The 72,089-nt window shown below is 44.0% G+C and overlaps 1 protein-coding gene, 1 long non-coding RNA gene and 2 other non-coding genes across 4 annotated transcripts; 1 reads left to right on the top strand and 3 right to left on the bottom strand.

Moving 5' to 3' along the window:
- Positions 1-17,932: 17,932 nt before the first annotated feature.
- LOC109945507 (uncharacterized) lies at positions 17,933-18,708 on the bottom strand. Its single transcript, XR_002268710.3, has 2 exons — positions 18,476-18,708; positions 17,933-18,401 (listed from the first exon to the last, which is right to left on the bottom strand). It is a non-coding gene; the product is annotated as an uncharacterized lncRNA (long non-coding RNA).
- A 12,000-nt stretch (positions 18,709-30,708) lies between these two features.
- On the bottom strand, positions 30,709-30,849 carry LOC111591442 (small nucleolar RNA F1/F2/snoR5a). The gene has a single exon (XR_004858073.1). It is a non-coding gene; the product is annotated as a small nucleolar RNA F1/F2/snoR5a (small nucleolar RNA).
- A 19,301-nt stretch (positions 30,850-50,150) lies between these two features.
- Positions 50,151-50,237, top strand: TRNAS-GGA (transfer RNA serine (anticodon GGA)). The gene has a single exon. It is a non-coding gene; the product is annotated as a tRNA-Ser (tRNA).
- Positions 50,238-52,190: 1,953 nt separating this feature from the next.
- LOC103653233 (uncharacterized) lies at positions 52,191-58,384 on the bottom strand. Its single transcript, XM_035967598.1, has 8 exons — positions 58,180-58,384; positions 57,932-58,100; positions 57,705-57,803; positions 57,009-57,082; positions 56,717-56,916; positions 55,338-55,341; positions 53,255-53,511; positions 52,191-52,253 (listed from the first exon to the last, which is right to left on the bottom strand). The coding sequence occupies exons 1-8, from the start codon at positions 58,367-58,369 to the stop codon at positions 52,191-52,193; spliced, it is 1,056 nt and encodes a 351-aa protein (XP_035823491.1). The 5' UTR covers positions 58,370-58,384.
- Between the last annotated feature and the right edge of the window lie 13,705 nt (positions 58,385-72,089).

Raw genomic sequence — 72,089 nt, 5'->3', positions numbered from 1 at the left:
GAGGGGGTTTAATAAGCTTCTTATGAGGTTGTCTGGGCTTAATAGAACTGATTATTCAAGGTATCCTACATCCATTCGATCTAAACTAACTAAGATTTTTCAGATATATGAATTGAAATTTGGTGAAGTACGCTTGAGTGCACAACAACATAAGAGTGCTGGTACGGCAGGTAAGGCTACAGAGGCATGGGATGACATATATGGGGATGATATCCTCATGCCATCCCAATCTACTATACCTACTCCTTCTGTATCATCTACTGCTGCTGCTATATCTGAGTTATCATCATATCTTGATAGTGATACTGTGACCCAATTTGACTCTGATTTCAATCTTCTAAACTGGTGGCAACGGCACAAGTTGACATATCATGTGCTTTCTATACTTGCTAAAGATGTTCTAACTGTGCCTGCTTCCACTGTATCATCAGAGTCCACTTTCAGTTTAGCTGGCAGGGTGCTTGAAGACCGGCGGCGGCGCCTAACTCCTGATATGGTTGAAGTTTTGTCCTGCATAAAGGACTGGGAGCTCGCTGACTTGTGTAGTCAGCACACGGTGGAAAAAGACACCAAAGAACTTGAAGTTGTTTTTGAAGCAATGTACCTAGAAGAAACTGGTGGAGGCAAAGAAAGAAGAGGTGGTTGATCTGTTGGTGGAAGTGTAACTGTGGGTGTGGGTGATCTGTTCTTATGTTGTAAATTGTAATGAACTTAAACTCTGAACTGTATACATTGAACCTATATAGGAGCTGGCTGTACTCTTTTCCTTCCTAGGGTTTTCTCACGAGGTGTGAGTTTTTACCTAGGAAGGTTTTTAATGAGGCAGCATTGCACTAAAGCTCCATTAGTATATATTGTTTGCATAAACTTTTGTGATCTGTGATTGTCTTTAGGTTGTTTTGTGAACTGTGTGAATTTCTATATGTGTATATGAATTGTGAATTTCTGTGATCTGTGATTGTCTCTGGGTTGTATGTGAATTGTGAATTTCTGTGAATATCTGTGATTGTCTCTGAATTTCTGTGAATATCTGTGTGAATTTCTGTGATTTTATTTGAATCATGCTTCGGGCCAGCCCGGCCCTATGGGCTGACCGGGCTACAGGCACGACACGGCCCGTTTGTGTCCCTTTCGTGCCGTGCTTGGGCCAGCCTTTCAGCCCGCGGGCTAGCACGGCACGGCACGGAATTGAATCGGGCCGTGCCCGGCACGTTCAAGATCGTGTCGTGCTTTGCCGTGCTCGTGCCGTGCCGGCCTAGCGCGCACGAATGGACATGTATAGTGAGCAGGTCGATCAGGTGCGCATGTAGTGACGTAGTAGTACGACTACGACGTACGCTACGGGCCGGGTAAGAGTTCGACACTTAGAAGCTTGTATTGGCTACAGGTGCGCATGTAGAGTTCGACACTTAGAACACACTTAGAAGCTAGCTAGCCGCAGGTGGGCGGCCGGCGACAACGTCGACGACGGCACCAGGTGGACAGCGGCGACGACGACGGGCTGTACCTGTATTGGCTACAGTCTACAGGAACGCACCGGAATGAATAATGACGAGCGAATGCAGTGATGAGAGTCGATCGCTGGAGTGCGTGGGAGATCGAAACAGCTTCGTCAATGCGTGGGTTGGAGCTGTATACATCGACCGATGCGATAATAGGCTTAATAGCCAGCAGCTTGCTTGTGGACTATGCACTCTCGTCTTCTCCGTTTTGTACTGAGCTTGCTGGTCAAGTGCATATATATATGGAGCCTCTGCTTTCCATCGGTAGGCTAGACTAGCTAACAACCGAGAGACCGATTATCTTGCGACCGCATCAGCATGTAGTAACGGAATCAGAAAACTACGGCACAGGCATGCCTATCACTGTGCGCCGCGCTTAGCTGTACTGGGTTAGGCCAAGTAGCTAACAACGAAGCTGCTGCATCCTAGCTAGCAGCTGCAATCAAAATGGAGAACAAAATACTGTAGATAAAGCCATAACCGGCCGTATTAAAAGGTTTTTTGTTTGGTTCACTGTATAATCTATCATATTTTGTCTAACTTTTCTATCTAAAATTAGTTTTTTAATTCGAACAACTAACCGTAAACATTGTTTAGCGTTTTAAAGCACAGCGAACAAGCCAGATCGCCATCCGGCAGTCATGCATCTGACTACCGACACGTAGCAACCGGCTGGTACACCGTACACTGTAGTAATGTATCATTCCCGGCGTCTTTCTCGAGGCATAAAGCTAGCACGCTGTTACTGTACATACTAGTCGCACTGTAGCAGCTAGCTATGTGTAGTAATTAATCACACCTGACATGACGACTATCCTGTTGAATAATTAGACAAATTCCAAATTAAATTCCGAATATAAATCATGACCAAATCAGAAGAACTGAAATAAAAGCCAAATCAGATGATGCGTACTGATTAGACTTACTGATTGTTGGCGCGCGCCAGGATCAGCTGGGTCGACGAGGTCAGCAGATCACGAGCAGTCGCGTGAAGACGCTTCCCAAAAACCTTATTCGCTCTCTCCCGGTGCAGGATCTAGAAGACGAAGGGTTCCGGAGACCTGCTCTCCTGATCGCAGATGCACCTCTGCGGTCGGGACGAAGGGAACTAAAAGGCGGCTCAGCTATGAAGAGAGGCGAAAGCGAACTGGGATCTGGGATGATTTGGAGGCTGGCTGCCGGGCTCCTTTTATAGGGCCGAGTCCGCGACCCCCGTGCTTATCCGCCCACGAAAATCTCGCAATCAGTTGAGATTTTATAGGGATCGGTTAGGATAAGCGTAACAGCCAAGAAACCAAAAAATCAAACGGCAAAAGGTAGCCGCGCCCCCGCAAGGCGAGGGGCCGGATTTCGGCGGACCATTCACGCGCATGTCGTGCGCCCGCGCCCTTCGCCCCGCCCCGGCCCGGCCCGGCCAGGCGAGGCGAGGCGAGCGAGCGCGCGCGCGCGCGCGTGTGGCTCTCCACACTCTCTCCTCTCATCCATGACTTGGTGAGTGAGTGTGGCTTCCATATTTAAGCTAGCTCTACTCCACAAGAGCTAGCAATATGGTGCTATTGGTTCCACCTATCCCTTTGTCATCCACTTATATGGGCTTTTGAGATTTTCCTGGGATTTATTTGAATAACTTAATTGGGCCAAGCCCATAAATCCTAACAATCCCCCACCAGATCTCAAATGCCCATCTGCAGTTTTCGCCACTGTTCACTACTGTTTAATATACTAGTTTTTCAGCAGAGACTGTTAAGTTGAACTTCCGCCTAGAACTCCAAGTTACACCAACCCACAACTTGGACAATGGACTATGCCTTGAATTGCAAGTTTTGCGTGAATGGGTTTCACTTGAAGTCATGACCAGTACTTGGCTACCAGTAGTCCCCTTCTCGGGTGGAGCATATACATCGTACTCCAAGGTCTCTTCATGAGTTTACTAGAGATCACCCAAATCTCATAGACTGCGACGTTAGACAGTCTAACTCATATAGGTGTGTTCTTTCAAAGAATGTTCTGCAGGACAACATCTTCGCTAATACAAGCCAACAGAACACATTAAGGCACAAAGCCAACCTGCCTTACAGCATTTGAGAGTATTGCATCTTTACTTAGAGAGGGTCAAAAGTTACTCTCCTCAGTTCACCAATGGCTTGTTCTTCCCAGGACCTAATTCACGGGATCTCCGATCACATAGACTGGGTTTCCACCATGACAACTTTATTCGGGTCTCATACCCATCTCTCTCGATGCGATTTCTATCACATTACGTGGTAGTCCCTTGGTAAAAGGATCTGCCAGATTTTTATCTGTTGAAATATAAGTCACACTTATAACTCCGGAGTTTCTCAACTTTCTGACAGACTTCAATCGTCTTTTGACATGTCTTGATGACTTTCCATTATCCTTAGAACTCGTCACTTTAGCAATCACTGTCTGATTGTCACAGTTCATAAGGATAGCTGGTATTGGTTTCTCAACCACCGGCAAGTCCATCAAGAGTTCACGCAACCATTCTGCCTCAACGGTTGCTGTGTCAAGTGCAGCTAGCTCGGCTTCCATGGTTGACCTCGTCAAAATGGTCTGCTTGCATGACCTCCATGATACCGCACCTCCACCAATAGTAAAGACATAACCACTGGTGGCATAAAGCTCGTCTGCATCAGATATCCAGTTCGAATCACTATATCCTTCAAGTACTGCATGCTGACCAGAATAGTGAATTCCATAACTCATTGTACCTTGCAGGTAGCGCATAACCCGCTCAAGTGCATGCCAATGATCAGTCCCGGGGTTTGACATGAACCTACTCAATTTGCTCACAGCAAACGAGATATCGGGCCTTGTTGCACCAGCAAGATACATGAGTGAACCGACAATCTGAGAGTATCTCAATTGGTCTAAACCAATTCTCTTGTTCTTTCGCAGTGTCACACTGGGATCATAAGGTGTTGGAGAAGGTTTGCACTCAGAGAAGCCAAATCGCTTCAAAACCTTTTCAACATAGTGAGATTGCGAGAGAGTAATCCCACCATCTGCCTTAATCAGCTTGATGTTTAGAATCACATCAGCTTCTCCCAGATCTTTCATATCAAAACTCTTTGATAGAAAAGACTTGACTTCATTGATCACATCAATGTTTGTGCCAAATATCAATATATCATCAACATATAAGCACAATATAACTCCTTCGCCCCCACCACAGCGATAATATACACACCTGTCTGCCTCATTAATGGCAAAGCCTGCAGACGTTAGAGTAGTGTCAAACTTCTCATGCCACTGCTTTGGTGCTTGCTTCAGACCATACAAAGATTTCAATAACTTGCACACCTTGCTTTCTTGACCCTTTACTACAAATCCATCAGGCTGTTCCATATAGATTTCCTCGTCCAGCTCTCCATTAAGAAAAGCTGTCTTTACATCCATCTGATGAACAAGGAGACCATACGAGGCAGCCAAAGAAAGTAGTACTCGAATAGTGGTCATTCTAGCAACAGGTGAGTAAGTATCAAAGAAGTCTTCTCCTTCTTTCTGAGTATAGCCTTTAGCCACAAGCCTAGCCTTGTACTTTTCAATTGTACCATCAGGCTTGAGCTTCTTTTTAAACACCCACTTACAACCCACGGGTTTGCATCCATAGGGTCGATCAGTGACTTCCCACGTACCATTTGAAAGAATAGAGTCCATCTCATTATGAACTGCTTCTTTCCAATCATCTGCATCTGGAGATGCAAATGCTTCTGCAATGGTAGTAGGAGTATCGTCCACAAGGTACACAATGAAATCATTACCAAAGGATTTTTCAACCCTTTGTCTCTTGCTCCTTTTAGGAGCATCATTGTCATCCTCCTCTAGGACAATTTCATGTGGCTGTTCAAAACTCTCAATAGGTGTATTATGTTCAGGAATTATCTCAGAAGAGTATCTAGAATTGTTATGAATGTCTTTCATTGGAAATATATGCTCAAAGAAAGTAGCATCACGTGATTCCATAATAGTATCAACATACACATCAGGAACTTCAGATTTAACTACTAAAAATCTATATGCTATGCTACACGAAGCATATCCAAGAAAGACACAATCCACTGTCCTTGGACCAAGCTTGCGCTTTTTATTAATTGGTACATTGACTTTCGCCATGCACCCCCAAGTGCGCAAGTATGAAAGTGATGGTTTTCTCCCAACCCACTTCTCATAAGGGGTTTTCTCTTCTTTGCCCATAGGAATTCTATTCAGAACATGACATGAAGTCAGGACTGCCTCCCCCCACCATGCCTTAGATAAACCACAAGTGTCTAACATGGCATTCACCAGGTCAGTCAACGTACGGTTTTTCCTTTCAGCAATCCCGTTTGACTCGGGTGAATAGGGAGGAGTCCTCTCATGAATAATGCCATGTTCTGCACAGAAATCATCAAAGACTTTGGGAAAGAACTCGCCACCACGATCTGATCTAAGACGTTTGATCTTTCTCTCTAGTTGGTTTTCAACCTCAGCCTTATAGATTTTAAAGTAGTCTAAAGCCTCATCTTTAGTTTTTAGCAAGTATACATAGCAAAATCTAGACGCATCATCAATCAATGTCATGAAGTATCTCTTACCACCTTTTGTCAACACACCATTCATCTCACAAAGATCAGAATGTATGAGTTCTAGCGGTGCCAGGTGTCTCTCCTCAGCAGCCTTATGAGGCTTTCGAGGTTGCTTCGACTGCACACAACTATGGCACTTAGAACCTTTGACTATGGTGATATTCGGAATTAAACTCATGGTTGCAAGCCGAGACATAGAGCCAAAATTAATATGACACAAACGAGAATGCCAAATACTCGCAAGATCATCAACATTAGCACAAATATGGTTCACAGACTTATTATTGAAATCTAACAAAGAAAAGCGGAACAAGCCTCCGCAATCATAGCCTTTACCAATAAATTGTCCAGACTTGGACACAACTAATTTATTGGACTCTAAAACTACCTTGAACCCATCTCTACATAGAAGGGTTCCGCTAACGAGATTCTTGTGTATAGAAGGGACATGATGCACGTTCTTCAGCTGCACGATCTTTCCCGAAGTAAACTTCAGATCCACCGTGCCAGTGCCATGAACAGAAGCATGTGACCCATTCCCCATTAGCACGGAAGAATCCCGGGCGCCCTGATAAGAAGAGAACAAGTTGATGTCAGAACACACATGAACATTAGCACCAGTATCAAGCCACCAGCTAGGTGATTGAAATACTGAGAAGATGAAAGGTAAATTACCATACCCTTTGTCTTCCTCATTGCTAGCGACCACTGTGTTGACATTGCCCTTTTTGCCACGGCGATCCGCTCGATCGGGACAATCCTTGGCAAAATGACCCGCCTCGCCACATGCGAAACATGTCAATTCAGCCTTGTTCTTCTTCTTCTTGAAGTTGGTAGTTTTGTTGGGCTTGTTAGATTTTGGCTTCCCTTTGCCCTTGTTGTGGTTCTTCTGAACCATGTTGGCGCTGGAGTGGCCCTCACCTCCTTTAGATCCCGTGTCCTTAGCCCGAGCTTTCTCCTCAACATCTAGAGACGCTATCAGATTTTCGACTGATATCTCCTGTCTCTTATGTTTCAGAGCTGTGGCGAAGTTCCTCCATGTAGAAGGCAACTTTGCAATAATGCACCCGGCCACAAATCGGTCAGGAAGGACTATCTTAAGGTGGTCGAGCTCCTTGGCTATACACTGTATTTCATGAGCTTGCTCTACAATAGAGCGATTATCAACCATCTTATAATCATGAAAGCTCTCCATGATATACAGGTCACTGCCAGCATCTGATGCACCATACTTAGTAGTAAGTGCATCCCACAACTGTTTCCCGTCTGTATACTGCATATTCGCATCAACCAGACGGTCAACAAGGGCGCTAAGAACGGCTCCCGTGAACATAGTATTGGCATGGTCGTACTCTTTCTCCTGTTCAGGAGTCAGTGGACCCTCAGGTCTGCCTTTACTAACATGGAAGACATTCATAGCAGTAAGCCAGAGCGTGGCCTTGACTTGCCATCTCTTAAAGTGCATACCATTGAACTTTTCTGGCTTGAGCGCATCGGCAAAAGCAGCCATAGAAAAACTAGGAAATTGTCTACAATAAGGTTTTTGGATTGTTGAATAATTAGACAAATTCCAAATTAAATTCCGAATATAAATCATGACCAAATCAGAAGAACTGAAATAAAAGCCAAATCAGATGATGCGTACTGATTAGACTTACTGATTGTTGGCGCGCGCCAGGATCAGCTGGGTCGACGAGGTCAGCAGATCACGAGCAGTCGCGTGAAGACGCTTCCCAAAAACCTTATTCGCCCTCTCCCGGTGCAGGATCTAGAAGACGAAGGGTTCCGGAGACCTGCTCTCCTGATCGCAGATGCACCTCTGCGGTCGGGACGAAGGGAACTAAAAGACGGCTCAGCTATGAAGAGAGGCGAAAGCGAACTGGGATCTGTGATGATTTGGAGGCTGGCTGCCGGGCTCCTTTTATAGGGCCGAGTCCGCGACCCCCGTGCTTATCCGCCCACGAAAATCTCGCAATCAGTTGAGATTTTATAGGGATCGGTTAGGATAAGCGTAACAGCCAAGAAACCAAAAAAATCAAACGGCAAAAGGTAGCCGCGCCCCCGCAAGGCGAGGGGCCGGATTTCGGCGGACCATTCACGCGCATGTCGTGCGCCCGCGCCCTTCGCCCCGCCCCGCCCCGGCCGGGCGAGCGAGCGCGCGCGCGCGTGTGGCTCTCCACACTCTCTCCTCTCATCCATGACTTGGTGAGTGAGTGTGGCTTCCATATTTAAGCTAGCTCTACTCCACAAGAGCTAGCAATATGGTGCTATTGGTTCCACCTATCCCTTTGTCATCCACTTATATGAGCTTTTGAGATTTTCCAGGGATTTATTTGAATAACTTAATTGGGCCAAGCCCATAAATCCTAACATATCCGCCTTGAACAAATGGCCAATCTCACTGTTGGATTGGATTGGATGATGGGTCGACCATCGACCGATCGAGATCAGAAGGTGGTCGTGCGTACTCCACTGCAGCGACGAATGAATAGTCGTCTCGTCGTCCATGGAGTAGTACTACGTACGTGTCCATATGCTGTTGTATGGACCATTGCTGGGGCGGCAGCTGGACCCGCCCGGGACGGACTGACGGATGCATTCAAGAGCTAGAGACGGCCGGGCGGTGCAGGCGCGGCAGGAGAGAGTGGCCGGTCTGCACGCAGTGCCCGCACCTGCAGGCAGGCAGACAGATAGATAGATAGCAGTAGATCCGTCCATCCATCGCCATCGCTCGCGCCTGGTCATGCCATGCCACACAGCGCAGGCGGCTGCTCCCCGTCCCCCCGGTCCGCATCGCTTGCTTCCGGCCCCGTCCTTCCTCCGAACCGAAACAAGACGAGACGAGACGTCAGCGGAGAACGAACGTGTCGATCGGGCGTAGCGACTGGTCCCGTCCGGACCCCAGAGCAGCGCCAGCGATAGCTAGCTAGCTGGGGCTGTGCCTTTTTTTTTCTCCCTTGCAGCGGATCGCGCGGCAAGATTGCGGGTCGTCGTCGGACGGGGACGGCTGCCGGGAACCCATGGCGCAGCGGGGTGGACGTGAGCAGCACGCCGCCTACGCACACCGCGCGCGAAGCAGCACGTTGCGTGCGCCGCTACCTCGTCGACGGTCGACCACCGCGTCCGTGTGTCTCGTTGTGTTGTGTCTGTCACAGTAGCTGTCAGTCAATGCGTAGTGTTCTTGGAGAGGTGTGTCGCCCGTGCACGAGTTCGGGGAGCCCAAGCAAGCAGCGACGGCGATGCCGTCCGCTGTCGCGCTCGAACGACAGACCTGACGACGGCCACAGCCGCCGCGCGCGCGGTGGCGGGCGGACAAAGATGCAATTTTTTTTTGGATCCGGGGAACTGCACTGGCTTTGGGAGCAGCGAGCGGTTGGCAACCTCACGGACACGCTCACATTCTTTCAGCTTTTGTCTTCCTGTATTTTCAGCTTAGGGTTTATTTGGAAGCATCCCGTTTTTAAGAAACTGTTTTAATATAAATTAAGGTAGTACCAAACATAACAGTTTATGTTTCAATTTATAGAAACATAAACTGTTTTAGATAGAAACATAACCTTAATCATCCAGCATAATCTACCCTCGTAAGAACAGGTTTCTAACAACTACACAAGAGAACTGTTTTATTTTAGCCTATTTGGTACGGTAAAAAACAGTTTTAGATAGATTCCATATCTGCTGCAAAAATTGTGCCAAAATGTTTTGTTACTTGATTTTAATCCCCTGAAATCTAGGCAACACAAGTAAGAAGACAACAGCCTTCTCCCTTAAATTACGTTGAAGAGTAATTTAAGGGAGAAGATGTGAAAAATATATAAGTATAAAATGACAAGCATGATAAAATAAGAATAAGGAACAAAGCATATTACTCCTCTTTTTAATCCCTTAAGATTCATCATTCTTTCTCTCGTCATATGACATATAATTACAAAATACCTTCAGCTTTACACAGGAATGACGCAAAGATACTTCAAAGGATGGGCTATACGAATCCTATCGCCCGCTCTAGAAAAAAGTGTCCTTATACATGACATTGTTCCTCTATTGTAGGTGCAGAGTGCAATCTCTACACATTTACAAATGTGTCCTTAAACTTATACTTTTGAACCATCATACAAGGTAAGGGTAAAGTAGTCTTTTCCTTCTCGAATCTCGTAAACTGAGTTCCGAAGGTTATCCGATGCTCCGCTTGACGACCGTTCAAAGCTTCTTCCTCCAAACACACATGGCATTGGTCACCTTTAGTCGAAGCCTGCCTTCGTCAATGACCCTACAACACACAAAGATTAAGGCAAGGAATAGTTACCGAGTTAGTCTTTTGAGGACCTTCGGAAAAAGAAGGCCCCAACAGTAGCCCCTTCACGATGCTGACTCGTTTTTTATAATGGGCTCAACACTAGTACACAGAAGTTCTATAGTGGCGGTTCTAAACCTATTTACACTGGCGTTTTTCAGTACCGCCAGTGCTAGGGGCCAGTGGAAATCAGCATTTCCACTGGCGGTTATTTTGGAACCGCCAGTGAAAAATGCATTTCCACTGGCGGCTGAATAAAGAAAACCGCCAATGAAAAGTGCATTTTCACTGGCGGTTTTATAAAGCAAACCGCCAGTGGAAATGCACTTTTCACTGGCGGTTTTCTTTATTTAGCCGCCAGTGGAAGTTTTCCCGCCTTTTTTCAAAATTTCAAACAATACTGAATTATATATATATTTATTTACACACACACAAACATATATATATATATAGATCTATATTGATATTAAATTCTATCATACATTTATATACATCAAAGTATTCTGTTTACAACCATATATGCTTCATGCATTCTATACATCATAAGTTTTCACCTAAGCTCTAATAACTATCTCGGCTAAGAGATAATCTACTAATTTCTGTTAGTATTCTAAACTCTGGCAAAGCTAATGTTCCGGAAGCATCGTGATATTTTCCTTCTGCGGGAATGACCTCTTTCAATATGAATGTGCAGAGGTCCTCGACTATGCCATACAATGCAGCTTCGGTCAAGTTCTCCGGGTTTCCTCGTTGAAATTGCTGTAAAGGAATTTTATAAACATCATCTATTTATACTCAATAATAACACATTTGCATCTTTAATGACATAAATACATACTTGACTATTACTAATAATACCTTGTCAGGGTCCGTGATGTATCGTCCGTTCACTCTCATGAACTCGCACGCATAGAATCCACATAGGACCGATCCTTGTGGTTGCTTGTGGCACTACATAACGGGAGATTGGTTATTTAGTTGCAACATTGTGTATGATATGTATTCATAAAATCACATACTTACCGGCCAGTGATGATGAATGTCTAGTGGCACGCGTTGTTTCGACAGGTCGTACTTTCCACCTCTCATCTTATAGAATCTAAAAGCTCTGTGATCTCAAATAGAATCACCATGTTATTCTCAAATTTTAATCGATAAAAGTATGCATGCATAGAAAAGGCTTACAGCTCTAAGATGCCGAGGAATTCTGCATATGTCGAAGGGTCGAAGTTCAAGGAGTCGAGCACCAGCACCTTTCCAACCTTAGGATAAATGAGGAAGCATATCCAGTGGTCCCTGTACGAATCAAATTTGTGATGCATGTGTATTGAAATTATTAATTTTATTTATGCAAAATCACACTTACTTAAAGTTGTACGGGGCCATTATGGCTTCCCTGTCTTGAAATTGAAGCATTGCATGTCCTATGTAGGTGGCGTATCGAGCTTCAAAATCCTTCTTCATATCCTTTATACGCTTCTCAACTTCTTCGTCCGTCTTTCCCCGTATTTCATCGTTGTCTTTCCCAATTCTAAAAGTGTGGCTTTCCTCGGATATAAGTATTGGGTTGAGATACCCAACCCTTTTACTGGCACTAGCATTGGGCTTGGTACCGTAAAGAATCTCCTGCTGATCATGTTGCATTCTGCAAGTCACACGTGCATGTCAGATATTGAAATTTTATACAGCTCACTAATAATAACACACATATGTGGAAGTATGAGCGACACTTACAATGCAAACATCGTTACAAGTTGCACGTCGAGTCTCTGAAGGTTCATCATTAACCACATGTCCTCGAATGTAACAACGGCCTTTTGGTCCGAACCAATAAAAGCATGGTCTGGTATATGCACACTGATGGTGTCGATGCCAACCGATGATGCGCGCATGTACCAGTCATGCAACCTTTTAACACCAGCCGGGACCTTTCTTAGTTTCTCAAGAGGTAGCAGAGGTCTGCCCGGCACATATTTTTTAGGCACGTTTTTGTAATCTGCCTTAGTTGGCTTCTTTATCTTTGCGGCCATTGCCTCAGCCTTTTTTGCAGACTCCTCGTGCTTGGCCAAATCAACAGTTTGTGACGTGAGGCTCCGTCCAATCCCTTTCAAAAACCGAGCTGTGCCAGCAGTAGTAGCTTTACTCTTCTTTTTCTGATACGGGGACACCAATTTTGGTATAGGAAGTTTAGATTTCTTTGATGGCCTTGGATCCTTTGATGGTTGTGGAGAAGGTGGATCCCTTGATGGTGGCGTAGACAGTGGGTCACCAAGAGGATGGGGAGGAGAAGGTGGTGGAGCCCTGAATGGTGATGCTTGTGGCGGAGACGGTGGGTCAGAAAAAGGATGAGGAGCAGCATGTGAAGTTTGAGGAGGTGATGATGGATGTACAATAGGAACAACAATTTGAGAAGGCGGAGACGGTTGGGCCTGCGACGCCTGCGACGAATTCGACCAATCAAGCAATTCGACATCCCTTCGAGGCCAAAGGATAAAATTCTTGATAGCTTGTCCAAGTTTCTCGATACCTTCGGGCCCAGGGATGTCTAGCATGTCGTCCTCAGATCCTTGGACGACCGTCGTCACTTCTACTTTGCAATAATCATCTGGAATATTGTTTCCATGGAACTTGCGTCCTGGGATCGCAAGGCCTGTGGCTACTTTCTTTGTACGTTTATTGTTAATACCATATCTTATAACCAGTGTGCACGCCACAGGCCTTGTGATGTCATCAACTGGATAACGGTCCTTATTTCCCGTTGAAGCAACAGAGCTTGGTAATGTCGTACAATATGTGGAAGCCGGCGGTTGAGCTGCTGGAATTATTTGTATCTGTGGAGTGGTCATCTGTTGAACAGACATCACACTCGCCAACTGTTGCATCAATTCTGGAGGAGGATTCGATAGCATTTGAGACATCATGGCTTTGAACTCTTTCTTGGCCTCCTCCTTAAAATAATCCGCCATCTCTTCCTTGTATCGATCACGTTTCTTGTACAGACCTTCCCACTGTGGTCCGAATCCTTCCTTCCATCCTTCCTTAGACGAGATTCCTCGTACACGACCAGGATGCTCAGGGTTACCGAGACCAGCCGTTAGGATGTCTCTTTCCCTTTGTGGCTTAAAAGTTCCTTGGCTCTGCTTAGCTGCCATTGTATATATGTTTTTTGCCGCTTCTTCGACAATGGGATCATCAAAAGATACACCGGTCTCGGTTTCCCTTGGTTTTCTAGCACAGAGCCAATTTGCCGCCCTTTCACCAAGTTGCTCGGACAGCGTCGGCAACCCTGCGACCTTCTTCTCGGCGTCTTCTTGTGTCCATTTAGGAACCTGACGCTTGTAACCACCTGTGCCTAGGTGGTGGCGGTACTTGTTCTTCTTTGATAGTTCCGAATTTGCCTCACTTAGAGATATGAAATCAGGGCTGCTCCTCTGCTCTAGAAATACTGCCCACTGACCTGCTGAGATTTTATATTTTTTGGTCGGGTCCAGACCTTTCTTTGCAAACTTTGTGTTCATCTCAGACCTCCAGTTTCGGAAATTGATTGCAAGCTGCTTCATCGTGTATTCCTTCACGAGTTCTTCTGAACCCCGAGGCAGAACGAACCTCATTAATAGCTTATTCCATATTTGATTCTTGACATCATCTGACACATCTCTCCACTGTCGTATTGTTATGTCAAGATTATCTCTAACTAAAAACCCAAGTGCATTCCGGAACTTAGGTAGTGCCTCTTCTGGAGCTAGGGGCTGACCTTTCGGGCTCACGTCTGAGATTTTGTATGTTTTGTCGGGAAACTTGTTCAGCCCCCTGTCACCTCTTTTTCGATCGCTCTGCTTCCTTTTCCTTGACGTCTCGGTTGTTGTCTTGGTCTGTTCCGGTGCATCTTGGGTCGGCTCCGGTACGTCTTCGTATCGTGCCACGGCTTCTTCGAGTATCGCACGAAATTCAGACACGACCTCCTATTCATGTAATAAAATGCACAAGAGATCATGCATGTGAAATCAGTAGGGTACACATACGAAGCTAAAGATGCGTACTTTTACCTCAGCTTCTCGTGGATCATAAGTAGGGTCACGTTGCAACTCACGGAGAGCGGCCCTATCTATGCTAGTGGTAGGAAAAGGGTCGCTAGGCGTTTCATATCCTTCACTGCTGGATTGTTCTTGAGCAACACTCTTGTCCATGTGCTCGGGCACTAATCCTTGGTCCTTGATCGGAGAACTCATTGAGCTATATATATACAAATACATAAGCAATAATTAAATACATATTAACACATATTAACGTAAGCAATAATTAAATTCATATTAACAAATACCCTAAACCCTAACCCAAAACCCGAACCCTTAACCCTAACCCTAACTATAACCCTTAACCCTAACCCTAACCCTAACTATAACCCTTAACCCTAACCCTAACCCTTAACCATAACCCTAACCCTAACCCTAACCCTAACCCTAAACCCTAACCATATAGTATCGTATAGTCGTATAGTATTGTGTTACGGATATTATCGAGTTACGTATAGAGAGGGAGAGAGGGAGAGTCGTATAGGACGGGGAGAGAGGGACAGAGGGAGAGTCGCATAGGACGTATAGAGAGGGAGAGAGGGAGAATCGTATGGATATTATCGAGTTACGTATAGAGAGGGAGAGAGGGAGAGTCGTATAGGACGAGGAGAGGGAGAGAGGGAGAGTCGCATAGGACGTATAGAGAGGGAGAGAGGGAGCGTCGTACGGAAATTATCGAGTTCAGATCGAATTCGGATCGGATCGGATACGTATATTATCGAGTTGTGACGGATAAAATTACAATGTATATATTCAACCCGATGATTTTTATCGAGTTTAGCTCTTGATTTTTATGTATATATTCAACTAGATGAACACACATATATATATATTAAACACATACATTTGAACACATATGAACACACATATATATATTGAACACATACATTTGAACACATATGAACACACATATATATATTGAACACATACATTTGAACACATATGAACACACATATGAATAAAAATAAGTATTGTATGAATACTCTCATCTCCTCTCCTCTCTCTCCCTCTCCCTCCTCTCTCTATCTCTCTCCCTCTCCCTCTCTCTATCTCTCTCCTCTCCCTCCTCTCTCTCTCTCTCACCCTCCTCTCCCTCCCTCTATCTCTCTCCTCTCCCTCTATCTCTCTCCTCTCCCTCCTCTCTCTCTCTCACCCTCCTCTCCCTCCCTCTATCTCTCTCCTCTCCCTCTATCTCTCTCCCTCTCTCTATCTCTCTCCTCTCCCTCCTCTCTCTCTCTCTCACCCTCCTCTCCCTCCCTCTATCTCTCTCCCTCTCCCTCCTCTCTCTTCCCTCTCCCTCTCCTTCCTCTCTCTTCCTCCCTCTCGGCGGCGGCGGCGCGTGCCCTCCTCTCTCTTCCCTCTCCCTCTCCCTCCTCTCTCTTCCCTCTCCCTCTCCTTCCTCTCTCTTCCTCCCTCTCGGCGGCGGCGCGTGCCCTAGGGTTTACTAAACGCGGCGGCGGCGGCTGCCGGCGCGGTAGACGGCGGCGGCGAGCAGAAGAGGGGAAAGAGAAAAACACCTGACGACGGTGCGGGGGCGCGGGGCGGGAATGGCGGCGTGGGGACGGGCGCGGGGACGATCGCAGGCGAAACCCTCGGGGTCGAAATCCAGCAGCCTGACGGCGTCTTGAAGTGAACTGGCGCCAGGGACTTGTAAAATTTTTCGGCTCCCGCGCGCCACCCTTTATATAGGCGCCATTTCTACTGGCGGTTGACAACGAGAACCGCCAGTAGAAATGGCTTCCACAGACTGTAGAAGCCATTTCTACAGGCGGTTCTCTATGACAACCGCCAGTAGAAATAGTTTCTACTGGCGGTTCTCTATGACAACCGCCAGTAGAAATAGTTTCTACTGGCGGTTCTCGTTGTCAACCGCTAGTAGAAATGGCTTCTACAGTCTGTGGAAGCCATTTCTACTGGCGGTTCTCATTGTCAACCGCTAGTAGAAATTGTTTTTTATTATTATTTAACATAGTTTTTTATATATTGTTTTACTTCACTTTTTATATATTATATTAAGTATACTTTTATATATAGTTTTTTATATATTGTTTTACTTCACTTTCCATCCTCTCTCTCCTCTCCACTCTCTCTCCCCTCTCCCTCTCCATCCTCTCTCTCCTATCCACTCTCTCTCCCCTCTCCCTCTCCATCCTCTCTCTTCTCTCCACTCTCTCTCCCCTCTCCCTCTCCATCCTCTCTCTCCATCCCCTCTCTCTCTCCTCTCTCTCCATCCTCTCCTCTCTTTCCATCCTCTCTCTCCTCTCCACTCTCTCTCCCCTCTCCCTCTCCATCCTCTCTCTCCTCTCCACTCTCTCTCCCCTCTCCCTCTCCATCCTCTCTCTCCTCTCCACTCTCTCTCCCTCTCCCTCTCCATCCTCTCTCTCCATCCCCTCTCTCTCCTCTCTCTCCATCCTCTCCTCTCTTTCCATCCTCTCTCTCCTCTCCACTCTCTCTCCCCTCTCCATCCTCTCTCTCCTCTCCCTCTCCTCTCTCTCCTCTCTCTCTCCCTCTCCTCTCTCTCCATTTACCTCACTCCTCTCTATAAAGTCAATAGAAAGTCATGTAAAATTGTAAATGGTAGCCACGAAAATTGAATGAAGACAATTACATGCTTCGGTTTCTCGCTAACAATAATCAATTACATGACAAGTCCTAACAATAATCAATTACATGACAAGTATATAATCTAGGAAGCTATTGTTCTGCCTTGTCCATCGTGGCGTACCCAGGGCAACGAATTACGTGGGATGCTTCGCTCAACGTTCCTTATCTTGGTTGGATGGTCTATGAAAAGAGACATGTCGTTGAACTGGTTAAAATCCTCTAAATCAGATACACCATCAACTCCTATAGCTTGTTGTTTTCCAGGAAAAACTACATGCTTCGGTTTGTCGGTGCTTTTCTTCTCATTGTTAGAAATGATCTGTTCAGCATAGAAGACCTGTGCAGCACGATTAGCAAGGATCCATGGGTCATCTTTGTAACCTACCTTACTTAGATCAAGGACTCTGACCCCATAGTTGTCTACCGTGACATGTTTGTCTTCAACCCATTGACATCGGAAAACCAAGATCTGAAATGTACCATCACTACACGACGGTTCACTTACAGCGACCTACGGTTGGTTGCTAAAACGGCCTTCAGCGACCTACGGTTGGTCGCTAAAAACTTTTAGCGACCCATAAGGATGGTCGCTGTAAGTGCCGTCGCTAAAGGCTTTAGCGACCGACATCTTTTTAGCGATCGACTGTCCGTTGCTAATATTGTATATTTAGCGACCAACCGTGAGTTGTTGTACTATAGATTTAGCAACCAATCGTGAGTCGTTATACTGTACATTTAGCAACCAACAGAAAGTTGCCCCTAGTTATAGTCGTTAATAATAATAATATACCATTAATTAGCATTCAACAACTGTTATATATACAAAAGTATCACAAATCACCAATTTTTATACACATAATCACATAGATATACAAATTTAATTAGTATTGCACAATGATAGATCCACATCACATAAACCATCAACAAGCACCACAACAAAATCATTCACAAAACCTACACATGTTATTATGTTTTGCACATATTTGCAAACACTTTACAAAATCATTTAACAGGCTCCCAAACTCCATCTGTCTAGTTCGAGCAGAAGAATCCCATCTCTTTGAAGCCAGTCGATCCTACAACGTGAACAATGGGCTAGTTCAAATGATCTACTCGGGTATGGAAGCCTTTTTGTTCCCAAAACACCAAGATATGCAGGGATTCCTCTTTCGAGTGCAAACTGAATCTGATTCTGATGCACGTCGTTTGGTGCCAAAGACATTGCTATCACATTAGAAGAAATAAGGTATCCTCCGAAACTAACAACTCCACAACCAACATCAAGGACTGTACGAAGCATCCCCTCATTGTTTATATTGTTATCTTTGAAATTTAGCATCTGGCAAATAGTAGAGATGGTCAGATAAAAGCATTTCAGGGAAACTTACAAAGGAGTCAAGACAAAAGGCTTACATTTGCAATATTTGATATGTATTTGTCAGCTCCATGGTGAAAATGGGTCCCACCACCTGGAAACTTGATTTTTTAACCAGCTTCAACCATCCAGTTCTAGTCTGACTTCTCTTTTGCAAGGTGAGTGTGTGGAATGTTTGCTTTCCATACTACATCACGACTTTTTGGCCATTTTATAGGGACCTGGAAAAATAATGTGGATCAGATACAGCTCAGCAAGGATGCAATCAAACAGAACTAATTTCAGATTGGTACTTGTGTGATCTTGTAACACCCACTTTGTAATTGCTAGGAATATTACCAGTAGAGAAACAGTTTCTCTTTATGTGAGTTTGATCTTTGTGCATCATCATATGTGAACACCATGCCCAAAAACAATTAATAAAAAGATATGCTACTAAATCCTTGCATCATGCTGAATATTTTATTTTTGGTGTGCATTTTGTAACAAGAAAATAATAAAGACCAAAAGGGGAAAATTAAATCCTAAAAGAAATTCTTGAAAATAGAGAAGAGAAAGGAATATTATTCAATACAAATAAAATTATCATTAAAATTATTTCATCACAGTTGATATGTTCAAAACAAACAACTAATGTGAAATAATATTTGTCACAAAGAAATTTGAATTTAAACTTAGAAGATGATTTGAATTTTGAATAGGAAAGAAGGCAAAAAGTAAAAATCTGAAAAAGGAAAACAGAAACTGCAGCGCCTGGGCCTGGATTCTTCATTTCGGCCCAGCAACCGAAATGCACTGCGCGGCCCACGTCGACCTATTCACCGCGCGCGCCCTGACTGGTGGGACCCGCGGGTCGGCCAGCTCTCCGCACCACGCCTCTGTCGTGCGGGCCCGATCGGTCAGGCAACCGGACACCACGCGCGCTTGGCTTCCCGCTGACTGGTGGCCCCCACACGTCAGCACCTCCCTCAACGAACCGCGCGCCGTGCGCACACCTTCCCCTTTCCTCGCGCAACGGATGCCGAGCTCTTCGGCATGGAAGACCGCGTGACTGGGCTCCTGCGCGCCTATAAGGGTGTCGAATCCTCGCGGCGTAAACCTAGCCGCCTCGCTTGCATAGTTTCCGCGCCTAGGAACCGAAGACCACCGCTCCCGTGCAAACTTACCAATCGGAGGAGGGAGAGATTGTGGTGCGCCGCCGTGTGGAAACACCACTGGTATTGCTCCTTTGGGGTTGGTGCGCGGTCGGGGGGGGGGGCTTCTATTGAGCTTCTTCGCCGCTTCGGGTGCGTTGGCTGGGAAAACCGGCGACCGCGGCGACCACGATTCCTCACCGTAGCCGTGGATTCGCCGTGCGCTGTGAACAGAACTGGACACCGCCGGATTCAATGTAAGGACCCACTCCCCACCATCGCCCCCTTCCCAATTCCATTTCACACTTAGTATGCCTAGAAATCGTGCACCGTAGGTTAAAAGGAGAATCCCGGCCATGGCGCGCCGCCGTGCGGGGTGTCTCCGTCGCCGGCAAGGGCCGGGGTTGGGGAGAATCGCGTGTGTCGTCCGATTTTAACGGACGACCGGGATTAGAGATTGGAGTACCCCTTCGTCAAATCCATCGCGACCGTAGATTTGTGATCCTACGGCTCTGATTCAACCTAGGTCTCATTAAATCGTAGGCGTCGGTGTTGGATCGTGCGGCCGAGATTGTAAGATACCTCTTCGGCCGTGCTTTTTGCTAAAGAAACCCTCTGTTTTTATATAATCAACCCGCCGTCCTAGTTCCACTGTTCGCTGTGTCTAGGACGACTTACCCCGAGCCCCCTGAGTTCTCTGGAAATAGTGCGCCCAGTCCAGAACATAATAAAATCGGGGAAAGTGATTATTAAATAGATTTTTAATAGGAAAATAATTGCTAGAACTTCAATAATTCATAGAAAATTCATACTAACTCCAAATTACTCCATTCCAGTTCCTAAAATTTTGTAATTTTATTCTTTAGCACCTAGGGCCTCTGTTATGTCATGAAAACAGCAAGAAATTTATTTATCACTTAATCCTATTTAAAGCACATAAAACCTTTGAAAATGCATAACTTAAAATCTATAACTCAGAAAATTATGATTCCAGTTCCTAGGTTTTTATTTTAATATGTAGAATATCTCTGTGTATTTTGTATATATGTTTGGTGTAATGTTAATTTCTCTATATGCACTGTGCTTGTTTGTATTGTGGCGAGTAGAAGAGCCCGTTGCTGAGGATCCTGGTGAGCAGCAGGTTGAAGTAGCTGAGCAGGAGCTCATTGAAGGCAAGTTGTGCCCTTGACCACATTTTACCCAATAATGTTCTTTAATATCACTTATCCATGCATAGGTTAATTTTGATGGGACCCAATAGGTCACCCTAGATTGTTTATCTCATTACCTTGTTTACCCCTGAATCACTTGGGTAGTTTGCTATTGCTTTATATGGTTTTGGGATAATCATTTATTACCTCTATGTTCCAATTCTTGTTGTTATTCTGTTTATGTTCATGTTGTTATCATTAATGTTAATTGGAACATAGAGCTTAACTTGAGAACCACGTGCCACCACAAGGGTTTAATGGGACGCCCTTGGCTGATTAACTAGGAAAGCTAGTGGAAGACTACCTTACCCGAAAGGGGCAAGGGCAGTAGGGGAGAGGTCAGTGCGGGGAGGTCCCTGGTTGATTTTGCTGCGATGGCGGTCAGCCAGGAACCCTGTACTGGATCTTCCCATAAACTGTAGCGGGTTTTCGGAAGCTAGTGGAACTTTGTAAAGGCCTCGTAGTGTTGCCCTGCCGCGCTTCCTAGGTAGAGGTGTATGGGATTCATGACCCCTTGGCAGATGGGTAACATGACTTGTGGGTAAAGGGTACAACCTCTGCAGAGTGTAAAACTGGTATACTAGCCGAGCTCACGGTCATGAGCAGCTCAGGACTCTCTGATGTTTAAATTATGGAACTTAAATTCAATTTTGTCATTTGCATTGCATGGGTTTGTTATTAATTTTGTTCTATTACTTTACTTATGGTTTGGTATTTACTTACACTTAGTAACTGCTAATAAAATTTTGACCGACTACTTAAAAGCAATGCTCAGCTTTAACCCCTATCATTGATCAGCCTTACACTTCACATGAGCTCCCACCTTTGGTGAGTTCGTGTCACATTATTCCCCACAACTTGTTGAGCGATGATCATGTGTGAGCTCACCCTTGCTGTCTCACACCCCCCCCACAGGAGATGATCAGGTGGTTCAGGAGGAGCCGCCTAACACTGAGGAGTTCGATCTGATCTAGGTGGCGTGTCTCGGTCGACATTGGCGCCGACGATCCTTAGTTCGTTTTATATTTATCTCTTATTTTGTAATAAGTCTTCCGCTATGTAATAAATACTCTGATGATTTATGACATTTATCTCTATACACTCTGTTATTATATATGTTGTCTTCTTGGCGCATGTATGAGATGCACCCGGCTTTGTCCTTTAAAACCGGGTGTTACAGAAGTGGTATCAGAGGAATGTTGACTGTAGGACGAAACCTAGATAGAAATGGACAAAACCCTTACCTACTTACCTTATTCTGATTCATTCTATACTTACCTTACTCTGATTCTTTCTACACTTATCTTGATTCTGTCTCACCTTCTACTGTTCTACTCTGATCATTCTTACCTTTTCTACTCTTAGTCAAGATGGATTTCACACCTTGGAATCCCTACCCCTATGACATTTTTAAGAGGTAGGAAGCCTAAGACAAAATTAAAACTATTTTCTTTATTAAAAATGTTGGTTGATTGTTCTGATGATCAATGCCTGATTTGCTTCTTTGATTGATTGAAATAGTATAGACGTGCATCTTAGCATGTACCACCATAAGGTAATGTATTAGCTTTAGTGGGTGACACACTAATCTACTTAGCTAATAAATCCCTCGTAGTAACATTACTCGTAATTACATGCCTTGTCTACAATTCTTTCTTTCTTACCCTGTATTTCTAACCCAGATGGACTGCTCCTATAGTGTTAGAAGAGAGCACTATAGACGTGATCCTTGGTATGTCATGGTTAAGAAAGGCAAAGGCAGTATATACACTGTGCTAAGGGTACCGTAGAGCTCACTACCACTAAAGGAGAAAGATTTCAAGTTAATATTGCAGTAACCTCCTCATCCATGCGAGCAATGTTCTTTATACCTGAGGAGTTTGTTGGTGACAACATCCGGGTGGTTAGAGATTTTCCGGATGTCTTTCTAGAGGAGTTACCAGGAATGCCACCTGATAGAGAAGTTGAGTTTGTTATTGATCTCTTACCTGGAACCGCCCCTATTTCTAAACGGCCGTATAGGATGTCCGTAGAGGAGTTGAAGGAACTGAAGAAGCAGTTAACTGAATTACAAGAAGTTGGGTACATTCGTCCGAGTTCCTCACCTTGGGGAGCACCGGTCTTGTTTGTACAGAAGAAGGATGGATCGCAGCGGATGTGTGTGGATTATAGATCTCTTAATGATGTTACAGTGAAGAACAAGTATCCGTTGCCCCGTATTGAGGATTTATTTGATCAGATGAGAGGTGCAAGAGTATTTTCGAAGATTGATCTCCGATCGGGATACCATCAGATGAGGATTAGACCATCGGATATCCCCAAGACGGCTTTCTCGACCCGATATGGATTATATGAGTTCATCGTTATGTCATTTGGACTAACTAATGCACCAGCTATTTTATGGATCTGAAGGATAAGGTGTTCATGATCTGGTCAGATTCGTCGTGGTTTTGATCGACGATATTTTTATTTATTCCAAGAGTGATAGTGATCATGAGGAACATCTGAGATTGGTGCTATAGAAGCTACAAGATAATCAACTCTACGCCAAGTACAGTAAATGCGAGTTTTGGATTGGCAAGGTGCCATTTCTTGGTCGTATTATTTCTAATGGAGGAATTTCAGTGGATCCTGCTAAAGTCAAGGAGATAATGGAGTGGAGAGTACCCACTACGGTTACGGAGATTCGGAGTTTCTTGGGATTAACAGGATATTATCGGAGATTTATTGAAGGATTTTCTAAGATTGCTAAGCCTATGACTTCACTTTTGGAGAAAGGAAAAGAATTTAAGTGGGACGAGAAGTGTCAAAACAGCTTTGATCTATTGAAGAAGAGGTTGATGTCGCCACCGGTATTGGTTATGCCAGACCTACAGAAGGGATTTGACATTTATTGTGATGCATGTGGCCAAGGGCTTAGGATGTGTGCTCATGCAAGAAGGACATGTGATTGCCTATGCATCTCGTCAGTTGCGGAAGCATGAACTGAACTACCCCACTCATGACTTGGAACTAGCAGCAGTTGTGCATGCACTTAAGATTTGGAGACATTATATCATGGGGACCAAGTGCCAAGTATATACGGACCATAAGAGTTTGAAGTATATATTCACTCAGAAGGATCTCAACCTTAGGCAACGTCGTTGGTTGGAGCTTATTAAGGGTTATGATTTGGAGATTCACTATCACCCGGGCAAGGCAAATTTGGTTGCAGATGCCTTGAGTCGAAAGGAGCATGTTCATTCAGTTATTGTTGCCCAGCTACCCGATGAGATTGTTGAGGATTTCAGGAGACTTAACCTGGGGATAGTTGCTCATACTGAAGGAGTTACTATTGATGTGGAACCTACTTTGGAGCAAGAAATCCGCAAAGGTCAACTTGACGATGCTAAAATAAAAGATATTAAGGAGCTGATTACTGAAGGTCGAGGTCCGGAATTCACGGAAGATGAGCAGGGCACTATATGGTTCAAGGATAGAATGTGTGTTCCTGATATTAAAAGCCTTCGAGAGACTATATTGAAAGAGGCCCATGACTCGGATTATTCTATTCATCCTGGTAGTACTAAGATGTACCAGGATTTGAAGCGAAAGTATTGGTGGTATGGATTGAAAAGAGATGTGGCTGCACATGTGGCTATGTGTGATGTATGTCAAAGAGTTAAGGCTGAACACCAGAGGCCAGCTGGACTATTGCATCCACTGAAGATACCCGAGTGGAAATGGAAAGAGATTGGTATGGATTTTATTACTGGATTGCCTCGCACCCAGAAAGGATATGATGCTATATGGGTGATTGTGGATAGATTGACTAAAGTGGCTCACTTTATTCCTGTCAAGACTACTTATAAAGGTTCTCAGCTAGCAGAGTTATATATGGCTCGAATTGTGTGTTTACATGGAGTACCAAAGAAGATCGTGTCTGATCGAGGTTCGCAGTTTACCTCAAGATTTTGGAGAAGCTTTCATGAGAACATGAGTACAAAGTTGAATTTTAGTACGGCTTATCACCCTCAGACTGATGGACAGACTGAAAGGACTAATCAAGTATTGGAAGATATGTTGAGAGCATGTGCCCTTCAGCATGGAGGAAGTTGGGATAAGAGTCTGCCTTATGCTGAGTTCTCGTATAATAATAGTTACCAGGCCAGTCTGCAGATGTCACCTTTTGAAGCTTTATATGGGAGGAAGTGCAGGACTCCTCTATATTGGGATCAGACTGGAGAGAGACAGTTCTTTGGGCCTGAACTGATTCAAGAAGCAGAAGAACAAGTTCGTATAATTCGAGAGAATTTGAGAGTGGCTCAAACCAGGCAAAAGAGCTACGCTGATAATAGAAGAAGACCACTGGAATTCGAAGAAGGAGATTATGTGTATCTCAAGGTGTCACCACTTCGTGGAATGAGGAGATTTAAAGTTAAGGGCAAATTGTCCCCTCGCTATATTGGACCATTCTTGATCTTTAGGAGAGTTGGAGAGATGGCATATCAACTTGAGTTACCTGCTAGTCTATCAGATGTGCATAATGTGTTCCACGTATCTCAACTCAAGAAGTGTCTCCGTGTCCCTGAGGAACATTTACCCATGGAAGAGCTCGGTGTTCAAGGTGATTTGACTTACACGGAATACCCTATCAAGATTTTGGATACTTTGACTCGAGTTACGAGGAATAAGGTAATAAAGATGTGCAAAGTCCAATGGAGTCACCACGGTGAAGATGAAGCAACTTGGGAAAGGGAAGAAGAGCTTCGTATAGATTTTCCCCACCTTTTCTCTAGTTCTTCTTAAATCTCGAGGACGAGATTATTTTTAAGGGGGGTAGGATTTGTAACACCCACTTTGTAATTGCTAGGAATATTACCAGTAGAGAAACAGTTTCTCTTTATGTGAGTTTGATCTTTGTGCATCATCATATGTGAACACCATGCCCAAAAACAATTAATAAAAAGATATGCTACTAAATCCTTGCATCATGCTGAATATTTTATTTTTGGTGTGCATTTTGTAACAAGAAAATAATAAAGACCAAAAGGGGAAAATTAAATCCTAAAAGAAATTCTTGAAAATAGAGAAGAGAAAGGAATATTATTCAATACAAATAAAATTATCATTAAAATTATTTCATCACAGTTGATATGTTCAAAACAAACAACTAATGTGAAATAATATTTGTCACAAAGAAATTTGAATTTAAACTTAGAAGATGATTTGAATTTTGAATAGGAAAGAAGGCAAAAAGTAAAAATCTGAAAAAGGAAAACAGAAACTGCAGCGCCTGGGCCTGGATTCTTCATTTCGGCCCAGCAACCGAAATGCACTGCGCGGCCCACGTCGACCTATTCACCGCGCGCGCCCTGACTGGTGGGACCCGCGGGTCGGCCAGCTCTCCGCACCACGCCTCTGTCGTGCGGGCCCGATCGGTCAGGCAACCGGACACCACGCGCGCTTGGCTTCCCGCTGATTGGTGGCCCCCACACGTCAGCACCTCCCTCAACGAACCGCGCGCCGTGCGCACACCTTCCCCTTTCCTCGCGCAACGGATGCCGAGCTCTTCGGCATGGAAGACCGCGTGACTGGGCTCCTGCGCGCCTATAAGGGTGTCGAATCCTCGCGGCGTAAACCTAGCCGCCTCGCTTGCATAGTTTCCGCGCCTAGGAACCGAAGACCACCGCTCCCGTGCAAACTTACCAATCGGAGGAGGGAGAGATTGTGGTGCGCCGCCGTGTGGAAACACCACTGGTATTGCTCCTTTGGGGTTGGTGCGCGGTCGGGGGGGGGGGGGCTTCTATTGAGCTTCTTCGCCGCTTCGGGTGCGTTGGCTGGGAAAACCGGCGACCGCGGCGACCACGATTCCTCACCGTAGCCGTGGATTCGCCGTGCGCTGTGAACAGAACTGGACACCGCCGGATTCAATGTAAGGACCCACTCCCCACCATCGCCCCCTTCCCAATTCCATTTCACACTTAGTATGCCTAGAAATCGTGCACCGTAGGTTAAAAGGAGAATCCCGGCCATGGCGCGCCGCCGTGCGGGGTGTCTCCGTCGCCGGCAAGGGCCGGGGTTGGGGAGAATCGCGTGTGTCGTCCGATTTTAACGGACGACCGGGATTAGAGATTGGAGTACCCCTTCGTCAAATCCATCGCGACCGTAGATTTGTGATCCTACGGCTCTGATTCAACCTAGGTCTCATTAAATCGTAGGCGTCGGTGTTGGATCGTGCGGCCGAGATTGTAAGATACCTCTTCGGCCGTGCTTTTTGCTAAAGAAACCCTCTGTTTTTATATAATCAACCCGCCGTCCTAGTTCCACTGTTCGCTGTGTCTAGGACGACTTACCCCGAGCCCCCTGAGTTCTCTGGAAATAGTGCGCCCAGTCCAGAACATAATAAAATCGGGGAAAGTGATTATTAAATAGATTTTTAATAGGAAAATAATTGCTAGAACTTCAATAATTCATAGAAAATTCATACTAACTCCAAATTACTCCATTCCAGTTCCTAAAATTTTGTAATTTTATTCTTTAGCACCTAGGGCCTCTGTTATGTCATGAAAACAGCAAGAAATTTATTTATCACTTAATCCTATTTAAAGCACATAAAACCTTTGAAAATGCATAACTTAAAATCTATAACTCAGAAAATTATGATTCCAGTTCCTAGGTTTTTATTTTAATATGTAGAATATCTCTGTGTATTTTGTATATATGTTTGGTGTAATGTTAATTTCTCTATATGCACTGTGCTTGTTTGTATTGTGGCGAGTAGAAGAGCCCGTTGCTGAGGATCCTGGTGAGCAGCAGGTTGAAGTAGCTGAGCAGGAGCTCATTGAAGGCAAGTTGTGCCCTTGACCACATTTTACCCAATAATGTTCTTTAATATCACTTATCCATGCATAGGTTAATTTTGATGGGACCCAATAGGTCACCCTAGATTGTTTATCTCATTACCTTGTTTACCCCTGAATCACTTGGGTAGTTTGCTATTGCTTTATATGGTTTTGGGATAATCATTTATTACCTCTATGTTCCAATTCTTGTTGTTATTCTGTTTATGTTCATGTTGTTATCATTAATGTTAATTGGAACATAGAGCTTAACTTGAGAACCACGTGCCACCACAAGGGTTTAATGGGACGCCCTTGGCTGATTAACTAGGAAAGCTAGTGGAAGACTACCTTACCCGAAAGGGGCAAGGGCAGTAGGGGAGAGGTCAGTGCGGGGAGGTCCCTGGTTGATTTTGCTGCGATGGCGGTCAGCCAGGAACCCTGTACTGGATCTTCCCATAAACTGTAGCGGGTTTTCGGAAGCTAGTGGAACTTTGTAAAGGCCTCGTAGTGTTGCCCTGCCGCACTTCCTAGGTAGAGGTGTATGGGATTCATGACCCCTTGGCAGATGGGTAACATGACTTGTGGGTAAAGGGTACAACCTCTGCAGAGTGTAAAACTGGTATACTAGCCGAGCTCACGGTCATGAGCAGCTCAGGACTCTCTGATGTTTAAATTATGGAACTTAAATTCAATTTTGTCATTTGCATTGCATGGGTTTGTTATTAATTTTGTTCTATTACTTTACTTATGGTTTGGTATTTACTTACACTTAGTAACTGCTAATAAAATTTTGACCGACTACTTAAAAGCAATGCTCAGCTTTAACCCCTATCATTGATCAGCCTTACACTTCACATGAGCTCCCACCTTTGGTGAGTTCGTGTCACATTATTCCCCACAACTTGTTGAGCGATGATCATGTGTGAGCTCACCCTTGCTGTCTCACACCCCCCCCACAGGAGATGATCAGGTGGTTCAGGAGGAGCCGCCTAACACTGAGGAGTTCGATCTGATCTAGGTGGCGTGTCTCGGTCGACATTGGCGCCGACGATCCTTAGTTCGTTTTATATTTATCTCTTATTTTGTAATAAGTCTTCCGCTATGTAATAAATACTCTGATGATTTATGACATTTATCTCTATACACTCTGTTATTATATATGTTGTCTTCTTGGCGCATGTATGAGATGCACCCGGCTTTGTCCTTTAAAACCGGGTGTTACAGATCTTAAAACCATACTAGTCAGTCTATGAACTCAATACTGATTCTTAAAACCATACTACTATATCTCTGTGTATAATGTTATTCTGGTGCAGATAATCCATTCCTTTTGAGATATTGAACTTCAATACTGATTCTTAAAACCACCATTACTACTTGTGTGATCTGTATTTCTAGACTGGAAGGTGAGAAAACATTAGACGTGTTCATAGGCATTACTCTGAAGATGCATTCATAACTCAAGTGCATAGAAAAATAAAATGACTGCTTATAGCCAACAAATGATTTCGTACTCCATTAAAAACAATAAATCAGGAGTAGAGATCTAAAAATAGCACAACAAACAATACTTAGACCAAATTGACGCTGAAGATCTGCTACATACCTAAACATGCTTGTGATCAGAATCTGCAGGAACATCTAACTGAAGGACTCTACAGGACAAAAGACAATGGTTGTAAGTTGTAACCAAATTTGTCTGTTGGAAGCCTGCCTGCATCATCACATAGCATTGTGTTAACAATGAACCATATTAGCTATGATATTCAAACTAAAATTTGAAGATAAGGATCAAGTCAAACCAAAGTTTGAACATAGTGAACAAGCGAAATAATGAAACAGCTAGCTGACTTTATATGCTTCAACTTTGAATTACCAAACTACTCTAAAACTTACACAAAAGGAATAGGTGTGCACCTGATTTCCTGTATGGCCAGTTTAAGCTGTTTATCTCTGAAACTAAAAGGAGGCACTCCCATTGTGCCAGTCGCCGATGTTACTCTCATAAAGCAGCATGGTTCCCTTAAAACATCCCTAATACTAACTGCAGTCATCGGAAGCCGCTTCCATGTGTTTACACAGTCCAATTTGACTGCATTCCATGTTTACCAAAAAAAATCCAACGAGGTGACGGCGGCGCCGACATTGGTGAGGCGGACCCGGAGACTCCCGCCGTCTAGATCAAAGAGAAGTGTCAAGAAGGTAAGCCAGCCTGAGCACGTTCTACTATTATGTACGATCGATGTGGGAAATAAACTGCCAGATGGTAAGAGCTCATGCTTTACCTTCAAGCCAACCAATAATCAGCTTGTACTGCCAAGGTCGACGTCCATTGTATAATCGTACTCGATAGTTGGTATGACTGTCGCTATGAATTTCAAAAATATGAAAAGGTACCTGTTCAAAAGGGGAGCCAGAAGATAGAAACTGGTGGGGACAAAAAAATAAGGGTGGTACATAAAGGAATATTACTTGTCAACTTCTGGTTCCACTCCCCCCGACATTGGAACGTCGATGATCTTTTTCATCACAGCTGCATGTTTGCATGGGTGCACTGATGCATGCTTCCCAGCCAATAAGTGAGGATGGTCTTCAATAGTCACCTATGCCAATGCAGTGTGGTTTCTTAGCACATTGGCCATTGTAGAAGAAAACTTCATTGTTTAGCTGGTGTTAAGAAACCTGATTCTAACTCTAAATAATCATTTTGAATGACAGTATGACACGACGTAGATAGTTTATAAATTAAGTCTTTAAATGCATGAAGCAACTATAGTGGCACAGCGTTACATGAAAGTGGCAAGTGTTTCACTGCTTCTATTTGCTAAATTAAGTCCCAACTCACATTGCTAATATAGATGGCTTGAAAAGAAAGAAAAAGAGACAAATATAGGAACAACCTTCAATGATCCAAGCACAGCAACTGAATAGAGATCTGCATTACAGCTTCAAGCAAGATGAGCTCTTTCGTAATTATGCCAAGTGATAATATTGGCATAATGGGCGATCAAGTTAATCAAACTGATTTTGCAAAACAGAACGACCTATAACTAGGAAAACACACACATCACTTTTCAGTCAAGATGCATTAGCACAATGACAAACATGTACACGGGCATATAGTAACTCGAAGCTCATAAGTGAGCAACCAGTGTCGCAAGAACCGTTAACCTTTGATTTCTGCCATGTTTCAAGACACACAATCACAAAAAAATGACTGCAAGTCAGATACCAAATGGTGTTTACCACATAATTTAAATCACAATAATTAAAAGTAATGCTTATTTTTCATATCACAATACAAATAGTTCAAACAAAACAAGTAAAATTTAGTTCAGTTCCCTGTTCACATAATTCAAAGTTTCAAACGTTTGGACATAAACTGATGGACAACACAGTTGTAACATTACAAGGCTTACAGCAGCAACAGGCCAACAGAGCAGGACGACGTGCTTGCAACTTACTGGAGTTGTAGGCCTGGAGGACAGCTTCACGGCGCCAGCTCGTCGCAGCAGGGATGACCGGCACCATCTAGTCGCTGATGGCTAGGAACAAACAGGGCTTGTCCGCTGCCTGGATCTCCGGTCTCGCACGCGCAGGGAGCCAGGGACTCACTGGCTCGCGCTCGCTGGCTCGCGGGTGGGCGAGGGCTTTGGCTGGCCACCAGATTCCGGTGGCGTGGTGGCGGCGTGGTCTGGGATCTGGGTGTTGGGCGGCGGCTGCTGCGACCTGCGGATCTCCGGTCTAGAAGCTGGGGCATGGGCGGTGCCGTGCTTGGCCGCCTGGGGGAGTGGCCGAGTGGGGGGTGGGTGGCGGCCTGGCTGAGTGGCGGGTGAGGGCCTGGGTGTGACCGGGTGGCCTAGGGTTAGATTAATGTGGGCTGGGCTATTTGCCTACCAGGTGGGCCGCAATTAGCTATTTGCCTATTTCCGGATATCTGCGGGGACCCACGGGTAAAGTATAATACCTTAAAAATCCTTTTTTACAATTCGTTTTCTTTTCCATAATTCTTTTTTTCTTTTCTATAATTCTTTTTTTCTTTACTACAATTTAGCGATCAATATTTACTTGTTTTAATTAATTTTTAGTCACTAACATCTACAGGTACGTTTAGGCTATAAGATTTGATAGTGATCCTTGCTCTATAGCGACCCACCGCTAGTCCCCGACGACATCTATAGCGACCAATCATAAGTTGTTAAATTTCTAGACTTTTAGCGACCAACCGACTGTTGCTACAAAAGGATTTAGCGACTGACCGTCGGTCCCTAACCTTTAGCAACCAACAGTTGGTACCTAATAAGGGTCGCTAAAGATCAACCGTCGTGTAGTGCATAGTCTAGTTCCCATATGTCCTCAATAAAGCCAAAATATGTAATAATCTCACCAGTTTCATCATCTATGGCCTCGCATCGAACACCACTGTTTTGTGACATGCTCTTTTTGTCCTTGGACTTGGTACAAAATGTGAATCCACTAATGTCATAGGTTTGCCATGTTGTGACCTGGCATGATGGTCCAGATGCCAAGCCCTTGATGGTTTGTTCTTCTATTGTTTCTCCACGTGGAATGTCCTTCACCATTAGCCATGTGTTGAACCGCTGCTTATGTTGCTTCATTACCCAATCATCCGTATGCCCAGGATTTTGCTCGCGAAGCTCATTGATGTGTTGTTGGATAAATGGCTCCATTATCGTTAGCTGATGTAGGATGCTCTGATGTGCCTCAAGTACTATATCGTAATCCGGTGGGATGAAAGATTTCCGTCCCATCCTCCCGCTTCCATACAGTCTACCCTTGTGTCGTGACGGAGGCAGACCTATTGCAACCTGGTCTTTTAGGATACTATTGCAGAATGGACCTCCGGACTCAATGGCCTCTTCGGTACAGTACCCCTCTATCATGGATGCCTCGGGACGAGCACGGGTTGATACATAGCCATTCAGTATTGACATGAAACGCTCATACGTCCACATTTCATGCAAGTACATAGGACCCAATGCCTCTATTTGTGGCACCAAGTGCACCACAAGGTGCACCATAATATCAAAGAACGATGGAGGGAAACACATCTCAAACTGTGATATTGTCTCCACTGCGAATTCCTGAAGAGATGCCAACTCATCACGGCCAATTACCTTTTGTGAAATCCTGTTGAAAAAGTAGCACAACCGTGTGATTGCCATCTTTAAAAACAAAGGATTTATAGCCCTGATGGCAATAGGTAGGAATGTAGTCAGCATTGAAAGGGAAATGTGCCGTTGGGCCATTTCTAAGTATTTTGGTGATTGAGTGCCAACACAAGTGCTTAAATGTGAAATCATGCTTGTGGATGGACAAAGTGCAAATCAAGAGCAAAGGTATGTTTCTATGTCTTAGTACATTGGTTTTGTGTACTAATATACTTGTCTAAGTATTGGAAACAGGAAGAAAAAGAAAAGAAAAGAGTTGGCTGTGTACAGCCAAGGGGCTGTTTCGGTCTAGGGCACCGGACTGTCTGGTGGTGCACCGGACAGTGTCCGGTGCGCCAGGCTGCCTCGGCCGAAGAGCCCGCTCTCGGGAATTTTGCTGACGGCGTACGGCTAAAATTCACCGGACTGTCCGGTGTGCACCTGACTGTCCGGTGAGTCAACGGTCGCCAGGGCCAACGGTCGGCCGCGGATTCTGCGCGCGACACGTGGCCAAGCCAACGGTCGGAAGGGGGCACCGGACTGTCCGGTGTGCACCGGACATGTCCGGTGCGCCAACGGCTCCCAGATCTGCAACGGTCGGCTTCGTCATTTAAGGAAAGGAATCGGGCACCGGACACTGTCCGGTGTGCACCGGACTGTCCGGTGCGCCCGATGACAGAAGGCAAGGATGGCCTTCCTGATTTGTTCTCAACGGCTCCTAGCTGCCTTGGGGCTATAAAAGGGACCCCTAGGCGCATGGAGGAGCACACCAAGCATTCCTACAACATTCTTAAGCACCAAGACATCGCTCTCGCGCATTCGTTTCATTGTGATAGCATCTAGAGCTCTTGTTGAGTTGCGAACTCTTTGAGTTGTGTTGCGAGCTCTTGTTGCAACTTGTGTGCGCGTTGTTGCTCTGATCTTTTGAAGTCTTGTGGGCGTTGCTCATTCCCCCTTTGCTCTGTGTTCTTTGTGAACTTCAATTGTAAGGGCGAGAGGCTCCAAGTTGTGGAGATTCCTCGCAAACGGGATTGAGAAAAAGCAAGCAAAACACCGTGGTATTCAAGTGGGTCTTTAGACCACTTGAGAGGGGTTGATTGCAACCCTCGTCCGTTGGGACGCCACAACGTGGAGTAGGCAAGCGTTGGTCTTGACCGAACCACGGGATAAACCACTGTGTCAACTCTGTGATTGATCTCTTGTGGTATTGTGTTTTGTTGAGACTCCTTTCTAGCCACTTGGCATTTATTGTGCTAACACTTAACAAGTTTTTGTGGCTATAAGTTTAAGTTATACAGGATCACCTATTCACCCCCCCCTCTAGGTGCTCTCAATTGGTATCAGAGCCGTTCTCTTCAAGAAAGGGACTAACCGCCCGAAGAGATGGATCCTAAGGGGAAGGGAATCGTGATCAACGACAAGGAAAAGGAGTCCTTCGTCAACGAGCCAAAAGATGACAAATCCAACGACTCTGGCTCGGGCCACAGACGTAAAGATGGGAAGAAGAAGAAGACAAGGCGCATCAAGGAGATCGTCTACTACGACAGCGACGAATCCTCTTCTTCCCAAAACGACGACGACAACGACTACAGGAAGACGGTCAATTCGAACTTTTCATTTGATTATTCTCGTATTCCACATAGTTCGAATTCACATTTGCTTTCCATTCCTCTTGGCAAACCTCCACACTTTGATGGGGAGGACTACGGATTTTGGAGTCACAAAATGCGTAGTCATTTATTCTCTCTCCATCCAAGCATATGGGAGATTGTAGAGAATGGAATGAAATTTGATAGCTCGGATAGCCCTATGTTTATTAATGAACAAATTCATAAAAATGCACAAGCTACTACTGTGTTGCTAGCCTCTTTGTGCAGGGACGAGTACAATAAGGTGAGCGGCTTGGACAATGCCAAGCAGATATGGGACACCCTCAAGATTTCTCACGAGGGGAACGACATCACCATGCTCACTAAAATGGAGTTGGTGGAGGGCGAGCTTGGAAGGTTTGCAATGATAAGGGGCGAGGAGCCAACCCAAACATACAACCGGCTCAAGACCCTTATCAACAAAATAAGGAGTTATGGAAGTACGCGATGGACGGATCACGACGTCGTCCGCCTAATGCTAAGGTCATTTACCGTTCTTGATCCTCATCTCGTGAACAATATTCGTGAGAATCCCAGGTACACGAAGATGACGCCCGAGGAGGTACTCGGAAAATTCGTAAGCGGGCGGATGATGATCAAGGAGGCAAGATACGTGGACGACGCCTTGAATGGACCGATCAACGAACATCAACCCCTTGCTCTCAAGGCAACAAGTAGCAAGGTGGCACAAATTGAGGCGGCCGGACTTAATGATGAAGAGATGGCTCTCATCATCAAACGCTTCAAGACGGTGCTAAAAGGTCACAAGGGGCAGCCAAGCAAGACCAAGACAAAGAGAAAGCGCTCATGCTTCAAGTGCGGTAAGATTGGTCATTTTATCGCTAACTGCCCCGATAACGATAGTGACCAGGAACAGGGGAACAAGAGGGAAAAGAAGAAGAATTACAAGAAGGCCAAGGACGAGGCACACATCGGAAAGGAGTGGGATTCGGATTGCTCCTCCGACTCCGACAATGAAGGACTCGCCGCCACCGCCTTCAACAAGTCATCCCTCTTCCCCAACGAGCGTCACACATGCCTTATGGCAAGGGAGAAGAAGGTGAGTACTCGAGACTCCACTTATGCTTCTTCTAGTGATAATGAGTCTAGTGATGATGATGACATAGACTATTCATGCTTATTCAAGGGTTTAGATAGATCTAAGATAGACAAAATTAATGAATTGATTGATGCCTTGAATGATAAGAATGTGCTTTTAGAAAAGCAAGAGGATTTGTTGTATGAGGAACATGACAAATTTGTAGAAGCACAAAAATCACTTGCATTAGAGATTAAGAGAAATGAAATGCTTTCTTGTGAGTTGTCTACATGTCATGATTCAATTGCTAGTTTAAAGAGCAAAAATGATGATTTAAATGCTAAACTAGAAAAATCTAGTAAATCAACATCTTGTGTAGAACATGTTGAGATTTGCACTAGGTGTAAAGATTTCGATGTTGATGCCTGTAGTGATCATTTAGTTTCAATTTCCAAACTAACTGAGGAATTGGCTAGTCTCAATGCCCAACTTAAGACTAGCAAGAATGAATTTGATAAACTAAAATTTGCAAGGGATGCCTACACGATCGGTAGACACCCCTCAATTAAGGATGGACTTGGCTTCAAGAGGGAAGCCAAGAACTTAACAAGCCATAAGACTCCCATTCCCGCTAAGGAGAAAGGGAAGGCCCCTATGGCTACTAGTGTTAAAAAGAACCATGCCTTTTTGTATCATGATAGAAAAAATTCTAGAAATGCTTTTAGAAGTTATGATGCTTATGATTCACATGCTTATGATTCTTATGCTATGACTGCTTCTAGTTCTCATGTTGTGCATGATAGAAATGTTGGTAGAAGGAATGTTGTTAATATTCCTAGGAAAGTTAATGAGCCTTCTACAATATACCATGTTTTGAATGCTTCCTTTGCAATTTATAGAAAGGATAGAAAGGTAATTGCTAGAAAGTTAGGGGCAAAATGCAAGGGTGATAAAACTTGCATTTGGGTCCCTAAGGATATTTGCACTAACCTTGTAGGACCCAACAAGAGTTGGGTACCTAAGTCCCAAGCCTAAATTTGCCTTGCAGGTTTATGCATCCGGGGGTTCTAGCTGGATTATTGATAGCGGATGCACAAACCATATGACGGGGGAGAAGAAGATGTTCACCTCCTACGTCAAGAATAATGATTCCCAAGATTCAATTATATTCGGTGATGGGAATCAAGGCAAGGTAAAAGGATTAGGTAAAATTGCAATCTCAAATGAGCACTCAATTTCTAATGTGTTTTTAGTTGAGTCCTTGGGATATAATTTGCTATCTGTTAGTCAATTATGCAACATGGGGTATAACTGTCTATTTACAAATGAAGATGTGTCTGTCTTTAGAAGAAGTGATGGTTCACTAGCTTTTAAGGGTGTATTAGACGGCAAACTTTATTTAGTTGATTTTGCAAAAGAGGAAGCCGGTCTAGATGCATGCTTAATAGCTAAGACTAGCATGGGCTGGCTGTGGCATCGCCGCTTAGCACATGTGGGGATGAAGAACCTTCACAAGCTTCTAAAAGGAGAACACGTGATAGGTTTGACTAACGTGCAATTCGAAAAAGATAGACCTTGTGCAGCTTGTCAAGCAGGTAAACAAGTGGGAGGAGCACATCACAGCAAGAATGTGATGACCACTTCAAGACCCCTGGAGCTGCTGCATATGGACCTCTTCGGACCTGTCGCCTATCTGAGCATAGGAGGGAGTAAGTATGGTCTAGTTATTGTTGATGACTTTTCCCGCTTCACTTGGGTGTTCTTTTTGCAGGATAAGTCTGAAACCCAAGGGACCCTCAAGCGCTTCCTCAGGAGAGCTCAAAATGAGTTTGAGCTCAAGGTGAAGAAGATAAGAAGCGACAACGGGTCCGAGTTCAAGAACCTTCAAGTGGAGGAGTTCCTTGAGGAGGAAGGGATCAAGCATGAGTTCTCCGCTCCCTACACACCACATCAAAATGGTGTGGTAGAGAGGAAGAACAGGACGCTAATTGATATGGCGAGGACTATGCTTGGAGAGTTCAAGACCCCCGAGCGATTTTGGTCGGAAGCCGTGAACACGGCTTGCCACGCCATCAACAGGGTCTACCTTCACCGCCTCCTCAAGAAGACGTCGTATGAGCTACTAACCGGTAACAAACCCAATGTATCGTACTTTCGTGTATTTGGGAGCAAGTGCTACATTCTAGTAAAGAAGGGTAGAAATTCTAAATTTGCTCCCAAAGCAGTAGAAGGGTTTTTGTTAGGTTATGACTCAAATACAAAGGCGTATAGAGTCTTCAACAAATCATCAGGTTTGGTTGAAGTCTCTAGCGACGTTGTATTTGATGAGACTAATGGCTCTCCAAGAGAGCAAGTTGTTGATTGTGATGATGTAGATGAAGAAGATGTTCCGACGGCCCCTATACGAACTATGGCGATTGGAGAAATGCGGCCACAGGAACAAGATGAACGAGATGAACCATCTTCCTCAACTATGGTGCTACCCCCAACTCAAGACGATGAACAGGAGGCGTGTGATCAAGGGGGAGCACAAGATGATCATGTGATGGAGGAAGATGCGCAACCGGCACCTCCAACCCAAGTTCGAGCGATGATTCAAAGGGATCATCCCGTCGACCAAATTCTGGGTGACATTAGCAAGGGAGTAACTACTCGATCTAGATTAGTTAATTTTTGTGAGCATTACTCCTTTGTCTCTTCTATTGAGCCCTTCAGGGTAGAGGAGGCCTTGCTAGATCCGGACTGGGTGTTGGCCATGCAGGAGGAGCTCAACAACTTCAAGCGCAATGAAGTTTGGACACTGGTGCCTCGTCCCAAGCAAAATGTTGTGGGAACCAAGTGGGTATTCCGCAACAAACAGGACGAGCACGGGGTGGTGACGAGAAACAAGGCTCGACTTGTGGCAAAAGGTTATGCCCAAGTCGCAGGTTTGGATTTCGAGGAGACTTTTGCTCCTGTGGCTAGGCTAGAATCAATTCGTATCTTGCTAGCATATGCCGCTCACCATTCTTTCAGGTTGTACCAAATGGATGTGAAGAGCGCTTTCCTCAACGGGCCAATCAAGGAGGAGGTGTACGTGGAGCAACCCCCTGGCTTCGAGGATGAACGGTACCCCGACCATGTGTGTAAGCTCTCTAAGGCGCTCTATGGACTTAAGCAAGCCCCAAGAGCATGGTATGAATGCCTTAGAGACTTTCTAATTGTTAATGCTTTCAAGGTTGGGAAAGCCGATCCAACTCTTTTTACTAAGACTTGCAATGGTGATTTGTTTGTGTGCCAAATTTATGTCGATGACATAATATTTGGTTCTACTAACCAAGAGTCTTGTGAAGAGTTTAGCAGGGTGATGACGCAGAAATTCGAGATGTCGATGATGGGCGAGTTGAACTACTTCCTTGGGTTCCAAGTGAAGCAACTCAAGGATGGCACTTTCATCTCCCAAACGAAGTACACGCAAGACTTGCTAAAGAGGTTTGGGATGAAGGACGCCAAGCCCGCAAAGACGCCGATGGGAACCGACAGACACACAGACCTCAACAAAGGAGGTAAGTCCGTTGATCAAAAAGCATACCGGTCCATGATAGGTTCTTTGCTTTATTTATGTGCTAGTAGACCGGATATTATGCTTAGCGTATGCATGTGTGCTAGATTTCAATCCAATCCTAAGGAGTGTCACTTAGTGGCGGTGAAGCGAATTCTTAGATATTTAGTTGCTACGACTTGCTTCGGGCTCTGGTATCCAAAGGGGTCTACCTTTGACTTAGTTGGATACTCAGACTCCGACTATGCTGGATGTAAGGTCGATAGGAAGAGTACATCGGGGACGTGCCAATTCTTAGGAAGGTCCCTGGTGTCATGGAATTCTAAGAAACAAACTTCCGTTGCCCTATCCACCGCTGAGGCCGAGTATGTTGCCGCAGGACAGTGTTGCGCGCAACTACTTTGGATGAGGCAAACCCTCCGGGACTTTGGCTACAATCTGAGCAAAGTCCCACTCCTATGTGATAATGAGAGTGCTATCCGCATGGCGGAAAATCCTGTTGAACACAGCCGCACCAAGCACATAGACATCCGGCATCACTTTTTGAGAGACCACCAGCAAAAGGGAGATATCGAAGTGTTTCATGTTAGCACCGAGAACTAGCTAGCCGATATCTTTACCAAGCCTCTAGATGAGAAGACCTTTTGCAGGCTGCGTAGTGAGCTAAATGTCTTAGATTCGCGGAACTTGGATTGACTTATAGCATACATGTGTTTATGCCATTGATCATGTTCCTTATGCATTTTGTTGCTTATTGATGGTGCTCAAGTTGTACAAGCACTCCCCGGACCTCACAAGTCCTTTTGCAAGTGATGCACACATTTAGGGGGAGATGTGCTACAACTTGACCCTTTGAGACTAACCATTTGTTTGAGTTTGCTTGATTTAGTCTCGAAGGAGAATTGAAAGGGAAAAGGTGGACTTGGACCATGCAAGACTTCCACTGCACTCCGATGAAAGGGTAACTTATTCCAAGTTCATCTCTATGATCTTATTGCCTTTGTACTCTTAATTGAAGATTTTGGTGAGGCAATGGGGTTAAAGGGCCAAGATTGATCCTGTTTTGGTGCTTGATGCCAAAGGGGGAGAAAATAAAGGCCAAAGCAATAAATGGATCAGCTACCACTTGAGATTTTGTAGAATAGAGCTTTTCGTTTTGGCAAAACTCTTTTATTGTCTCTCTTATCAAAAGTTGGCTTCTTGTGGGGAGAAATGTTGATTATGGGAAAAAGGGGGAGTTTTTGAAATCTGTGACCAATCTCTTTTGGAATAACTCTCTATATGCTTCAACATGTGTGTTTGACCTAGAAATAGAGATTTGAGTTTGATTTGCAAAAACAGACCAAGTGATGGCAAAGGATGATCCATATATGCCAAAATTGAATAAAACTCAAATTTATTTTTATTTGAAGTGATTTTGCACTTGTTCTAGTTGCTTTATGTTGTGTTGGCATAAATCACCAAAAAGGGGGAGATTGAAAGGGAAATGTGCCGTTGGGCCATTTCTAAGTATTTTGGTGATTGAGTGCCAACACAAGTGCTTAAATGTGAAATCATGCTTGTGGATGGACAAATTGCAAATCAAGAGCAAAGGTATGTTTCTATGTCTTAGTACATTGGTTTTGTGTACTAATATACTTGTCTAAGTATTGGAAACAGGAAGAAAAAGAAAAGAAAAGAGTTGGCTGTGTACAGCCAAGGGGCTGTTTCGGTCTGGGGCACCGGACTGTCCGGTGGCGCACCGGACAGTGTCCGGTGCGCCAGGCTGCCTCGGCCGAAGGGCCCGCTCTCGGGAATTTTGCTGACGGCGTACGGCTAAAATTCACCGGACTGTCCGGTGTGCACCGGACTGTCCGGTGAGTCAACGGTCGCCAGGGCCAACGGTCGGCCGCGGATTCTGCGCGCGACACGTGGCCAAGCCAACGGTCGGAAGGGGGCACCGGACTGTCCGGTGTGCACCGGACATGTCCGGTGCGCCAACGGCTCCCAGGTCTGCAACGGTCGGCTTCGTCATTTAAGGAAAGGAATCGGGCACCGGACACTGTCCGGTGTGCACCGGACTGTCCGGTGCGCCCGATGACAGAAGGCAAGGATGGCCTTCCTGATTTGTTCTCAACGGCTCCTAGCTGCCTTGGGGCTATAAAAGGGACCCCTAGGCGCATGGAGGAGCACACCAAGCATTCCTACAACATTCTTAAGCACCAAGACATCGCTCTCGCGCATTCGTTTCATTGTGATAGCATCTAGAGCTCTTGTTAAGTTGCGAACTCTTTGAGTTGTGTTCCGAGCTCTTGTTGCAACTTGTGTGCGCGTTGTTGCTCTGATCTTTTGAAGTCTTGTGTGCGTTGCTCATTCCCCCTTTGCTCTGTGTTCTTTGTGAACTTCAATTGTAAGGGCGAGAGGCTCCAAGTTGTGGAGATTCCTCGCAAACGGGATTGAGAAAAAGCAAGCAAAACACCGTGGTATTCAAGTGGGTCTTTGGACCACTTGAGAGGGGTTGATTGCAACCCTCGTCCGTTGGGACGCCACAACGTGGAGTAGGCAAGCGTTGGTCTTGACCGAACCACGGGATAAACCACTGTGTCAACTCTGTGATTGATCTCTTGTGGTATTGTGTTTTGTTGAGACTCCTTTCTAGCCACTTGGCATTTATTGTGCTAACACTTAACAAGTTTTTGTGGCTATAAGTTTAAGTTATACAGGATCACCTATTCACCCCCCCTCTAGGTGCTCTCAAGCATGACATGGCAATCATGTGAGTTGTAGTTGGTGATTGTCAGGTCTTTCATTGACACAATACTCCGTATGCTAGAGCAGAATCCGGATGGGACTTTCAAATTCTTGAGCCAAACACACATCGCATGTTTCTCATCTACATTGAGATTGTAGCTTGCTGCTGGGAGATGGTACTTCCCATTTTCTTGAAGAACGGGATGTAGTTCCTTTTTTATGCCTAAATCTACCAAGTCCATGCGTGAATTGATCCCTTCTTTTGCTTTCAAACACGTTCTTCTGAACGTGCATACCATCGATCGCATGCCGCACATCTAACTCTTTCCAGTAAGGCAAGTACTCGAAGAAAATAGACTTCTTCTTGAATATAGCCCCCGAAGCTAGTTTGGCATCCTTCCTTGTTTTTCCGTCTTTTGTCTTCTTCCCGAAAACAAACTTGATATTCCTGACTATTTCAAAAACTCTATGACCTCTATTGTTACCCGATGGAGCAGTAGAATGTAGTTCACCATTATTGTCGAAGTACTTATCCATCTTTCGCATGCGGTACCTGTGTCCTTCCAATAAAAATCGTCTGTGCCTCATGTAAACTATCTTCCTAGATGCAGCAAGGGATACGTAAGCAGTTCCATCAATGCATACTGTGCAACCAATCTTTCCCTTAAACTGGCCTGATAATGTGAAGAGAGCAGGGTAATCGTTGATCGTAACAAAAAGAATTGCTCTCAGCGTGAATGAACCTTTACGATACTCATCCAACATTTGAACACCCGTTTCCCACAATATTTTCATATCCTCCATTAAGGGCTCCAAAAATACATCCATGTCAACTCCAGGTTGTGTAGGTCCAGAAATAAGGATGGTTAGCAAAATGTACTTCCGTTTCTGCATCAACCATGGAGGAAGGTTGTATATGGTGAGGATCACCGGCCATGTGCTATGCTTGCTGCTCCTCTCAGCAAATGGGTTCATTCCATCAGTACTCAGTGCGAACCTAACATTTCTCGGTTCATCGGCAAAGTCTCGGTGGTTGTCATTGAAATCTTGCCACTGCTTCCCATCGGCTGGATGTCGAAGCTTCCCATCGTTTTTGTGCTCATCAGAAGCATGCCAGCTCATAAGTCTGGCATCCTCAGGATTAGCGAACAAACACCTCAATCGATCAACGACGGGGAGGTACCACATCACCAAAGCAGGAATCTTTTTGAGCGCATAATAGTCTACTTCTTTTTCTTTGCTCGTGGATTTTGAAGTCTTTTTTTGGGCTTTCTTTCGCTTCTTCCCTTTAGACACGGATGCAACACACTCTTCCTCTCGATAGTCTTTATTCGTCTTGTACCTACTTGCACCGCACTTTGGGCAGCTCTCCAAGTCTTTATAATCATCACCTCGATAAAGGATACAGTGATTTCTACACGCGTGGATCTTCTCCACACCCATAGTGAGCGGACTGATTAGTTTCTTTGCATAGTACGTGTTAGCACGCACATTGTTCTCCTTTGGAAGCATGTCTGCGATAATACTCAAGAACGCATCGAAGCCAGCATCAAACACACCATATTTAGCTTTTAACATCAACAGCTTTAGCACAGACCGGAGCGTCGTGAACTCTTTGGTACAACCCTTAGACTCGTCGTACAAAGGCTCTTCTGCTGCCTTCTTCAGGGACTCCATACCTTTCATTAAGAACATCGATTGATCTGTATGACGACGCAACATTGCCTCTAGCAACTCTGCATCTTCCTCATCCATAACACTTGGCAGAACATGAGGTCTATCATGTTCATTTCCTCCAGCGTAACCATGATCAGTAACATTTTGCACTACATGTTCGCTCTGTGGAAGAGGTTGGTGTGTCTCGTGAACGAACTGAAATCTGTCGTCGATGTTCTCAGGGTTTCCAGTCGTATAAGGCGAAGAGCTACCCTCTCCATGCTTTGTCCAAATTGTGTAATCCTTCATAAATCCTCGGCATACCAGATGAGATATGATTTGTTCTGTGTCATTAAATACAACAGCATTTTTGCAGTCCATGCATGGACAATATATGTGTTTTGTCTTTGTTCTCCAAGCATGGTTCGTAGCGACATCAATAAACCTATGGACCTCGGATATGTATGATGGATCTAGCCTTGATAAGTTATACATCCAGGATGTCCTCTCCATCACCACCTGTAAAAAAGTAACATAAACACACAAGAACCAACCTTTCTTAGCAACCTTCTTCCAAAAAATAAAGATAAACCCCCCCCCCCTTGTATTTTGTGAAATCTGGCCCTCTAATGGAAGTTGGGCTGCGAGCTATAGTTCTTGTCGGGAAGGATGAAGGGGTGAAACCCTATATCCAAAATGTGGCTAAATTTAAGGAAAATGAACAAAAATTGGCAAGAGGAACATAAAACCAAACTTTCCTAGCCATACTCTTCTCTCTAACACATGGTGAAGGCCTAGTTCCAAAATTGAGCAAAGATGAACAATAATTGGCAATTAAAACATAATTAAACCAACCTTTCATAGCAACTAATAAAAACAATCTTAATTACCAAACCTATCTTCTTCTCTCTCCACACAACACATGAACCATTCATTAAACAACTTAATATGTCATGGGATAAACTGATTTGAGAACTAAACATGAAAAAGGAGAGAGGATAGACAAAATCTAACCATATTAAACAACTTTATTTGAGGGAATAGAGCAAAAATGTGACTAAAATGTGGCTAAAATTGAGAGAGGATACACTCTCTCTCAAATGGTGAAACCCTAGATCCAAAATGTGGCTAAAATTGAGCAAAAATGAATAAAAATTGACATTAGCAACATAAACCAACCTTTCTTAGCAATCTTCTTCCAAAAAATGAAGATCAAAACCTCTCCCCATGTATTTTGTGAATTCTGGACCTCCAAAATCGCCTCCAATGGAAGTTGGCTGCGAGCATACAGTTCACTGTCGGGGGAAGAAGAGGGGTATTTATAACAGACAGTTCACTGGCGGTTGGCTTTAAAAACCGCCAGTGGAAACCTATTTCCACTGGCGGTTATCTTAACACAACCGCCAGTGGAAATAGGATGTTTCCACTGGCGGTTAAGTTAAGATAACCGCCAGTGGAAATCAATTTTCACTGGCGGTTGGTGTTACACAACCGCCAGTGGAAACATCCTATTTCCACTGGCGGTTGTGTTAAGATAACCACCAGTGGAAATAGGTTTCCACTGGCGGTTTTTAAAGCCGGGCCCACCTGTTTCTTTCACTGACGTTTGATAACGGAAACCGCCAGTGAAAAGTTGAACGTGCCGCAGGCTTTGAGCTCTTTTCTACTAGTGCAATACACGAAATACATGAAGGCTTTTATGCCGAAGGTCCGAAAACGCCTTTCTTGAGCGTGTTATTAAAAAACAAGGCAGCGATGCACCGATCAGAGGGTGCAGGCAACGCGACCACTCGTCTTCACTACTTACCGTGCTATATAAGTGGGCTCACTAGTTGCAGGTTCCTTACAACATTTATTGCTTCTGCTCTGAGCTGCTGCAAAAAAAATTAGTGCTTCTGAAGCTCTTTTTCTTGCACAGAAGCCTCCCTACATAGCTTCGCCATTCCACCAATGGCTAGAATTCGTTCGACTGACAGATTGACCACCGGGGGTGAAATTGCAGATGTAGCTGATACAACTCCTATTTCAGAAGTGATGAGAGAGTCAGGTATTGTTGAGCCGAATGATAGAGAAGGAGCAGACGTCGTTGAGAAGAGCGATTCAGAAGCTTTGGCTGATAACAATGAATACGATCCTAGCATTATTCATCCAAATAAACCTAGTCAAAATGAGTTTGGTAAATCTACTATAAAGGCCAAAGACTTAGATGTGCTAAAAAGACTTGGGTATTTTGGGCAAAAGGACGATACCATGATTAGATTTGCTGGTGATGAGATCATCCCAGAGCCGAAGAGTGATGTTGTTGTTGTGTTTAGAAGCTTCTTCCGGACTGGGCTTCGTTTCTCGATGTATGAAATGATTCTTGGAATTCTTGAGAGGTTTGAAATATATCTGCACCAGTTAACCTCGAATGCGATTGTTAGGATCAACGTTTACATATGGGCCTTCTAGAGCCAAGGTCTAAGTGCAAACACGGAAGGTTTTTGCTAGATTCATGAGCTTCACTACCAAACAAAGGAAAGATCTCCAGACGATCTTCATAAGGATTTTGGGTGTTACAACTTTGCGTACAGAAAAGATGCGAAAGCTCCATTGTTAGGATATCGCACAAAGTGGCCAACTGGCTGGACTAGTGAGTGGTTTTACATGAAGGCTGATATTAAGGGCAAGGATAAATTTAAAAAGATTGTGATGAGCCCAATGAGCTTAAACTTTGACTTGACATGACTAATTTGCAACATGAGTCTGGGCTCGCCCACACAGATAGCCCAAGTTAGCTTCAGCACGATGATCGAGCAAATTAGCACACAAGACTTAGTGTAGGAGTTCCTTGCTAATAAAGTGTTCCTGACACTGGCGGCTAGGGAATGTTGAAGCTAAAAGGGGTGGTGGATAGGACGAAGCTTGTGAGAGTGTCATACCGATTCAAGTTCTAAGATGTATTCAGGGAGCCCTGTGTCGAATGGCTTGAAATGATTGAAACTATGTGTAATGAAATATTGGGTAACTTTATGAAAAAGGAAGACCAATTAATGACCGCTACCTTCGGCAATCGAGAGAAACGAAGGATGAATAGGATTATGGATACTCTTCAATTCAGTTATCCAGATTATTCGAAATTTTCTGAAGAAGAGACTGCTGGAGTAAAAGAAAACGAACTGTTAGTATCATGAAGAGACAGGTCGAGAGATCTGTTAATGAAAGGAAGAATAAGAAAGAGGTAGCTATAAATCGAAAAAGGAAAAATGATGATGAAGGGGAGTCTTCTCATTTGGGACCACGATCCCCTGCCCCCAAAAAGAAAAATAGAGCAAAGGTTAATCATGCTGGCAAATGACCTTTGGAACTATCAAAGAAAATTATGGAAACCCCTTCGACTTCATCCATTGGGGTTACAAAAAAATTATAGGTAATGACTCGATTCTTGCCTTTTCCTATGTTAAGTCCGCTGGGATCAAATCTGACTACCTTGTTGATGAAGGATAAGGACGCAGTGTAACACCCCAGGTGTTACTCAGGGTTTCTACTCTAAACCCACACTCTGACCTATTATCACATGGGGATTAGTGGAGCCAGAGATGACCCCAACTTAACAACCATAGAGTTAGCTAGTTTTCGTCATCCTAAGATGCTTACCTTGACCATATGGTGCAAATAACAAGAGAAAAATATCAGAACCCTAAGTCAAATCACTTGGGCCATGTGAGACAAAACAGAAAAATTGGTAAATAGACAACAAAACATTCCTTATCACAAGTTGGGATAATTATACAAGTTGAAGATCATCAAAATATCTATTAGAGATAGTAAGGAAGTTTCCCAAAACGAGTCTTAAACAGCCCCAAATCGATCACTCAACTAGAAGAGCCCTAGGGAGAAATCAGCTTTTCTCTAAGTCTCCCCAACCCGTATTCAAAAATCTGCCGTGTTCACCTAGCTCCTAAACTCGAATCCAAGTGGTCAAATGGATAAAGTGGCGCCAAATTATCTCAGACATGCCCTGGTGAAGTTTAACACCGAACCAAGACCGTTTTGACACGCCTTAGCATGGATATTGTCGCGACCCGGATCAGTGACATACTCGACTTGACACTGGCATTTCTCCTCACCCTAAGCATATCTCAGCTCAGGACTCACATGGAAAACCAAGTATTTGGAGCAGGGAAGAGACCCTACATGGGATCCTTGCCAAGATATGCATGCTAGGGTAGCTAAACATGCGCTTGGACAAGGGCAGAAGCGATCCTCCACATGTCCGACCACGGCTGGCACTAGGGAGTGCGCTCTGACCGCGCCCGCACATGCCACGAGCTCCGGCCGGCTTGACAACTCACCTAGCCCTGCGCCCGAGCCTGAGCCCTCACCTATAAGAAGCCCCAACCCCTCAGCCTTGCCCTCCCACATGCCCCATACTTTTTGCTGGCGACTGGACGCCGGTAATCGCTAGAACACCGACCATGCCGGTAATCGCTAGAACACCGACCATAGCTCGGCCACTCCAGCCTATCCCTGTCCAGTCTAGCTCCCCGGCCAGCTTCCCCAGAGACTAGCGAAGCTTCCCAGCCACTCATATCGAACACTACCTCGCCGGAGAAGCCAAAACACCTTGCCGAACTTGTCCCTTCTGTCGGTTCCCTCGGTCCAGGTAATCTACCTAGCCATTCATCGATTCCTTGCACACACAAACTCCCTGTCACTCAGTGAAGCTTCCTATGTGGTCTGATTGAACTCTACCGCCGTGGTATGGCCGGTACATACATCGCCGACGAGCTCCACCGCCTGAGTCTGTGGAAAGACGAGCTTCGGGCACCATCGGCACTGACCCGTACCTTGACGTGACCGCCAGAGGCTCCCCATCCTCACCCGACCCTTCGCCGGAACCCTACTAATGCCAGTAAGCCGCTCCGCCGTCTCCTTCGCCGCAAATACTGTTTAACCTAGCTCAGGACCACGTATTAGAGGTTAGAAAAACTCAGAGGGTTATGCATAAAGACCTAGACTAAGATGAATAGTATACTTGGGACCAATCCGTAAGGAAAAAAGAAGAAAAATGTCAGGGCCCAATTAGAAGTGTGTTTTCCTTTTCTTTTTCGAAAATCCACTTTAATTAACCAGCAGAAAACTTTAAAAATTCATAACTTGGTCAAAATATGACCAAATTTAGTCAAACAAATTTTACTAGGTTCTGGACAAGGTAAACTTTAAAATAAAAATAGAAAATCCACTAGTCCAGTACTGTTTCTGGAAGTTTAGGTTTTTATTTAGATATTAAGTAATATGCAAGAAAAGAAGTAAACTTAGTAGAACTATAGCACTGAAGGTGAGCAATTTTTAGGAAATAATCAATCAATAGTTGAGTCCCACAAAATTATTGTATACCATAATCTCTTCATTTAAGTAGAGATTATAAAATAAATTAAGTTTCTGCCCATTTTCTTGAAAAATAAAATCAGGACCTAGACATGTGAACCACAAAACCAACTTATTTTTCCTAGACCAATTGAGCAGCAAGGTTTCAAGGAAAAATATAAAACGGACCTAAGTTTGACTAAGAAATATGTTCTCCCTGGCCCATGAGAAGTTATAAGGAACTTTAGAAAATCATACAACCCATTCCCTATAAGGAAAAAGGACCAAACTTAGGAATGATTGCTCTTGCGCAAAGAAAAGATTTAGAAAAATGCCAAATATGTTGTTTGACATTTTCAAAGAAAAGTTAGTTAAAAGCACCTTTTAGCCCCACAACTTTAGAAAATCATAAACAAATATTCACTAAATATCATCAAGAATATTTTTACACAAGACCATGATATTGCTTCCAGATATCAGTAAAAATAACCCTTGGAACATAGGTCACTTCTAAATAGGAAGTTTAGTGTAAAGTGACCCCTCTACCTTAGTTTTTGTTAATTTGGTTTAAAACAGATTCTAATTAGTTTTGACCTCAAATTCCTAGAACAAACTAGTTTAACCAGTGATAAGCTACTGTAATTTTTTAGAATTTCCAGAGGATTCTAAATAGCGTTCGTAGTTCAAACCACCATTTAAAGTCTAAGGGAAAATAGGATAAAAAGATAAGTCTTACCCATGTTCAATTACAAATTTTCAAAAACATAGCTGATCTTTCACTAAATTCTAGTAAGAATAATTAAATCCATTATTTCCACTAGATATCAGTTAAACTTAAAAATTGACAGGAACCCTACTAAGAGGTTAAGTTAGAATAAAGAGAAACCCTAAATGACCTAGTGTTACTCGACCATGCATCACATTTAACATCAGCATATTATAAATATACATGCATCTTATTTATCATACTAGGTCAGTGCCCGTGCGTTGCAACAGAATCATATAATACCACGATAACTTATGAATAAATGTGTATTATACTGTGATGAGATGGAGGATGGCGTTCTCAAGCTGTTCGGGATGATGGCGAAGCGAAACTCGGGCCACGGTCGAGCACCGAGCCCGTGATGCGAGGTCGCCCGTCTGCGAGGCACGCGAGGTGGAGGGGGGCAGTCTCGGGGAGGGGGCAATCTCCGGGATATGGTAGTGGAGTGGCGGCGCGCGGTCGAGAAGGTGTACGTGGGAGCCAGTGGAGGGATGACGCAACGGGCGGTAGAGAAACGTCAGGGTAATTTTTCCATCCAATCCAATAGAGCTATGGAATTCCCGAGCCATTGTGGTTGTACCTGTACTGCAGGAATACGAAAACTCGCTATTCACTCAGTTTATTTTCCACAATAAGATTATGTAGGAGAGATGGCCGAGCGGTTCAAGGCGTAGCATTGGAACTGCTATGTAGACTTTTGTTTACCGAGGGTTTGAATCCCTCTCTTTCCGTTTCTCTTAATTCATCAATGTTAGCGATCACAATGTATCAAATTAAATAACAATTTATTCCAACAATAATACCTTTAATTAATAGAAATTCTCTATAGCAAATTACTGTGGTATGTAAAATACACATCGAGGAAATAACAAAAAAGGAAAAAAGTATCCTAGGGTTAATCTATTTCTGCTAGGTGAACGGGAAAATACGAATTAAGAGCCTTAGGTTGATTTGTACCCTGACGTTTCTCTACCGCCCGTTGCGTCATCCCTCCACTGGCTCCCACGTACACCTTCTCGACCGTGCGCCGCCACTCCACTACCATATCCCGAAGATTGCCCCCTCCCCGAGACTGCCCCCCTCCACCTCGCGTTCCTCGCAGACGGGCGACCTCGCATCGCAGGCTCGGTGCTCGACCGTGGCCCGAGTTTCGCTTCGACATCATCCCGAACAGCTTGAGAACGCCATCATCCATCTCATCACAGTATAATACACATTTATTCATAAGTTATCGTGGTATTATATGATTCTATTGCAACGCACGGGCACTGACCTAGGTGAGTGCCCGTGCGTTGCAACGGAAACATATAGTAGTATAGATAACGTATGTACAAATGTGTGTTATACTGTTAAGATGGAGGACGACGTCCGCGACCCATCTGAGATGATGTTGAAGTGAAACTCGGATCGCGATCGAGCGCATCAGCGCCGCGACATGAGGCTGCCTGTCTGTGAGGCGCTCGAGGAGAAGGGCAGGGTAGTCTCGCGGAGGGAGCAAGGTCTGGGGGACGACGGTGGAGTGGCGATGTGCGGTCACGGTGGTGGCGGCCTTGGCGACGATGGCGTGCGGTCGAGAAGGTGCGCGTGGGAGCCCAACAGACGGAGCCTGTTAAAGAATTACATCACAGGACAAGAAAGTTTACAGTTGAAAGTGTACTCATGAGAACGAATGTTTAGCTGGTTCGAGTGCTATAGTAAGATCATATATGGGACATGAGTGCCATCTAGGTTGCTCTTTCTGAAGCATCAAGTGCAGCGATCTCAAGTGGCAATACTTTGCAAGTGTTTTTACAGGCTTAACAATGGCATCATCTACAGTGACCAAACTAGTGTATGCATACTCCAAAATTTTCTTCAGAGCATGCTCCAAAATTTACATCGTAGTTGGATGTCGTATAATCTAGATTTTGACCTTAATGTTAGAGCAAAATAATTTATCGTGCCCTAAATCATATAAATTATATTTATTTTAAAATTATAGGTCGTTTTTATAAGTCACCCGGTTTGACATAGTCATCACGATCCATAGACCATAAGTTGGAAAGTATTCTGCTCTCATCTTCCTCTCACAACAGCAGGAGTCTAGCATTTTTGTTTTTATGCTTTCCAAGATGCAATCACAACCATTGATTTAGCGACCAAATCATGGGTGCAAAAACACTGGGCTGTTGATTTAACCACCAAATCAATGTTGCTTATTCAAATAAAAGTGCATGCTTACTCAAAATGCATCCTCATGATCCTATAAAACTGCATAGTCCGTCCATTGCCGCGAGGACGTCCGTCGTGCTTGGGTATAAAACTCGCTCTCCCAATCCCATGCCAAAAGGACGTGAGTTTGAAGTAAATTTTAAGCGAACAAATATGTGAGAAGAACAAGTACGAAATGACGAGCAAAGCCATACAAACTAAAACCTAGTCATCCAGCCAAACATTGGAATCATACCCCAGACTTCAGCAGCAAAGTCAAATACAAAACTATCACATTTTTTAGCTTTGTTTGGAAAGATTTGTGAAAACACAACAAACTCAGATGGAACCCAAGAAACAATATTGAGTCTTCAGAATTAAGGTACCAAGTGAAAGCACAACACTTGCATCTGGACGGTACGGATACATGAGATAAAACATAGCTAAAGTAGTATCCCTCAAGAGTCCATTCCTGGTGGAACTACGTGCAAGACCTACTGCTTGATCTCAGCCTTCTTCTTCTGCCACAGCCTGTCCAACAAGCTGTCAGCATCACCCTAGGCACAACAAAAAATACGCAATCAGAACCATAACCAAGCAGAAGAATCCATGACACAGCAGAAGCAGCATGTAAAAATTCACTTGACTGACAGTAATAAAGACATAAACCATAGCAAGAAAATGTGTTAGTTAACAGTGGATGGTGGTAAACCTAGCGACACATAAAGATCATAACTTTGGACTTCCTGAAAGTCAATTTAGCCACACATAATAAATTCTTTCCAAATCCATTCAGTCATTCACTGTGTCAGGTGCCAACAATGTGAACTCAATAAACACGGAATTGCAGTAGAAAGTTGCATGTAGGCATCACATCCTGGACTATCACCTGAGCACGGACAAACCCAGAGAGAGCAAACGTGGTGAAGTGACATCGTACAGATTCCCAGTCTGAAATGAGGAGCTTCAGGTTATCCAATGAATAAATGTGTCACAACTCACAAAATATCAGTAAAGCAACACTATGGAACCAGTACTACCCCGTAGCATAGAGATTACATGCTTGAGAAACGCAATGTCAAGACAAAGAACTTTTAACTAACCGGCGTTTACAGAATTCATAGCCAACTTTCAAATGTGTTAGAAGTTATTAAGGCACTAACATAAAATGTGTCAGAACTCATTGAAGTACCTGCATCTCACTCCTAAGCAATCAATTAATGTGCCCAAAATAAACAAATTAAGCAAGCCATTTAAATGTTCAAATGCCCAACAAAACAATCAATCAATTGCGAAACCTCATCTGACACACATCAAACTGGATCCCATCACCAAATCCACAGAGAAGCACTGAGCTACAGAGCACGCCCAATCAGTCCCCGGGCCATGGTTCAAATAACAAAGTGCAGTAAAATCTGCATAACCCAGGCACATCAGCGAGCACAGGTCCACACGCGTTCTCTGAATCTAACGCCGGGGTACCGAGAGCAAAGTGTTAAAAGCACGGAACACGTGGAATTCAAGCTCGTCAACAAGGGTGTGGGCTGCGGAATGGGACCTGGATGAGGGAGCAGGCCTGCTCGATGGCGAGCATGGTGGCCTGTAGCTGCTGCGGATCGGGGGCGCCGCCGGGGAAGCCCTGCATGGCGGCGGCTGATCGCGCCCGAAGCGTGGTTGGCCTCCGCGATCGCCTAGCGTGGTTGGCCTGTAGCAGCAGACACCCATTGCTGACCTTATTAATCAGCCCATCATCGATGAAGGCGAGGTTGATCTTCTTGAATAGCTTGTACAATGCCTCGACCTCGCTCACGCTCACTGCAAGAATAACAAGCAGAGGCAACGTAACCAAACAGGAAAATGATGACCAATACTGAGTACAAAAAGTAAAGGAACACCTCCAACTATCAAAATTTTAGAGCAATGTGAAGCCCTCAAAGAAACAGGACAACACTTCTCCATGCATCTAAAATGGGGTCAGTTGCTCTAACAAGCTTCGGGGGAGCGAGGTAGGGACGATACTATCATATCCCGGACTCTAGCCGAGGGATCATGCCAGGAACAGGGTGCTCCCGTCCGAGACAAATATTGACCGGTAGAGCGCTCCTTACTCTAGGTTCTCCCTATATAGTTGAATGAAACAAATTACAAGAGTAGCTTAGAATGGAATATCTGGCAAATATTTTAAAAAATTGAGAACGCTTATCTAAACATGAGGTAGATGATTCATACATAATTCTAGAGATGCAATACATAGTGCACAACCACATTTTATTTTCATGTTCAATGTAGCAACACAACTCGGTCCATTGCTCTTAAGAAACACAGGGCCTGACCTTATGCAAGATTATACACATTATTCTGGAACACAGCAGGTAAAATCTATTACAGTCAAAAGTAATATTGAAACTGTCAAAAGCAATACCTAGAGCAAAATGTCATGTAAGGTTCCTCGCTAACTTTCGCAAGTTAGTCAGCTCTATTGTTGGTAAGGGTCGAATGCATTCCTTAATGCTATGAATTGTTTAGGTGTGATCTCCCATTGCCAAGCAAACAAAAATGAATTGTTTAGGTGTCTTTTCCATTGCCACGCGTCAGCACCGGTGATAAGGAAGATATCAGTGAAACACGGAGAAGCTCTCAAATAGCCACGAATTTCAATAGAAAAGATTACAAAAATGGTCTGAAAGTTGCCAGTAGCCACAAGTGCATGCCCCAGAATCCAGTTGACCAAAAGTAACTTAACTGTAAGTGAATTTATCATACAAGTCGCCGATCTTGTGAGGCTAGAGATCCAATCCTGAACCAATAAATATAGTCACCAGATTGTCCTAACTATACATACAACTGCAAAGTAAAAGAAATGGAAACAGTTAAGATAACTGACAAAATAATAGCAAATGGGCCAGGTCAAGATATAATAAGATACAGATTTATATCAAGGATTCAATATGGTTGTAAGTGATATGAAAAAGGTAACAAATGCATGCAAAAAGACAGTAAAAAAGCTATATTGTACGAGTTAGTACTCAGTATATATTGAAAGAATAGTTAGATGCCGGGTGTTGCACGCCTAGCTTCTTTCCTAAGGGAAGATGCCTCTTGTATCTTCACGAGTTCAACATCCTATAGCCTCTGTGGAGCATGATCTGTGTGCCAAAATGGATATGCTTGATTAAATTGTGTGCTAGCTTCAAAGCAGCGCAACAACATTATAAACATTATAGGAAGTAGCTAAAAGAAGATATAAAAAGCGACTTTTCAATACCGGCATTCTTTTTCTAGCTAATTCATCTTCAAAGTGTAATGCTTGAGCTTTTGCTTGTGCTTCTTGTTGCAAACTATTTATGTAATCTTCAGCTTTTTTCTGCAATTGATTTACCAGTCAACCACTGTCTGAAAAGAAAGACAGCCTTTCAAACATAGTTCGAAGTACAAAAATAAATGTTGTTATCGGTTGCTACAAGCTAAGCAACACCCCTATCCTTGAGAAACTGTAGCGGTAGTGTCACTGGCTGTACAACTGGGCAAGGTCCATCTCGTATGCCTTCTTGATGACCACCCTCTTAAGCTCGACGTCCATGGCTGCAGTGTCACCTTGATTTTAGATGGGATCTCAAACTTCTCCGGTCGTGCTTGCTTACCAGCCTGAAGAACAAGGAGTATCAGTAAGATCAAGTAATTATCATACAACCAGTGACATCATGTGGTACCTATTATGGCGACAACATTTGATTTCTAAACTGTACTGCTATGAGCTATCATATACAGTGCCTTCTGTGAAAAATTGGAATGGAGAACAGAATGGAATTGTTCTATCTACCAGAAAATGCAACCATTACTGATGCATTAAGTTGAAGGAACAAACCTTCACCAAACCATAAAAAAGTTGAGCAACCTGACATAGATCAAAAGGCATACTATAGAGCACTTGCAATAATAACACACACCCTGTAAATGTAAATGACAGGTCCAAATATAGAGCACTAACACACACATGAAATTGGCTACCAAGATCTACAACATTATATGAACTTAGGAACTAACAAAGTCATCTTCAAGTAATGTTTTGGACCATAACTACAAGGTGTGACAGAAAGCAAAACACAACAACATCCTTGTGCCATATAAAATTTTGGACCATAACTACAAGATCACATAATCACTGATTAAGTAACATGCTCGTACCAAAAATAGGAATTAAAAAAATGCCTCCAAACGTAGGATATTGACATTCACCTTATTAAGGGCATACGGTCTAAATTAACATATGAAAAAATAAAAGAATGTCACAACAAAAGTACCTCTACTTGGATGGCCTTGCTCCTCCAGCATATAGATTTCAAAGCCTGCGAGATCTTGTCTCCTCCAGCTCTCAAATCAAATACGCGTACTTAAATGGCCTACGCACAGTAAAGAAATATATGAATCTGAATTCACAATCATTTGCCATTTAACCGAAACAAAAAAGGTAATAGTAGTTTTCTTAAAACAGATAGAGAGGTGTTTGGGTTTGAAATATGCACAGTTTGCACAACCCCAAAAGTCAAATGTTTTACTGTACGGATCCTCTACAAGTATCCAACCGGTAGCAAATTTAAAAAACAAATAAAAAGTTTTATGTCAGAATAATCAGGCAAAGACAAAAGCAGTCCCAAAGGCCTTCAGCCTACCCCGCAGCAAACTATGAATCATCTTCTACACATCTTGCGCCCTAACATTACTTATATTAGCCAAAACTTTTTCTTTCACGATGATTGATGCTAAAAGAGAAAGCATAAATCCAGTGAACAAAATAGCCTGATAAAAGAGGGTGGCAGGGTGCTGGTTTGATAAAAAATATTATTGGTACATTCACAAATAGACATTATTTCTTACCTTTGATACAAAGATGACATTACTGATATTCCTTGGGAAGAATCAACACAAGTACCTCAAGCTAAAAAGAAATGCCACATCGGCTTCAACTTCCTTCAGTCAAGCCCAAAATTTGCTAATGTAAGGTTCTGTCATAAGGCCATACCTGTGGGGAAGGATAAATGGTGAAACCAAGCTTGGACTTATTGCCATAATCAACTGAAAGGCGCTCCAACAACAGTGAACCAAGTCCAGAGCCAGTACCACCACCAACAGCATTGAACACCAAGAATCCCTGAAGCCCAGTGCAGTTGTCTGCAAGCTTGCGCACACAGTCCAGGCATAGATCCACAATCACCTTCCCAACTGCATTGCACCATAATTAGAATTGAACATATCCACAGTTGCAGAAGCATAGGACCCACTCCTATTATCTATTCAGACACAAGGTGAATTACCCGTGTAGTGGCCACGGGCAAAGTTGTTAGTTGCGTCCTCCTTCCCCGAGATGAGCTGCTTTGGGTGGCAGATGCTGTAAGAGTGACAACTTCCCAGTCCGCCCCTCGGGGGGTGGTTCCCTCCCCCACCAATTTCTCATTATCAGACATATCCACGAATCTGATCTGTCATTTTCCATGAAACAATTTCAGCAACCAAGGTAACAACAAGATGATGCTACCACATACACATCAGACAAACAACACTTGATTACATAGCAAGGTCCAACACAAAAGAATTGCCAGTATGAGACAGAAACGAGGATTCATACACTAATTCATCAAGGGGTAAACACTGAAGACGGATCAATATTCACACTTACGAACCAAACTGATATGATTAAATTACCATTTACCAGTACACCACAGCTATCAGGTAAGCATACATCAATGACATATCGACTCACTGTCAACAATCTAATTCTAGCCAGAGAAGTTCTTAGAAGCAATGGCAATCTAATCTAAGCAACAAAATTGACGAGACAATCTTGATAGAGGGCGGAGCCAGTAAAGGACATGGATGTACATGTACACATGTACACCCAATTTAAAAAACGAAAAAAGTTTGTGTGCATAATACATGTATATCCCATACTATTACTACACTTGTAACTGGATGAACAGAATGGAAACAATGGGTATTCAGAAACAACATACCTAGAATCCACGAGATCATCTTTACAGGATAGAACTTTTATAGCATGCTCAAAAACAGATAAGACATCTTCTCCCATGTGTATGGCATGCACAGAGAAACTGCATCAAATGAAAATGAGCTGGAACATCAGGAATCCATTCGCATGGAAGCATGTCAAGGCTTAACTACAGAAATTAGATTGAATATACAGACCCTAAGTTGGATCATAAATGTACATATTGCTTACTTGTGGTTCACATGGCCGACTAAAGGAAGATCATATTGCTGAAGTTTCTTAACAGTAGTCTTATAGAACGGGGTAAGAACTTCACCAACTGGAGGGATTCTTGTGTGCTCAAATACGTGATCTATTTTTGTAAACCAGCGCTCCAGTTCTTCAGGCCCCAACTTAAGCTCTAACAAAACCAAGGAACAATTAATGCTTAGTATAAACAAACTGACTACAAACTTTGTGATTTGATATAGATGATTTACCATGCCGTCCATTTCCATCAAATCCAATAAAGATGAAGTTCACAGGGACCGGAAGATATATGGAATCAACCTCTGCCAGGCTCAAATAGTTTGCAATATTACCTTGGTATAAGAAAAGAAGAAATTTAGTAGTGAAAAGTTCTCTGCTTCTTAAATAAGTACACACAACAATAGCACCTAGACTATCCATACTTGATGTGTGATTCCTGATTGTCTGAGATGGATGTGCATAATATAATTAGTCAAGACTGTAACTACAATCACTTCTCAAAATACAAGATCAAATGAAAAAAGGCAGATAGCAAGTGCTTAAAACTCCCACACAGGTGGATCTAGGAAACGGAATCCCTAGGCAACCTTACCCTTGTTTATTTGAGGCTGATTCAAACCAGGACCTTAAGGAGGCTGATAACAAACCTGCTACTCCACAGCAATAGCATATTATTAAAATTTTAGACCCGGCATGCTGATATACTACACTAATGTAGCTAAGCTTATTGGTTGGTCATATATCCGACAAACTAATATTTGTGTCTAAACTGCAAGCTAAACTCCACGTGCAGTCATATGGTCTTGATTTTTATCTCCAGTTGGCCACACCACTTAATCAACAAAGTACATGCATATCTGGACAGAAAGGTTGCTAATCTAGAATTATGTAGTCTCTCCCTGCTCCCGTGGTCATTAAGTGTATTTACATGATAATAAAGAATAGCATATGCTTTGTTTCCTATGACTGCTTATGCAACCTGAACATTTAGAAAGTGATGGTATCACTTGCAATGGAAGCACACATGATTTTTTCCACTAAGTTTCTTGTTGCAGTAACCAGAAGCATTACATTATGCCTTACAGATGTGCTCTCTCGACCCAGCATGGTGTCGGCGGAGCGGTGTGGATGTTCTATAACCACCAATGAGGTAGATCCTACCATCTGCTGCCCATAAATGATGTGATATGGTGTCAGCCGAGCCCTCAAGGAACATGCCCAGGTAGTAGCCGCGGGTGGTGTGGGTGGGCAGCTCGTGCAACGACAGACTGTGCCTCCTACCGATGAACTCGCTCACCTTGCTGTCGCTGTCGCAGGTGAGGTTCGAGAGGACCCCATCAGAGACAGTTTTTGCACAAGATTGCCCAGGTAGTATCCGCGGCTGCTGCTGGGTGTAGCATTTGCTTTATAGCCTAGACTGTTAGAGACAGTTTTTGCACTTCCGATTGGAGGTCCATCCACACATCCTTTCAGCTCAAAACAATGGTTTGGAGTTGCGTTGATCTCATATGTTACTCTTCGGTATCACTATTATATAGTACAGTACTAACATTTGCACAAGATTGGTCTATTTGAATCCTCAGAACACCTGTGTATTACACTTCAAATAGAGCAGTGTGTGACGAAAATGACAATAAACCTGTGGGGCTGGCGACCGAGGCCGAGGCCACCACGCCGGAGGTACGCCTGGCCCGGCACACGCCCGCGGGGGACTCCACGACGAAGCTGGCGAACGGCGCGACGAGATCATCGAACGCCTCCTTGAGTAGCTCGACCTTCTCAGGTGGGAGGTCAACGGTCGACTCTGCGCCAACCAGGAGGCCCTCCACCTGCGGCGGCAGATCCAGCACGACGACGCGGAGGCACACAGAAAGCTCCGGCGAGATGGCGCTCAACCTGGCAACGTTCCTCGGCGTGGACACGAAGGTGACGGTGTCGCTATGAACCCTTGCAGCTCTCTCAGATACACGCCCTCCACCGGCTCCAACCCACGTTTAGCTCTGCCCCCACCATCGCTTTGGCTCTTCTTGCTCGTGTCCAACTCATCCACCGACTGCAGCACACAACTCGATCGGATCTGGCGGGGCGGTGGTGTCGTGGTGGATTGGATGCGTCGTGGCTTTCATGGTGGGGGAATCATATGAGGGCTGGCGCAGGTGGGAGGTTGGGAGCGAGGCGGATGGACCAGACGAAGCGCGAGAGACGGCGGCGGCCGGCGGTTGTTGTGGGGGCTGGCGCAGGTGGGAGGTTGCGAGCGAGGCGGATGGACCAGGCGAAGCGCGAGAGACGGCGGCGGGCGGCGGTTGTTGTAGGCTGGGTGACGGCTATAGGATGTGGTGGCGTGGGGGAGTGGAGAGAAGAGAAGTTGCGATCGAGGGTCGACATATGCGAGCGACGGAATCGCAGAAGGGGAAGCTTAGGCACGATAGACTTCGGTGCTGGGGCTGGTGGGCGGGATCAAACGGCTGACATCGCACAACGGCAGAACAGATGGCTCAGATTACAGGACGACAGAACACAAAAAGGCAGGCTACTATTGCTTACTTAATAAGTAGTAGAGATTAAATAGATTGCAACCTTGCTGACGAAGAGTACGTGCTCATTCCCGAGTAAGGAGCTGACCAAGAGGAAGCTCAGGGGACAGAGGCTGCTACTGAGGATCTCTCTATTGCCCCAGCAATTGAAGGCAAGCCCCGATTTTATGCATAACCGTTTATATATGCTATTTTACTACACTTAATGTTTGTAGGCTTGTACTGTGCCTTAAGTGTATGAGTTGTTTGAAACCCTAGTTGCATGAACTCAGGATTCCTTTTGAGATGTATACTAGTATGATAGGTTGAGTAGCTACTATGCTAATTCAGGATCTCGGTAGAAGTCGAATGATTTTCCGGCACTCGCGCGAGGTCAGAAATTGGTTGTATCCACTTTGATACTAGAACTATGATGGTCTGTGGACAAGGATCCATGGGGATGCCTTGTCTACGAGATGAAACTGGAATAAGGATTAATGTGAGGTACCGTGTGTCAAGCGTTTGAAAGTACTAAGCACATGCCGAGAAATATAGTAAATCAGTATGCCTAGTACCTGAGTGAACCTGCCCACAGACATACCTCCCCACGTGTTCATGAGACAGGGTCTCCCATTCCAGTTATGGTGGGTACAACTATGGTCACTGCACGGCGACGATCGGGGTTAGTGGAGCATTTTATGCCAATGACAGTGGGCCCTGTTCTGTTGCCAGAGAATCGATATGGACGGTTGACGTGTGTGGGGACGGAGTGCTCCTACATGTCGTGTGTTTAGGTTTACCTTGTAAAGTTTTTAACTCGATTTGAATCGTCTTCTTCTCGCAGCTAATGAGACTACTTGATACGTGCTACTACATCGAGTAAGAAGTGAAATGAGTTTTCATGAGATAAAGTGTTCTTTGCACTAAATGTTTGTTACCATGCATGTTTACTTGTTTAGAAGGATGAAACCTAGTTTAAGGAATATTATTAAACTTGGGAAATCTAAATTTTGATTTTAGACTCAGCTAGTACTTTTGGCAACCAAACCCCTCAGCCAAACAGTTTCATGGTCTAGAGGTAGAGGAGTAGACTCCTCATACCGGGTAAGTCTAGCTGAGTATTAGTATACTCGGCCTTGATGGTGGCATAATTTTTAGAGGTACCTTCGAGGAGGATATGGTTTCTGGGTTGAATTGGCCGTCCACCTTGCCACCGGGTTGGACAGTCGAGTGGAACCCTACCTCAGCATGAGATGACCAGGAAGAGTAATGGACCAGGCTTTGCCTCACTCTTTGTTTATCGTTAGTTAATTTCTGCTGCATCAAGAACAATGTTTACTATTTTCAAACTCCGATGATGTAATAACTCCAAGTAATAATTTAAATTTGTGGTATTATGCTTTATTGTATTTCTCTGTGCCTCACCTTCGTATGAGCAAATGGTACTTGATCCCTGGGTAAGTGGCTTCAATCGGACTAGATCTAAGAAATTGATAGTTTATTCTGATTTAAGTGTGTGTCGTTGCCCTTGAGGTAAGACCAAGGCACTTAAGCTGGAATAATCTGGGCGGTTCCGCCACACGCTGAAGGTGAAACAACTAGAAGTCCTTCGGAGGAGGCTGCAAAAGAGGATACCAAACCACATGTTGAAGACATCCCTCATATGAAACACCGAATTGGGAAGGTTATGAAGGCCATTTTGAAGACTCCTCCAAGTGTGGTGAAGAAAAGCGCCTTGGTTGCCGAGAAGGATGTTGAAGCAGCTTTAACTGTCGAGGCAGGTGAAGAAGCCAAAGACAGAGGAGGTCCCTTCAGGACCACTATGGCTGCGATTGAGAGGATAATTGTGGAATCAACTTCTATGGAGCCTGACAAAGCTACTGAAGAGACAACTATTGTGGCTAAGATTACAAAGCTAAAAAAGTTATGGCGAAGGCACTAGCTTTGAAGGCAACCCAAGGTAGAGATTCTTCTAGCGTAGAAAAACCTTTGATCTTAGGTACTTAGGTGGTGGCGAACTGAGTGTTGAAGAGTTGTCCAAACTTCAGGAGTTTGCTATTGCTGGTGGTTACAACCCTAGTGTCGTTCTATTTGGTGGTGTGGATTAGGATGCGCTAGAATGTCTTCCTGACCGAGCCAGAGCTAGAATGGTTAACACTATAACAAAATCTATCGACTTCCTGAAGCTAGAAAAAGAGCTGAGTAATTACAGAAAGAAACACATTACTGGTAGTTTAGCCTATTCAAATTTTAAGGTATGAAGCCACTTGTACAATTTATTTTTATGAGTTATTATAGATAGATTAGGTAGGATCTTATTATTCTTCGACATTGCTGCAGAGTTTTTTGATAAGCAAAGCCTTGAAACTTCAACAAGAATCAAAAGATCAAAAAATGACTTTATTATCTCTGAGTTAGAGAAGAAAGTTGAAGATTTTAAAGGGTTAATCAAGGAAAAGGACGTTATGATTCTTTCCCTTAAGACAGATCTGGCTGAAGCTCAAAAATTAGACAAAGACAATGCGTTAGAAACAAAAAATGAAGGATGAAAATTTGGTGAACAAGGTAAACCTATTCAAGAATTAAGGGATGAGATAGAAAAAATGAAGACCAATCACAAGGATGATGTAAGCCGTCTTCAGACCAAAGCCAAAGATCTAAATCTAGAAATTAAAACGAAGATTGAAGAGAATTAAAGGTTGATAGAGGCATTGGAAAATCATCGGAATACCTGCTTCAGATTCGTCGTTGGTGTTCTACACGGATACGTGAAATTTTCAACTCTAGTGGAGTGGCTGTAGAAGAAGTTGTGAGCACCTAGAGGGGTGAATAGATGATCTTGTAAAAATAACTCAACAAAACAAACTTGGTATAAAAATGGATTAGTGAGATAAAAAATCAAGTTCGAATGAAGAGTATGAGAGGAGAGAACTTCACTTAATTGCTCTCACAAGGTGAGTATTAAACTTAGAGCAATATTGTAAGTGAAGTGAAATGCTAGAAAGAGTAGAATCACAATAAGGTAAAGTAACTTAGATAAGTGACGCCGTGATTTTTATCCCGTGGTTCAGTCAGGCGTAAAATGCTTGCCTACTCCACGTTGTGGCGTCCCAATGGACGAGGGTTGCACTCAACCCCTCTCAAGTGATCCAATGATCAACTTGAGTACCACAGTTCTCTTTCTTATCTCAAGGTTTTCCCATTGTAAGGAATATCCACAATTTAGAGTCTCTCATGCCTTACACATTTGAACTCAAATAAACCACAAGAGTAAGGGGAAGTAGAAACACACACAAGAGATAAAATCATAGCAACACACGCACACAAGTTGAGAGAGGAGCACAAGAGACAACACAACAGAATTACAGCTCAAAACACTTGCTCGAATCTCAATCTAGCAAAGCAAAGGCGTGAATGCGATGTCTTAGTGTTGTAGAATGTTCAATAGCTTTCCTTAAGTCACACTATCTTGAGATTATGTTGAGTAACCATCTTCTCAGAATATGATCAATGTTTAACCTTCTTACATATCTTTCATTTGATATTCTGATTGCATTCTCTTTTGCAATGTAATCCCATTTCCACATATTCATTTAATGTCTTATGAAATATCTGCACTATTACCTTGAGTTGAACCTTTGTATGCTTTTCACTCATCAAACTATGGTATAAGCATCATACTCACTTTGCTATTCAACACTAGCAAACTGGTTAGTCCTTTAATATTGCTGTCATTCAATTCACTAAAGCCCACAAAGGTCTAGATGCACTTTTAGTATCAATATGACAAGGATTATTAGCCAGAAGATAGATTTGCTAGGGGCACTATATCATCATCATATGATGTTGATACAAATTACTCTAGAGACATATGAGCCACATATCATATCACATGAGAAACTATCAAGCTTCCTACTCGATATAAGTTCCAAGGTCAAGATCAAGTGCATGCGGCCAATGGTACAAGTATGAAAATAAACCATGTTGGTGATTCATCTATTTTTTCGCATGTTCGATCTCTTTAGCTCAAAGATATTCTACATGTGCTAAGTGCTAAGATGAAGCTTTGTTCTGTGCATAAGATTTACAAAAAAACAAAAAAGTGTTCTTGGAATAATTCTTATTCGCTCTTTATCAAGGAACAAGACACAAAGAAAATAATTCTTGAAGCAAGATGTGAGAACGATCTATCCAATCAAGTCGATGCATAGGATTAAAAACAAGGCGACAACATGAATAATGAAGATTACTAAGAAGTTATGACACAATAAATTAGATCATCCTTGTTTTAACATAGTAAAAGAATTGGTTGGTTCTCCGAAAACTGAATGAGCTCCTAGAGCGTATCAATAGGTTCAGCCAAGCGAGCAAGCAACAAGCCAACGATGTAACTCTAGCACTTACACAGTCATATTATTTGAGGCTTGACGTGTCCCGAGTACAAGGAGTCGCCGCCGACTGCTCAGACGAGAAGCTCTTAGAGCTTATCGAGAAGAACAAGACTGCGACGACTGAGATCATGTCAGACATCGACATCTCCATTTAACCTGCCTTAGGGCTAGTTTGGCAACCCCATTTTTCCAAGGGTTTTTTATTTTCCAAGGGAAATTAGTTCTTTTTTCCTTGAGAAAATGGAAATCCCTTGAGAAAATGACAGTGTCACACTAGCCCTTAGAGTTTAGAAACTTGAAAACACTTTTACATAAGATTTGTAATATATAACTTGAAGTTTCGTTGTAATGGACTTTATGGTTTCTCTTTAGTCAATATTTATGGATGATTATCCGTCTGTTAGCCAAGTTACATGACTTCATTGTTTTGATACCCTCTAGGTAGGACTTGTCAATGTGTTATGTAGCCGGAACTTCATGTTGGCCAAGTTACATGCTCACTCTCTATCCTGACCAAGCTGGCTCTGGTACCTAGCTAGGCTCAATTTTGCTTTGTGTTTCCCTTGTCGAAGGATTTGAGTTTGCAACCACTATTTTACATCCTGATTTTTTCTGAGAGCTTTGTTAGGTGTCCAGCCAGGGCCGTGCGAGAGGGCGTGTGGGGTGTTCGCTCGAATAGGACCCCAAATCTGTTGGACCCCAAACACGTATAAGTTTGCAGTACATTTATATAATAGAAAGCGTGCATTAGTCTCTAATTCTTTACTCATCCGTTTGCACGCATGCTTCTATTCCATGACCGTGAAGCATGAGCTTAGCCACAATTAGAGATGACAATATTGACCTGATTACCGCAGGAAATTCCCCTATTAGGCTATGTTCGGTTGTAAGGGATTAATTCCCCAAGTGAATTTAATCCAGAGAGGGATTGAGTGAATCCCTCTCTTTCTATCAACCCCCTTGGGGATTTAATCTCCCTATGGTTTAATCCCTGTCTCAAAATTTTTATTCGGTTAATCCCTGGCATGTGCAACTGAAATATATGCAAAAGAAGAGGACATAGAAAATCATATACATAACAATGTCTTTTAGCAACAAGTGATGTCTTTTAGCAGTATACAAGTGATGTTTTTCAGCAGCATAGTTCACGCAAGTGGCCGGCACATTTCAGTACAGAACAAGGCACCAAATACGGGAACTTGTAGTATTAGAGTCATAAGTTGGAGGCTCACTGATGAACAACAACAATAATACATCAAGGGACATGCTTCTCATAAAATGATTGCATGCTTCCAGCCATGCCAAGTTATGCTCAGAAACCCTGATCACGAGGACCATGCTCATAGAAGAGAAATTTCAACAGGCCATAGTAAGATAAACACTACAAATGTTAAAATTTGAATCACAAAACAACTCCAAAACTGCACTAGAACTACCTACTGTCATAACTCCCCCTTTAGCTTTTGCAGACAATTGACTACTGATCACTAGTAAAACATAACATAAAATATGAAAACAACTAAACTGAAACTAAAAACAGAGACTTTATGCTCATGGGAGCAACACTGCAATCAGGTGTAACTTCAAATGGTGCACACTGTAGGAAATATAGAGTTAAATATTCAAACAATTGTATGAACGTATTTTTGAGACATGAAGGCAGAGAATGTCATATGTTCAATCATATATTACCCCAATACACTTGTCGATAACGAGGGAAAGAAAAACATCTAAAAAACTTAACAGTCATGGGCAAAACAGATAAGATTTTTCGGCATAATACTTTCCTAGAACATAAACAATTTGCTAGCAGCACAATTTCAGTTAGAACTTTAAAAAATTGTCTGTAAAGTTGATGAAACAACATTAAAGTTTAGAGAGTCATATGTGTTGTAGTGCCACATCTTGGTGGCAGTAGCACATCTAAATAAACTAGTGAAGTATTTGCAGCCTATCATGCTCGAGGATAATGACAGCATTCAATAGTCGAGCTATTCGGCTCATCCTGATTATTCCCAATGCAAAACGGACTCTCCTTCATTTTATTCGTATGAATAGCTATTTGTGGAGCTGAGATCAAGCAGAGTGCATCATGTATTCTTAAGCCTGTAGGCAAGACACCATTCCTCTTCCAGAGGCATAAGAAGTATTAATACATGGCAGGATTTGCTAGTGGTTAGGCAAGTTGTATCTCAGATCAAGATGTTCATGTAAAAGGCTAATTCATTTCATACCCAAACTTCATCATTGTGAGAGCAAGCAACACTTGAGGGTCCTGCTTGGTCTACGTGCACGCGTCAATCTTGTTCATTTCCTATCATACATCGTTCTGGGGTCATGAGATAAATTGTTGGATTAAAGACATGAACATGCAGTGAAAACTACCTCAATGAATTTCTGTATATGAACTCTCCCTTGGGTGATGTCACAATTCTTTACGGTAGCAAAAAATATCTAGAACCTCCGATGAATGGTGCGTATGCAATGTCTAGCGATTTCGGCGCCCTGTCGTGCATTCTGCAACTGAGGAACACTTTCCCCCAGTCAAGAGTGGAGAAGGTACAACTAGCCAATTTCTTCTTTAGATTCGCAGTAACTTGCCAACCTTCTTTGCATCTCGTTCACTTGTGTGGTCACCGCTGCAGCTACTCAAGGCGATACTGGAGAAAAGTACAACCACAAAATCCTAGCACGATGTCAACAAGGAGGCACCAACTGGACTGGAAGCTAGACGAGAAAGAGATCAACAAATGCCTTGAAGATGCGTTGCGTGACCTTGACGACGATGGCGCAAAGTGGATCAAAACCAATTCATATTGTGAGTACTATAAATCGATAGCGAAATTGCATGTCGAATCTCCCAAATACTCCGGATAACACATGGAATCCACCACCATCTCGAATCTCCCAAATACTTCGGATCGAAGAAGAGCAAGAACCAAATCAAGAACCCTAACATGATAGAAGAGACATGGAGGATGAAGATTACCAACGAGAAAGTGTCCACCAGAGGAGATTGACGCGGGAGTGAAGAATCTCGTGTCCTTGACACCGTCTCGGCCACGGCCACCACAGCCGCTGCTTGCCCTTCCCGCGCGTCACCCTGCGTCTCCTTGACGGGAATGTTTCCACCCAGTGAGGTCGGGTGTGGTTCCCCGGCCGGGGCGACAAGGAAAGGCGGGGTTCGCCCGGGATGCAGCCCACACGTGGATTAACTGAACACATATTTTCTTGTGACAGGGTTTCAATCCATATGGGAGCGATCCACGGGGATTTGGCCATGATCCCAGTCGGGAACATCTAACCGAACAGGGCCTTAGGGGACAAGTATGAGGGTAATTTAGTCAACACAAGGATCGAAATGAGAAAAATTTAGTCCCCGTCGGGTTTGCGGAGACAGAGAACCATCTCGGTCCCCGTTCCCTGTGTCCCATCCCACAAACTTCTCTTGATCTAAATTAGTCCATTGACTTGTTAAAATTATACTAAAAGCTCAATACATAGCGTATTATAAAATAACAAATTAAACTCTAAAGTATATGTCTCTGGTAACTTTAAATCTTGTTTGTTCAATTTATATTAATTTGATATAGTCAATTTAAATTTACCTTTAAATATTGCACTTCTCTAATGAGAACGGATTCGTCGCATGGTTAAATTCTGCGATGGGAATGTAGATAGGAGAAAACCTTCTCGGTGAGTGTTCCTAACTAATCTCTATCTCTACTATCTATTGACAATAGTATAGACTCTTGGCACAACCATGACCTCGCTCGCCCTCCACGATTCTGTGCACGTGCCCGCTTGTCGCTACCCGTTGCCCTCTCCCCGCTCTGCGCAGGCACACACGCCCGCCCCATTGGCGCTCTAGCTCCTTCTACATGCCGCATCTTGTGCAGGCCAGCACGCACCTACACCATCCGCGAGCAAGCTCCTGCCACAATCCCCATCTCATGCAGGCCAGTCGCATCCGCCGCTTTTGTCGTGCATGGCAGCCCGCGAGCAACCTCCAGCCGGATGCCGCACCGCATCCCCAACTGCCCCATCTCTCCTACTCTCGCTCGACTCACACGAAGCCTACCAGCCCTAGCCCCGGCCCTGATGCCTCCACACACCACCAAGCCCCCTCGCCCACCGTCCTCGCGCTTAAGCACCACCTGCGGATCGATGCCGGCGTCAGCCATGTGGCGTCCCTCTTCTGCCGTCGCTCAAGTCCCAACCGCCACAGACGCAGCGCTAGGCGACGGTCGTGGGTGACCGCAACGGGTCCCCGGCGTGGGCCCTGACGGCCACAGCGGAGGAGGAGATGGCGCATTTGTTCCGCGAGATTGACGTGAATGGAGACGGGTGAATCTCATTGTCGAAGCTCGCGGCGCTGTTCATGGGCCCACGGTTTCGTCCCACCCCCGCCGTGGCGCATCGTCTTCCACTACCCTTCCGCTCTAGCCTCCACCACCGCATCCCAACTCGAGGTACATCCTAGCCAGCCCTCGCTCTTGTATCTCACGCGCTATCTTGCTTTCTCTAATGTTTTTTCTTTGGGTTGGCATTGCGCCAGCGCAACCGTGCCTAACCTCGTGCTCTCCGAAGAGCCCGCACCCGCCTTCTACACCTCGTTGTCACGGACAAGCCTGTTTCGTTTGCCAATGACAAGGTCGACAAGGTTAACTCCGCTAAGGCACTTGTAGCAGAACTGCTGTCATGAGGCATCCCCGTCCTCGGATAGGTGTGGGGGTATGCCAAATATGCATACGTACTTGATAGGACTAGAGTCTGAAATAGTTGTATGTAGAATAGGTGTGGGGGTATGCCAAATATGCAAGGAAATGTCACACTTAGATGTTAAGTAGTGGTGTCTTCTCTCCCCTCTGCATCTTTCAGGCCCTAGATGTGAAAGATAAACTCTGTGCCTAAAGAAACTAAACTATTTTGTTTTGTTACATAAATTTTTACCTCGATGGGCATTTCTGCCTCACAATTACAGTTCTATTCTTGCTCTGCAATTTTCTTCTTTAAATCATTTTGTTATTACTTGTAGTGCTTTGGACAGCCATGTTGTGGCTGACAACTTAAAACTTTTTTTCTCTTTTGATGTTGTGTAGTTATATTTTTCCAACCTATTAAATTTGAGTTCATGACAAGTACCATACCTTTTTATAACTTAGCAGGATGACTATGAATTTGTTAGGAAAGTTGGGAGAGAAAAGTACATTTTCCTATCGCAACACCAACTTCCTTAACACCCCCACCCGGTCAATATCTCCATGAATGTTTGCATCCACTTTAGCTTTTGGATTTGATCAAGTTCTTGAAGGTATTCATTGCAACTTTGGTGTATCACTATCAGTTTACTAATGGTTATGCCTAGCATTGTTTGGTAAGTTGCTGGTGGTGGCCGACGCCGGTGAAGTTTAAGCGAGTGATGTAGGGTAGAAGGCAAAGTCCCTGAAGATGAGATCGACGGAGCAGTGGTTCATAGATACTGCTTTTGCGAGGTTGGGGCTTGGAAAGTGAAAGTCGCCTAGAGGGGGGTGAATAGGCAAATCTGAAATTTACAAACTTAAAGCACAACTACAAGCCGGGGTTAGCGTTAGAAATATAAACGAGTCCGAGAGAGAGGGCGAAAAACAAATCACAAGCGAATAAGAGCGGATGACACAATGATTTGTTTTACCGAGGTTCGGTTCTTGCAAACCTACTCCCCGTTGAGGTGGTCACAAAGACCGGGTCTCTTTCAACCCTTTCCCTCTATCAAACGGTCACTTAGACCAAGTGAGCTTCTCTTCTCAATCAAACGGGACACTAAGTCCCTACAAGGACCACCACACAATTGGTGTCTCTTGCCTTGATTACAATTGAGATGGAAACAAGAAAGAAGGAAGAAGAAAAGCAATCCAAGCATAAGAGCTCAAGTGAACACAAATGTCTCTCTCTCTCTAGTCACTAATTTGGTTGGAGTGAATCTGGACTTGGGAGAGGATTTGATCTCTTTGTTTTGTGTCTTGTATTGAATGCTATAGCTCTTGTATGAAGTTTGAAGGCTGAAAACTTGGATGCTATGAATGGTGGGTGGTTGGGGGTATTTATAGCCCCAACCACCAAAGTGACCGTTGGTGAGGGCTTCTGTCGCATGGCGCACCGGACAGTCTGGTGCGCCACCGGACACTGTCCGATGCGCCAGCCACGTCACCCGGGCGTTGGGTTCTGACTGTTGGAGCTTCTGACAGCTGGGCCACCGGACAGTCACTGTTCACTGTCTGGTGTCACACCCGGCTTTAAGGAACAAAGCCAGGTGCATCTCATACATGCGCCAAGAAGACAACATATATAATAACAGAGTGTATAGAGATAAATGTCACAATAATCAGAGTATTTATTACATAGCGGAAGACTTACAAAAATAAAAGATAAATATAACACGAACTAAGGATCGTCGGCGCCAATGTCAACTGAGAAACGCCACCTAGATCAGATCGAACTCCTCGCCTTGTGGCTCCTCCTGAACCACCTGCTCTTCTCCTGTGGGGGGGTGTGAGACAGCAAGGGTGAGCTCACATACGTTCATCGCTCAACAAGTTGTGGGGAATAATGTGACATGAACTCACCAAAGGTGGGAGCTCATGGAGTGTAAGGCTTATCAAAGAGAATGGTTAAAGCTGAGCATTGCTTTTAATGTTGGTCAAACTTTTATTAGCAATTACTAGATGTAAGTAAATACCAAAACCTTAATAAATAATAGAACAAAATTAATAATAAACCCATGCATATGCAAATGACAAAATTGAATTTAAGTTCCATAATTTAAACATCAGAGAGTCCTGAGCTGCTCATGACCGTGAGCTCGGCTAGTATACCAGTTTTACACTCTGCAGAGGTTGTACCCTTTACCCACAAGTCATGCTACCCATCTGCCAAGGGGTCGTGAATCCCATACACCTCTACCTAGGAAGCGCGGCAGGGCAACACTACGAGGCCTTTACAAAGTTCCACTAGCTTCCGAAAACCCGCTACAGTTTATAGGAAGTTCCAATGCAGGGTTCCTGGTTGACTGCCATCGCAGCAAAATCAACCAGGGACCTCCCTACACTGACCACCCCCCTACTGCCCTTGCCCCTTTCGGGTAAGGTAGTCTTCCACTAGCTTTCCTAATTAGTCAGCCAAGGGCGTCCCATTAAACCCTTGTGGTGGCACGTGGTTCTCAAGTTAAGCTCTATGTTCCAATTAACATTAATGATC

This window comes from Zea mays, chromosome 4 (genome assembly GCF_902167145.1).
Source record: "Zea mays cultivar B73 chromosome 4, Zm-B73-REFERENCE-NAM-5.0, whole genome shotgun sequence".
NCBI lineage: Eukaryota > Viridiplantae > Streptophyta > Magnoliopsida > Poales > Poaceae > Zea > Zea mays.
This window is presented reverse-complemented; position numbering and strand designations above follow the sequence as displayed.

Coding starts and splice junctions, on each gene's coding strand:
- LOC103653233 (XM_035967598.1), bottom strand. CDS start 58,369: ATGGATAGTCTAGGTGCTATTGTTGTGTGTACTTATTTAAGAAGCAGA. Junction 57,804..57,931: donor GTCGGCCATGTGAACCACAA/GTAAGCAATATG, acceptor CATTTGATGCAG/TTTCTCTGTGCATGCCATAC. Junction 57,083..57,704: donor GATGATCTCGTGGATTCTAG/GTATGTTGTTTC, acceptor TCACTCTTACAG/CATCTGCCACCCAAAGCAGC.